This window comes from Coptis chinensis, chromosome 4 (genome assembly GCF_015680905.1).
Source record: "Coptis chinensis isolate HL-2020 chromosome 4, ASM1568090v1, whole genome shotgun sequence".
In the NCBI taxonomy this organism is placed as follows: Eukaryota; Viridiplantae; Streptophyta; class Magnoliopsida; order Ranunculales; family Ranunculaceae; genus Coptis; species Coptis chinensis.
Window position 1 is genome coordinate 44,667,503 of NC_141459.1, and position 72,089 is coordinate 44,739,591.

General features: G+C 36.1%; 1 protein-coding gene across 1 annotated transcript; it reads right to left on the bottom strand.

Moving 5' to 3' along the window:
• Positions 1-15,002: 15,002 nt before the first annotated feature.
• LOC147503650 (mitochondrial fission 1 protein A-like) lies at positions 15,003-16,541 on the bottom strand. Its single transcript, XM_086556906.1, has 5 exons — positions 16,319-16,541; positions 15,788-15,926; positions 15,548-15,669; positions 15,334-15,397; positions 15,003-15,267 (listed from the first exon to the last, which is right to left on the bottom strand). The coding sequence occupies exons 1-4, from the start codon at positions 16,427-16,429 to the stop codon at positions 15,335-15,337; spliced, it is 435 nt and encodes a 144-aa protein (XP_086413032.1). The 5' UTR covers positions 16,430-16,541; the 3' UTR covers positions 15,003-15,267; position 15,334.
• Positions 16,542-72,089: the final 55,548 nt, after the last annotated feature.

Sequence of the window (72,089 nt, forward strand, 5' to 3'; positions counted from 1 at the left end):
GTTTCCTAGTCAACCAGTAGCTAATCCGAGGAGTCAGTTGGAAATAAGTTCTAACTTAAACCGGGCTCACTGTGAGCAAGCCAAGGCTATCACCGTTCTTAGGAGGGAAAACGTGTTGATAATAGGGTTGAGATGTCTAAGGATCGCCGAGGTCGATCTGATCCTATAGAGTGTGAGAAGGAGGAAGGTGAGGTGAGTGAATCTAATAGTCATAATACTTCTAGGAAAGGTGTAAAACCTCCTATCTTTGTGGAGACTAACCCCGCCCATCTTATATACCTAAAGCTCCTTTTCCCCAACGTTTAATTCCGGCTAAGAAAGGTTCTAATCTTAATGAAATAATGGAAATGTTTAAACAGGTTCAAATAAATATTCCGTTACTTGATGCTATAAAACAAGTTCCTTCCTATGCCAAGTTTCTTAAAGATTTGTGTACACAAAAACGTAAGTTGAATGTGCACAAGAAAGCTTTCCTAACTGAGCAAGTGAGTTCTATTATCCAAAACCAAACTCCACCTAAGTTTAGAGATCCAGGATGCCCTACTATTTCTTGTGTTATTGGTGATCATATGATTGAGAAAGCATTACTTGATTTAGGAGCTAAGCGTTAATTTGTTGCCTTATTCAGTTTATTTACAGGCTGGGTCTTGGTAAGTTGAAACCTACATCAATTACTCTTCAATTGGCGATAGGTCTATTAGGATTCCACGTGGTGTTGTTGAGGATGTTTTGATTCAGGTTGATAAATTTTATTTCCCTGTTGACTTTGTTGTTGGGATACACAACCTGCTCAAGATCCTTAAACACCATATTCGGTCATTTTAGGTCGTCCCTTTTAGCCACTTCTAATGCTATCATTAACCGTCATAATGGAGTGTTAAAACTTTCTTTTGGTAATATGACTACAGAACTTAATGTATTTAATGTGGGTCAAGAACCTCCGAACCCGATGATTTTGGGATGTTAATCTTATTAATAGTATAGTTCACGAGACTTTCTTGGAGAGTTATTCGATGACCCTCTTGAGTCTTGTTTAACTAATTCGGTAGTGGTTGTGATGTAGATGATGTAATTTGTGAAGTTAATCGTTCTTTGGATGCAACCCCAATTTTAGAAACCGATAAGTGGAGAGCCACAATAGAGCATCCGACTCCATCCGAAGTCTACCCCAGTCTCTTCTATAGAGAGTCCTCCTAAGCTAGAGTTGAAACCATTACCTGATACTCTTAAGTATGTTTTTCTGGGACCTGATGATTCTTTGCCGGTTATTATTGCTTCTAATCTAGATAATGAACAAGAAGGTAAATTGATTAGGCTTCTTAAAGAGCATAGAGCAGCTTTAGGGTGGAATATTGCTGATATTAATGGTATAAGCCCAACTGATTGTATGCATCATATTCATCTTGAGAAGGATGCTAACCCAACCTGTGAGTTTCAGAGACGGCTTAATCCTAACATGAAAGAGGTAGTGAGAGCCGAGGTTCTCAAGTTGTTAGATGCGGGTATCATTTATCCCATTTCCGATAGTAAATGGGTGAGTCCTGTTCAAGTTGTCCCTAAAAAGTCTGGGCTTACAGTTGTTGAGAATTCAAAGGGCGAGTTAGTGCCCACCTGTATGACTACCGGATGGTGTTTTTGCATTGACTATCGTAAGTTGAATTTGGCCACTAGGAAAGATCACTTTCCTCTTCCGTTTATTGACCAGATGCTCGAGAGGTTAGCCGGTCATAAATACTATTGTTTTCTTGATGGTTATTCCGAGTATTACCAAATATGTATTATCCCTGAGGATCAAGAAAAGACTACTTTTACTTGTCCTTTTGGAACTTTTGCCTATCGTCGTATGCTTTTTGGATTATGTAATGCACCTGGTACCTTCCAGCGATGCATGCTTAGTATTTTTTCTGATATGGTAGAAAGGTTTCTTGAGGTGTTTATGGATGACTTCTCAGTGTTTGGGGATTCTTTTGATGAAGGTTTGCACCGTTTAGAATTAGTGTTAATTAGGTGCAAGGAGAAGAATCTTATGTTGAATTGGGAGAAGTGTCATTTTATGGTTCAACAGGGTATTGTTCTTGGTCATATTGTTTCTAGTAAAGGAATTGAGGTCGATAAGGCCAAGGTTGATGTCATTTCTGGCCTTCCACCACCTAAGACTGTGAAAGATATTAGGTCATACTGGATTTTATAGGCGTTTCATTAAAGACTTTAGCAAGATTTCTCGTCCCTTATGCAATTTACTTGGTAAGGACGTCGCTTTTGTCTTTGATAATGATTGTTTGAAAGCTTTTGAGAAGCTTAAGCATTTATTGACTACCGCTCCTATCATATAACCTCCTGATTAGAGTGAGCCTTTTGAGTTAATGTGTGATGCGTCTGACTATGCAGTTGGGGCTGTTTTAGGTCAATGGTTTGACAAGTTGCCCCATGTTATTTATTATGCTAGTCAAACCCTTAATGATGCACAGATGAACTACACTACAACTGAGAAAGAGTTGTTAGCTGTTGTGTTTGCTTTAGACAAATTTAGGTCTTACCTCATAGGGTCTAAGGTTGTCGTGTTTACTGATCATTCGGCTTTGAAATATCTCCTTACTAAGAAGGATGCTAAAGCGCGTTTGATTCGCTGGGTACTCTTGTTGCAAGAGTTTGATATAGAGATTAGGGATAAGAAGTGGTACGAGAACGTGGTGGTCACGACCACTTGTCTAGACTTATAGTAGAATCTTCTACCGATATTTTGCCTTTTAAATGAATCTTTTCCCCGATGAGCAACTTTTTTTTATATCACAATCGCCTTGGTATCGCGGATATTGTTAATTATCTTGTAACGTAAAACAGTTTCCCTCTCATTGGAGACAACAGGGATAAATCTAAGTTTCTTCTTGAGGTTAGGAATTTTTTCTGGATGATCCATACTTGTTTAAGTCATGCCCCACCAGATTGTTAGGAGATGTGTCTCTGAGAGTGAGTCTCATAGTATTCTCTCTTTTTGCCATGACCATGCATGTGGTGGTCACTTTGGTCCTAAAAAGACGGCTGCGAAGGTTTTGCAGTGTGGTTTTTATTGGCCTACTCTATTTAGGGATGCACATGAGTTTTGTTTGAATTGTGATAGATGCCAGCGTACAGGTAATATTTCCCATAGGAACATGATGCCTCTTTCCCCTATTTTAGTTGTGGAGCTTTTTGATGTATGGGGTATAGACTTCATGGGTCCTTTCCCTTCTTCCTTTGGTTATCTTTATATCCTTGTTGCCGTAGACTATGTTTCTAGGTGGGTTGAGGCGGTGCCATGTAAAATGAATGATCATAAAGTCGTAGTTAACTTTTTAAAATATAATATATTTTCTCGTTTTGGTACGCCTCATGCAATTATAAGTGATAATGGTACTCATTTTACACACCGAGCATTTGAATCTTTAATGAAAAAGTACTCTATTACTCATAAGCTTGCTACCCCATATCATCCTCAAACTAGTGGCCAAGTAGAAGTATCTAATAGGGAGATTAAAGCGGATTTTAGAAAAGATCGATGCGAATTCACCGTAAGGATTGGTCTCAACGTCTTAATGATTCTCTTTGGGCTTATAGAACTGCTTATAAGACTCCTATTGGTATGTCCCCTTATAGGCTTGTGTTTGGAAAGGCATGTCATTTGCCTGTAGAATTGGAACATCGTGCTTTTTGGGCCATTAAAACGTTTAACTTCGATATGTGTAAGGCTAGTTCACAACGTAAACTTCAGTTGAATGAGTTAGCTGAGTTAAGGAATGAGGCATATGAGAATGCCAAGATTTACAAAGAGCGGACTAAGATTTTTCATGATAAATCTATTCTTTGAAAGTTTTTTGAACCTAATAAAAAAGTCTTGCTATATAATTCTCGTTTGCGTCTTTTTCCTGGTAAGTTACGTTCTAGGTGGACTGGTCATTTCATTGTTAAAACTGTTTTTCCTCATGGTGCTGTTGAGATAGAAGATCCTACGGATGGTCGTGTGTTTAAGGTAAATGGTCAACGTTTGAAACCATACCTTGACGGTTTGGCTGGGCAGGATGTGGAAGAGGTAAGTCTGCTTGATCCTATTTATCATGACTGATTGCGTATCCGGCTTGTTGATAAGCCCACATAGCACTGATCAGTTGTGTGAAGCATTCGTCTGCTAGAGACGTTAACTGTAGTGCTTGTGGGAGGCAACCCATGTTTTTAGTATTTCCGGAAATTGCCGTAAAAACATTTTGGCAACTTCCCGATTCGTTTTAGCAACTTAAAACCTCTAAAAACTTCATTCATTCTACACTCACAACCCACACTACACCTAACTTCCATCTCTCACCTTTCACTCCCACGTTTCCCGTTGTTCTTCACCATTTTAGCACATTTAAAAAAAATTAAAAAAACTCTGAGCGCACCCGCCCCCAAGTGGAGTGCACCTGCGCCCTAAACGATGTCAGAAAATTCAACTCGAAGCGCCCCAGCTTCAAAACACTTCAGCGCCCAAAACATTGTAAATCCAAAAACTCGGAAGGCGCATTCGCCCCTGTGTGGAGCGCACCCGGCGCATCCGACCTCCGTGGACCGCGAAATTTTCCAGTTTTAGGGATCGGGTCAAGTCGAACCCCACTGAACTAAGCGAAGACAACCAAAAAGAGTTCGGTGAATAGGATGGAGCAATGAATATGGCCATAATAGTTGGGAATTTATTTTCCATTTTATTGTTCGCATTTGCTTATATGCATGTTTTTATTTTTGAGTCATGTGTACCTTTCGCATATCTCATACATTCCACTTTAGCACCTTTTCTCCGTGTTTTTGGAGACGTGTAACTCTATGGAATGAGATATGTGCCACAGGTTAGTCGTCATAGTAAATTGGTTCCTTTTCTATTTTATCGATATTATATCTTTAGTGAGGTACTAATTTCTACAGGTGACTCGAGTTTTATTTTTCTTTCATGGAGCTATTGGTAACTTCTTTCCTTATTCTTTTACTTGTCCATGTTATTACTTTTTGGAATTAAGCATATCTCACAACATTGAGGACAATGTCCTGAACTAAGTGTGGGGGTGGGAACAAAATGTTTTGTTTAGCGAAAAATAAAACTTATGTATACTATGCACTTAGGGGTAGTGGTATTGTTTCCTTTTCTATGATGATTATAGTCTAGAAATCTCAGTTAGCATTAGAATTAAGAGTAGTTATTAAGAAACTTAGGTTAAGATATAGGTAATAGTCTCTCGCATCTTTTCATAAATATCTTGCATGAACGTTATATTTGTACTTGGCGCATTACTTTTCTCGAGACCTAGGTTAGAGTGCTTAATTTTACATATCCGTGAGAATCTAGCCTAAAAGCCTCATATGAGTTGATATCCGAAAGTGATGATGACACAAGGGAGAAGTTAATTCGAGTAGAGAAAACACATGTCCACTTGCTTGATCACCATACCATATCCTAAAAGAGAATTTAGGCAATCTTTGGATCGATATAGCCGTAAATTCAAACCTAAAGAATATTTTTTCCGCTAGTCATTAATCGAGCCTTTTATTAGCCTTTTCATAAACCGCAAATTCCTTACCCTATAAATAATAATAATAATAATAATAATAATAATAATAATAATAATAATAATAAATAAATAAATAAATAAAATAGCCTACCCATTTGATAAGTTTGAGAAATAGGATGAAATGAAGAAAAGAAATGAGAAAGACACATGAAAAATCAAGAATTTGTTAGTTGCTTCAAAAGAAAAATAAAGAAAAGAAAGTTTCCATCCAAAGAAAAAAAAATGAATAGAAATAAAATAAAAAAGTTAGAACTCCAAAAATAGAATCAAAGGAGTCAAAAAGCCAAAACAAAGGGCTAAGGATGGAAACAAAATCTGCGAGGAAACAAAGTAAGAACGGGGACTTTCTCTAGTTACGAATTTGAAGACCTTATTTTCTCAGACTTGTCTATTTTGTTTATCCATTCCATTTATTCTTAAACTATCACCTAAGCTATACATAACACCTAATAAAGACCTTTAGCTCAATTAGGAATAGGTTGGTGTGATAGTAAGTGGCAGATGTGTTTGATCGACCTCGGCTCCTTTGGATGTCATTGAGATTGAGAGGAAAAATGTGCTCACCGCACACTGGAGTGAGTGAAACTTGAGCGGAAAAATCGAGAATTTTTTGTCTTGACATATTTGTGAGGACCTACTTAGGGACGCTATTCAAGTTTTTTAACCGGACACCCAATTGCATTTCATAGTTTTGTTCATTGCATGTATGTTTATTTGTAGATGATTTGATTATTATGTATGTATTAACTTAGGTTTTAAAATGAGTATTCTTTATTCCTTACTAGTGAGAAGTATGAATATCTGAGATAAATTAAGGAAACATTACCTTGTTATTTCTTAGTCATTATATAGTTTAGATGAAGTTTGTGAGTAACTTCTCTGAAAAACTCTCACGAGACTAAACTCGTCCACTAGCATAAACCTAGGGGGTTTAAAAGGCTTGTTGCACATGCTAAGTGTAATCGTGATTCCTACTTAAAATGAGTTAGGATTTTTAATTTTTTGTTATTAGTTTAGTTTTAGTTTTGCTTTCGAGGACTAGCAAAATATAAGTTTGGGGGTATATATGATAAATGCACGAATGTTACATATTTACTTCAATTTTATATTAGTTAGTCCGTCTATTTTATTTGTTTGATTAAATTAGTGCATTTTCGGTGATTTTGCAGGGAATCGAAATAATATATGAAGGTGTGGTAAAAGCGTAAATTGTTCACTGAATACATGTGTTGAAGCAGTAGAAGGTTGGACCACCCTTAGTTGGGCCTTAGTAATAGTGAAGTGAAGTAGAGCCGTGACCAGCAAAGGGTGGATGTTTTAAATTTAAGCCTAAACTTTAGTTTTGATCCATGAACCTTTATGAGCCCATTTCCTTAGAGCAGTCCATATACACACACGAAAAAGCCTGTACCCACTAATTACTGGTCACACCATTTCTTGTCTAGCCGAGAAGCACCGTAGGAACCCATCTTACCTTCTCCAAATTCATTCCATACGAACAGCAAACAATCCCTCAAATCCCGCCTTTACAAATTCGAACCAAGAGATTAAAAGCCCACATCGCTACCACCGAAGGAGGAAATCTTTAGTTTCCTTCTCCATTCATTCCGGCGAAGAGGAAAGAAAAAACCCAAAAATAGAAACTTTCCAAAGAGAACCAAAACTGCCGATTCCGGACCAACCAAAGGAGTTTCTTTTTCAGGAGGGATTCTCGCAGATAAAGGGAGGGGCGACAACGATGAAGCGCTCTTGCCGGAGAAAAAACAAAACAAACCAGAGAAGGAAGTCAGGGGGTCGGAAAAACGCAACGCAGAACACAGCCAGTGAAGGAGGTTCTTGGCTGGTTCGAACGCATAAGGGAAGCAGAGAATAGAGGGCTGCTCTTGGCTGAAAAGGGGGAGAGGAAACCGTGAGCAAAAAGGGGGAGAAGAGAAAACTAGACAATTGAGGCCGGTGCTCGAATCCGAATCCGTAAACGCATTAAAGAAAGAGAGAGAACGAACACCAAACCCCACTCGCGACGGCGATGTCGGTTTTGTTAATGGCTTTATTTTCTTTTGATATCGCTGTTTCTGTTGCTTTATTTCCCATGTGTAACTAAACTATTTCTAGGGCATAGATGAAACCTTAGATTGATGTGGATGTTAGCGATTTGATTTTTGGTATTCCTGAATTGTGATTAATGATTAAATTCTTCTTTGAACTCGTGATTAATTTATCTAGTATTTCTTTCACCGATTCTATGATGCATTTTCGGTAGTTCGAATAGGTGATTGTTAATCGAGCTTGGAATAATTGTTAGTATTAAATCGTTTGATTGTTTGTGCTGTAAGAAGACAAATAATGCTTTGGGTTTGATCTTTAGGCTGAGAAAGAAAGAAGATAATTTTGCTAAGAAAGTACAACAAGAATTATAACGATAATATCATCGAGAAAAGCAATTGATTATCATCGATTGCTACTTTCGAAATATATAACCGAATACCAAAGGTTAAGTCGATAGTGTCTATAGAAATTTAAGGTGGATTCGATAGTCCTAGAATTCTCTCCACTTAGCAGACTCCTATTATTTAGTTTATTCATTTCTTAGATCGTAGTTAAATAAAATAGATTTAGTAGTAATTAATTCCAAATTTCTATAAAACAACATTATCAAATTAGGATAAGTAATATTTTAGTATTCAATTGTCCCTAAACAGCAATCCCTGTGGGATCGACCTCGTTCTTGCGCACCTATTACGATAGACCTCGTGCGCTTGCGAGTATTAGTATAAGTAAAATAAGATTTAATTAGCCTGTTTATTTAGGCCGGTTAATTTCCTATCAGACAGCAGAGATGGATGGAGTTCATAAGTAGTTATGACTTCGAGATTCAGTATCACCCAGGCAAGGGCAATGTAGTTGCGGATGCACTTAGTCGATTGCCTGGTGTTTTGACCACTCTTATGGTGCAAGAGTGGAAGAGTTTAGAGACTATAGCAGCTTATGACGTCCGGACTACACCAAATACAGATGAGGGGTATATATGCAGTTTGGAGGTTAGGCCGGTGATATTCAGTAGAGTGATTGCCATGCAGCACAGAGACCGATTTCTTTTGAGTCGGTTAGATGATCTGGTCATTGATATTTTAGATGATTGTCCGTCTGAGTGGGCAGTTGATTCTGAGGTCGAGGATTAAGATTTCATGAGATCAGTGTGTACCCGATGATGCAGAGTTAAAGAAGGAGATATTATATGAAGCTCATCGTTCTCGGTTTATAATTCATCTTGGAGGAACGAAGATGTACCAAGACTTGAAGAGGACCTTTTGGTGGGAAGGAATGAAAAGAGATGTCGGAGAATATATTTCTCGTTTTAACTTGTCGGCCGAGTTAAAGCAGAGCATCGAGGCCTTCGATTATTGCAGCCATTAGAGATACCGATGTGGAAATGGGAGCACATTTCTATGGATTTCATTGATGGCTTACTTAAGTCTCGGAGAGGTAATGAATCTATTTGGGTTATTGTTGATCGTCTAATGAAATCTGCTCATTTCATTCCTATTGACGTACGTAGAAATACAGATAAGTTGGTTTCCTTGTACATTCGGGAAGTGGTCAGGTTACATGGGATTCCAGTGAGTATTGTTTTAGATCGAGATCCTTTGTTCACTTCCGAGTTTTGGAAGAGTTTTCAGCGTGCTATGGGCACTAGTTTGGCGATGAGTACTGCTTATCATCCCTCGACGGATGGACGCATCGGAGAGGGTGAATCGATATTAGAAGATATGTTACGGTCTTGTGTAATGGATTTTGGTGGAGGATGGGAGGAGCATTTACCTTTGGTGGAGTTTGCATATAATAACAGGTTTCGAAAGCATCGGTATGGCACCCTTTGAGGCTTTGTATGGGCGTCCATGTCGATCACCGCTTGTTGGGCGGATGTGGGAGACCGAAAGTATTGCTTGGGCCCGAGATATAGTGAGAGAGACATCCGAACAGATTAAAGTCATTAGAGAAAGGATTAAGACAAAGACATAGTAGGAAGAAAAAGTTATGCAGATTTGAAGAGGAAACGGGTAGAGTTTTCTCAGAGGCTTATTTTTGTGTTTTGAAGGTTTCCCCTATGAGAGGAGTTATGAGGTTTGGCATGAAAGGAAAGTTGAGTCCATGATATATTGGTCCATACGAGATAGTAGCCTCCGTTGGTAGTTTTGGCGATCGTCTTGCTTTGCCGCTAACTTAGCGATGATTCATGATGTCTTCCACGTGTCTATGCTACGGAAATGTGTGAAAGATCCTACTGAGGTTGTTTAGCCAGCAGAGCTAGAGTTGAACGATGATGTAACTTTTACAGTGAGGCCTATCACGATAGTAGATAGGGATGTGAAACACCTTAGGAGGAAGATTGTAAACTTGGTAAAAGTGCAGTGGAGTAAAAGGGAAAATGACGTGACCTGGGAACTTGAAGATAAGATAAGACAGATGCATCCTGAGCTCTTCTCTGACACTCTACCTTGAATCTCGGGACGAGATCCTTTTAAGGTGTGTATATTATAACACCCCGTCTTTTATTTTATTTTTTTTCCTAATAATAATAAAGATAATAATAATAATAATAATAATAATGTAATAGATAAAATAGAGATAGGATATCCAGTAGTTTCGGAGAAAAGCCCGTAAGTAAGTAGATAAGTTTAAAACCCTTGTTTTCAGGGAGGTTTTAAAAACTAGAAAAAATAGAGTTTTCTCACGAGAGTTTCTGGGGGAAAAACACAGCGAGGGGTTATAAAAAAAAATGAGAGTTTTACTGGAAAGGTTTTGAACGAGGAAGATTATCTTTTCGCGCGACAATGTGAGACGTTGGGCTTTTCGGGGTTTTCGCTTTCGGGAAAGGTTTTTTAAAACGGTGAGTAGTCGGACGATCTTTTAAATATTTGTTTTCTCGCTACCGTATCTTTGGTTTCTTTTTGGATTATCCGGTATACTCGTTAAAGGGTGCCGACTCTGTTAATGGTGCCGACTCTGTTAGATACCATTTTGAAACACTGCAGTAAATAAAACTAGGACGTATTTTAGCATTGAGCTGTTGAAGTCTGGACACCAGTGGTCAATGGCGTCGCCATCAGCACCAAACCGTTCTTTTTTTTTTTTGTGTTTGAAGTATGTTTTTATTTGATTTGTGGTGATGTTGAACTGTTAAATTTGAATGTTTATTGATGATGTTTGGTTGTGGTAGTGAAGAGTTGGGTATTGAATTGGTGTTTGGGTGAGGGGAAGCTTCGAAACAGCCATTAATGGCGTGCAACCAAGACCCCAAACCGTCCAGATTTTTGGTGTTGTTTGAATGTTAGTTGTGAATGATTTCTGTTGAGAAATTGTTGTTGGGTTGAGGTGGATGTGTTGGTGGTGGATTGGGTGCTGGAGAGGGGACAATTGGAGCTTTACCGAGTGTCTTAATGGCGTAGGTCGCGTTTTTTTTGTATAATAGAATCATGATTTGATGGTATAGGTAGGTGGGGGTTTTTGTGGGGATGAAAACCGCTGGGTTTGTTTTAGTCATCGATGGCCGGTGGTGGCTGCATCGGTGGTGGAGGCGTTGGTGGAAATTTGGTGAGGAAGGAGATGAACAGTGCATTTCGATTTAGGCTTGGGCCAAATCGTGGTGGGCTCATATGTTTTAACCTTTGGATTTTATTTTTGGGCTTAAGTTTAGACTTTGGCCTTAAACTTTGGGCCTTTGGGTTAGAAGAGTTTGGGGATGGTTGACTTTGACTGTTGACCTTGACTGTTAACCAGAGTTGACTTTGACTTTGACCAGGGTTGACTTTGACCAGTTGACCCGAAAATTTGACTTTTTCCTAAAATTATGATTAGGTCTATTAGGATAAATCTAGGACTATTAGCATGTTTGACTTAGGCTAAGACCTTCCTAAATATACTTGTGTACGTGTATTTACTGCTTTGTGATTTTTTTCAGTCTTTTACGATACACAACGTTACGACACTTATACATTCATGAAATTAATAACGCGTAAACCAAAATTAATTGAATCAAGATATTCCTTCGTTCTCTGAAATAATATATGCAATAAAGTTCAATAATGCGTAAACAAAACTTACCGCACCCTTTTAGAACTCTCCACGCCTCAAGTTTTGGTATTTAGTTTTATGACTGATGATGTCATATGTTAGGTGGGCATTTATTGAATGTGCCATAAATGGCCCGTTAGCGTTATATAAGGGTATTCATTGAATGTGCCATGAATGACCCGGTCATTCGATAGTATGCCATGAATGACCGGATTGGTTGGATCGCCTAAAAGAGGAACTAACGTATTCGCCTTGCGGGTTAGTTGTATTCCTTGAGTGTACGGGAATGTAGGATTGGGTATTCCTTGAATGTGGCAGGAATGACCCAGGGCATTCATTGAATGTGCCATGAATGGCCCGTTAGTGATATGATAGGTATTCCTTGAATGTGGCAGGAATGACCTAAGGTATTCATTGAATGTGTCATGAATGACTGAGTTTTGTGCCCAAAGAGGTCGTGAAATATGTGTATGAAAGCCCGTGAGATGGCTATGATATTGTGGTATTCGGTGGGAGAGAGGCACACAGGAATGTGTGATTTGGCAAATGTGTGGAGTGCAAATCGTGGAGTAGGTACTAAAAGGTGGGTGTATAAGAAAAGTAATTGATTAATTGATAAGAGAAATTGATTTGATTATGCGAGCGTGCTTGGGTTTACTTTTGAATACATATAGGATATCTACATATGTTATATACAAGTTCTAACTTTCTTTTTTTAGGAGGGTAGGACTTAATAATATTTTGTGTCTTGAGGACGCCGGTCCCACGCTTATACAGCAATGGATATTGGTAAGTCTTAATTCAAGTATTTATATATTAAAACGAGTTATTAAAATGAGTTAATATAATGGAAGTTTTGCTTGGGAAGAAACTATGCCGGTTGAGATGACGGAACTATCTTTCTTCCCAGCTGAAAATGATTAGGTTATGATAGAGTTAAAGTGTTAGTTGGATAAGAAAAGATTTTGAATGTTTATATGTGGTTAGTCTACTCATACCAGCAAATTCCATTTTGCTGACCCATGTTTGCTTTGTTTTGGCAACGTGGGTGTGTTCTTGGGAACATAGGTGGAAGGCAGTGGAACCGCGGCGTGTGATTGGGATTTGTGCCTGGAACAGTCCGTTAGTTTTCTTTTAGGTCTGATTCTTTATTAGAAGAATGTAATAACGTAGTTTACCTTTTTCATGGCATGAGAACATGGTAGTGAGGAATTTTATATTGAGAGTTTGTTTGATGTTTTATTTGGACAGATGATATCTTAATAAAGCAATGGCGGATAATTATTGGGATTATTTTAATTTAAGTTGTTTCTTTTATGACATGGCTGTTAGGGTTTTGTATGTGTAGTATCCTCCATCATAGTCTGGGTTTTTAAACAAGTGAACCTAGTGATATTTGAGATATTTATATTTCAAATATTCACTTTATTATTGTTTAGAAATTTGGGCTGTGACATATATCGTCAGAAAGAATGCTATCCGAGATGGTATCCTCAGAAGGGAGATTAACATCAAAGATGATATCTTCACTGGCCATTGAAATGACTATACACAAAGAACGAAAGACAAAGGTATTTTTAATATCGGCACTTCAATATTTATAATGTTATTAGCTGCATGATATTGTAGTATCGGCAAGGTCGATATAAGTCATTAGAGATACAGATGAATAGAGTTATATCAGAATAAAGTAATATGGAAAATATTGTGATACATGCCGATAGTAAAGCCAGAACAAACAAAAAGATAAACACTAAGGTAGGAATAAAAAGATTTAAACTTTTATATATTTAGGAGTTCAAGGTAGTAATATATGTCATTACATAAGCATTAGTACATGCAGACATGCAAAATTAAGTGATTCAGATGTAAACAGATAAAGCTAAAATAAAATATCGTATTTATTATTACTAAAACAAGTATATCAATGCATGTGTTAGAAAGATTAATAAAGTACAGGATGAAAGAGCATACCTTATGGATTGCAAGAGAGATGAGTTCTGGAAAGTTGAAGAAGAAGAAAACCAGAGTTTTTTTTAGGTGTTTGGAGGTGTACTGAAGAAGCTAAAGATATTATGTGTTTGGGAAGTGTACTGAAGAAGCTAAAGATGTTTAAATTTATTTTTTTTGAAATATTGGATCGAGTATTTGTTTGGGCCCGATAGTTTTCATATCCGTTATTTGGTATAATTGCTTCTCGAAAAGTTAAAATTTCAAAAGAAATTTTAAAATTTCGAGAGGGGGCGATGTAGTAGGCAAATATCGTACCTATAAACATGTTCGTTTTGATATTTTAAAACTCAAGATATTGGCATAAAGGCCAATATCTCGGTAAATCTCGTGGGTGTTCAAATTATGTTGCAGGTAGAAAACGGGAAACAAGAAAGAAAGGCAAGGGATACGTGTCAAAGATTGACTGGATCCAGGCCAAATGAGGACACTATATAAAGACTAGAAGATGAGGACACTATATAAAGACTAGAAGAGCATCAGAAAGGGATTCATGTTTTCATTCAATCCAGATTCTAAAAAACTGTAAAAACAGGAGAGAGAAACAGAGAGAAAGAGAGATTGTAAACATTTATTGCCAATCAATAATACTTTGATTCAATTCATCTTCTTCATTCACTCTTCTCATTCATTCTGATTTATTAGTAAGATTGTGTGATCTTAGAATACTTAAGAAAAGTGTTCTTAGACATCACAGTAATCACTATTGTATCCTATATTCATATTCAAGACCGACTTGAACAAAATGAAAGTTTCTTGTTAGGCTCCGTTATGAAGGCATTTTTGGTCCTCGTCTGGAATATATTGATGTCTAATTTCAGTTGTTACTAGTCTTCCAAACTTCTAATCTGTGTTGTAACAGTTAGTTTTAGATTAAGTTGAAAATTAACGAAGATACTCAAATATCAGCAATATTTTTATGATCTTGAAAGGGCCAAAAAAGCATTTTCAAGTAACGGATGGTAAATAGTATTTGCATTGAGTTTTGAAACTCTTGCAAAACATAATGCCCTGCTGCCTTGAACTAAGTAGCTCAAGTGAAAAGGGAAGATGTCAAACCATGCATGTGGCTAGTGCAGCAGTATTCTATATATTTCGACCCTCTCTTCCAAGTCCTACTTTGAAATAGCAGCACAATCCGTGGGATCATGCACCATCACAGATGTTGCGAGTAAAAAAACATGAACTTTTCCCCGCATACTCTTTGCAAATTGGACATTTTCACAGCAGAATGAACTGATGTGCCTCTAACTGGGAACTCATACCCCAAAGTTCCATTTATCATTTAAATTCAAACACATTACAGAGAATTGAGAGATAGAGGAAAAGGAACAAGAAGAGCCTAATAAATGAGCTGAAAATGTTATATGTTCTATTCCCCAAATCTATATAATCTTTTCTGTTACAAACCTAATGCAAACTAGATTCGAGTGCTTACGATAACAAGTCACTGAAAACATATCCAAAAGATAACCACACGGGTTTTGCTAATCATGTTAATATGCACAGTGAATGCGGAGGGGGACAAATCATTTTTTGCGAGCCAGTGTTGCAGCAATTACACCAACCACAAGCCCTACAGCAGTTGCAACAATGCCTATGCCGATCACACCATCTGTAACAAAAAGATTGCTCTCAGAACCGTGTCCATTATAGAGCAAATTATTAATTATAAGTTTACCTTAAGCTATTTTGTCTTCAACTGTCTTCTTCAGGGTTAGGGCCTGCCTCCAATCAGGTGCGATCTGGAAAGTTGAGTCGATGAAAAGTTATTACAGCCGAAAGAATATAGCAAAGAGGTAAAGCTTAAAGTTTCTCATCCTAAACCTACAACAGGAGTATTCTAGCTGCATCATTTTGTGCATCACCTAAAGTGAATAAATTAAAAAGAGCACCTCCAAGCTTTGTTCCAACAGCTGCCTACTCCTCGAATAGTCACCACTCCTGAAATTCCCAACTGCCAGAAGATAAAGCTTCTCCCTCTTTTGTAGCGGACTACCTGGATTGACCAAAGAATCTGGAAAAACCAAGTTGGTTAGTCATATAACATGATCCAAAGGAAGATTAGATCAGCAAAAACATTCCAACATTATGAATGTCAATAAATGAGATGGAGTAGTGCTTATATGATAAACCTTCAAGCATGGCGAGCCCACGTTGCACATCTTCTAGTTGTTTAGAGTGAACAAGCGCCCACGATAACCTCATGATGCTCTCTTTCTTAATTTCATCTGAGGTACCATTTGCAGCCTTTGCAACTTCTCTCTCGCAACCCTGTTAACCACTACAAAGGTAAACACAGCCAAAAGGAAATTAGAAAAAGGTACTCCTATAACATAAACAAGAATCGACATGGATTAAAAATAACTAAGTCTGTTCATTGCGTTAGACAGAAATAATTAACCTAACAACCTCTAGCAAAAAAATAAATAAACTAATAAAGTATACGATGATATAAAAGTAGAAATTGTATGTTAGAATACTTTAGGTGTACTTCTTAAAAAATTAACCTTTTGTTCTTCTTCCTTTTTTCCTTCTTTTTTAAATCGACTAGATTCAATCCATAGATTAATTTTGTTGCTAATAAAACTAATGACTTAAGCATTAATATACTAAACAAATGTTCACAAAAAAAAAAACCAAGATAATAAACAAATTAAACACACCTGCAAGGTCATATGGATTATGCTTATAAACATTGATCTGTTTGATATTGTTGACGGGTAATGGTCGATTTTGAATTCTCCTAATGAGATACTCTTCAATGAGTTGGTCATCGCGTGGAGTGGAGAAGCTTGGTTTCTGGAGTGGAGAAGAAGACCGAGATGAGTTTTCCAAACCAATTTTGTGTTTTTTTATTTTTTCCTTTTTTAGTTTTTGAAATAGTGCGAAATTTTAAAATTTCACGATTTTTGAGTGAATTAGTTCTTATGATCTTGAGAAGAGATCTGAGGAGGGACCCGGAGGGGAGTGAGATAAGGGTAGCACTATAACTGTGTCACTATAGCCTAACCGATATATATTTTTAATCTGAAATGTTTTTAGCCATATTTTAGCCCCGGCCGTAGCTATAGTACTAAAGTGTGCGTAGCAAAGCCACTTTTGCTACGACATTTATCCCTCGTAAAATCTGAATGCTACAGCTTCTTCCACAGCCCTCATCAGTGGAACCTGCTACGGCTTATGCCAGGGTTACCCGTTGTGGACATTTGCTACGGCTATTCCCACGGCCATTATCACTGGCAACTGCTACGGCTATTCCCACGAACTTTATCAGTGGGAAGTTGCAATGGCTTTGGCTGTCGGGTGGACTGTCGCATTTACCCACGGTCTTATGCTGTAGCTAAAGCTTTAGTGGTAGGTCGAAACCCACAGTCTTGCGACATTCGATATCCGTGGCTAAAGATCTTTGCCCACGAACGGACCTTGCCAAAAAGATCTTTGATATACAATTTCTCTTGCTTGGTATTTATTCTTTTTCTTGTAATTGATAACAATTTTAGCGACTTGACTATTTATTTCTTTTCCAAGGTCCGTTCTCTATCCCCCTTCTCATCATTCGTCGAATTTGTTACCTTTTCTTGAAGAGAAATTAAATTGGTGGTGGTTTTATTTTGCTAATTTAATAGATGTTTATATGTAATTTAACAAAGTTGAAATTTTTACATGATTTCAACTTTTGGATGTCTGAAAAAAAAAAGATTTTCATTCATTAAAGTAAAAGGTTAGAAGAGTATTGGGGTTATTTTTTTTCTTCATTAATCACTGAAAATTAGTGTAGGGTTTTTCTTTTGTTAATATCTACGAAATGCCCAATTTAGAGGACTTAGTAGGAAGGCTTGTAGTAGTGAACTAGTGGTACGTGTTGTATCACCTTAAAGTTTTTGAGATTCTAGGCGTCCCAGCATACCAGTAAGTCTGAATGAACTTGGGTTTCTAGAAATTTTACTAAAGATTTTAGTTGTCTTGGCAAAATTAGTTCTGAATATATTGGTGAATATGGATGCTTTTTATGTGGGTGGAACTCTTATTGTTTGATGGATCAAGTTGTGACAAGTACAATATACCTAATTGCATTATACCAAACAAGTCTGATTTTGGTACACACGGAGGTATGGAATTTTGCTTTGCTTAATTTATCTTTTCTTCCGTTGGGTGTAAATCTTTCTTCTGTTGCTTGAGTGGGCCATTTCTTTTTGTTTTAGAAATGAACCATGCTAAAAAAATGCTTATATAGATATTGTATTATTTGGTATTGTTATCGGGAAAAAAAAAAAAAAAAAAAAAAAAATGTATTATTTGGCATTGTAAATGATTGTGGTTTCGTTGGCACTTTGGTGGCTGCTTGCGAGAATCTTTGGTCGTATGTGGAATTGGTAGAATTTTTTTTTACCACTGTCTTGTTTCTTCTGTTAGTGATTGCAAGTGGTAAAAGGATTGAATGGCTAAGGACATACAAAACTAGAAGTAGATAAGGTTGTTGAATCTTTTCAGTCTACCATTGTACACTTCTATTAGTTTTAGTTACTAGATATGTGAATGAACATGTATATTGGTTATTCCAGCTACTCATAAGTAAGCCTACGTACTCGAGTGAAAGAAAAATTTGAACTTGGTATCATAATACATAAGTTGCACTACGGTAATTGGATGTCATTCTAGTGGTCTAACTTTTAAACCTTAGTTTTCACTTAAAAACTTAAAACTCAATCAAACCTTATCCTTCTGGTATACATGTAAGTCAAAATCTTATGTTGTTTTTCTCCTGTGTCATACTGTTTAGAACTTCATATACAATGTTTTTCACTTTGTCAAAGAAACTATGAATTAAGAAGCAACGGTTTGATCGGGCATGTTCAGGCACAAGGAAATGAACTTTAGTAACTAACTTGGCAATGTAGTTGTAAACGTGAGGCTAGTTGTCCTTCTACATCTTGTAAGCTACACCATGTGTGGTACCCACCATGAGCACTCTAGGTGCTTAACAATTTAACTTTTCCCCATTCTGGGGTCATTTTCAGGTTCTTGATATACCAAGTTTGACATGGTCCAAGAGGTTGAGGTTAAGGTGGGGATTGTCTTCGAAATTGTCATCTCCAGTATTTGTTCCCTGTGCTGAGCATCTCTTGCTTCGTATTCTTTAGGACAGTGGTGCATCCTTTTCATTGTATTTTGATATGCTTTAATTTCTTCTTATCCTATTACTAGTTGTTGAATACTATTTTTATGTAGATTCTATGGGAAAATAAGTTTCTTTCTATTGTTGAACATACGAAAGATCCTACCGAGGTCGTATTATGTCAGATTTGCAACCTTTTTGTTTTTGTTTTCCAAGTTTGGTATAGCTTTCTTCACTAACTTTTTTTTTTCTTAATGTTCTTTCTCATGCCAGTGAAGGAATTTGATATCCAAATTTGCACTTGGTGTTCGTGCCTTGAAGAATCATAGAAAAGTACCGCTATTTGATGTGCATCCTTCTTCACGGAACAATCAATATGATGCATCTTTGTCTTCTTAAACTACAACGAGAAAAGAGAAAAGAAGTGATTTTTTTTAGTACCAGTGATCAACACCTTCCCCACTTCTTCTTGACTAGGGAATATGTTTAATTGTTTCACTTGGAATTGGAACAATTTGTTCATCTTCCGTCGTTTTCAACCCCCGTCAAATCTAAGAGTAAATGATTGATTGTGCAGGAGTAAATGATTGATGTACCAGAGTCTTTAGAATGATTTGTACCAGATAATTGTATATATGCATATATTAATTATGACAATTTTTGTTTCTTTTTTTGACATCAATGATATGTGACATATTTACTGTCATATTGTTAAGTATGATAAAAATAATAACATATTAGGTAGTTATTATAAAGGTTGTAAATACATCTTTACTATGACAATTGGAATGACTTAGTACGACTCGTTTCAATGCCACATTAAGTTTGGTCTCATATGAATCTAAATTGTTTGTAATGAAAATATCCATAATGTCATATTGGCACTTTACTTCTTAAAGTAACATACGTAGGCTTTTCTCCAGCACCAAGTCTAATTTATATATCATTTGAAATGATATATACATATATTACACCATTTGTAATGGCATTAGTACTAATATATCATTTAGAATATATATATATATATATTACTCCATTTGTAATGACATAAGAACCCATATGTTATTTGGAATGATATGGACCTATACTACGCAGTTGTAATGACATAAGTACCCATATATCATTTGGAATGATATAGACTTATATTACGTCATTTGTAATGACATAAGAGTATCTTTAGGTGGTGAGGCAAATCCCCACAGTTTGCCTCCACCAATGTAAATAGTCACTCACAAACCGTCTCCAACTCTAGGACCAAATTAAGTAAATAGTGGGACCCAATTTTATTTTAAAATTATTTTTTGTTAAAAGTGGGCCCCAAGTTAGTTTTTTAATTATTTAAAAATTAATTTGGCCAAAAAAGTGGCGATGGTTTGTATGTCATTCTTAATGTCATATTGGCGCTTTACTTCTTAAAGTAACATACGTAGGCTTTTCTCCAGCACCAAGTCTAATTTCTATATTATTTGGAATGACATATACATATATTACGCCATTTGTAATGACATTAGTACTAATATATCATTTGGAATGACATATATATATTACTCCATTTGTAATGACATAAGAACTCATATGTAATTTAGAATGATATGGACTTACACTACGCAGTTGTAGTGATATAAGTACCCATATATCATTTGGAATGACATAAACCTATATTACGTCATTTGTAATGACATAAGAGCATCTTTAGGTGGTGAGGCAAATCCCCACAATTTGCCTCCACCAATGTGAATAGTCACCGACAAACTGTCCCCAACTCTAGGTGGTAGCAACCAAATCAAGTAAATAGTGGGACCCAATTTTATTTTAATTTTTTTTTAAAAGTGGGCCCCAAGTTAGTTTTTTTTATTTAAAATTAATTTGGCCAAAAAAGTGGCGATGGTTTGTTGAAAGAAAACCCTCACGACACTCCCAAAGTCGCCTCTATAAGTTGAAAAGTCAAAAGAATACCCACACGACTATTGTCAAAGTCGCGCGACACTCCCAATGTCGCACCGTATCCGCAAACAAAATGCCAAATTTGTGAATACAGATGTGAGTAGAGGGGTTTGATGCTAGATTTGCCTCTATCTAGATATGGAATTTTGGTAAATTCTGAATTGGTGGAGACAATCCCATGTATTTACCTCCAGCTAGAGATGCTAAGTACCTATATATCATTTGGAATGACATATACATATATTACACCATTTGTAATCACATTAGTACCAATATATCATTTGGAATGATATATATATATTACTCCATTTATAATGACATAAGAACTCACATGTTATTTGGAATGATATGGACCTATACTACGCAGTTGTAATGACATAAGTACCCATATATAATTGGTTATGACATAGACCTATATTACATCATTTGTAATGAGATAAGAGCATCTCTAGGTAGTGGAGGCAAATCCCCACAGTTTGCCTCCACCAATATAAATAGTCACTCACAAGCCATCCCCAACTCTAGGTGGTAGCAACCAAATCAAATAAATAGTGGGATCCAATTTTATTTAAAAATTATTTTTTTTATTAAAAGTGGCCCTAAGTTAGTTTTTTAATTATTTAAAAAAAAATTTGGCCAAAAAAGTGGCAATGGTTTGTTGAAAGAAAACCCTTGCGGCAGTCCCAAAGTCGCCCCTATAATTTGAAAAGTCAAAAAAAATACCCACAAGACATTGCCAAAGTCAATGCTAACACTCCCAATATGTCGCTACCAGTATCCACAAAACGAAATGTCAAATTTGAATCTGAGGCGAATAATAGAGTGGTTTGAGGCTAGATTTGCCTCCACCTAGATATGGAATTTTTGTAGATTCCGAATTGGTGGAGGCAAACCCATGTATTTGCCTCCACCTAGAGACGCTAAAGACCTATATATAATTTGGAATGACACATACTTATATTACACCATTTGTAATCACATAAGTACAACCTTTGTTAATGCCATACCAAGTTTGGTCTCATGACACTAAATTGCCAAAAACCAAGGCACTAACATAATTTTGGTGTTACTTTTTCGAATGTTGATCCTCAACACCCTAGCTTTTCCTTCCTATTTTAATGCCACATCAAGTTTCCTTTAGCAAAGAAAAAAAATGTATAATGCAACCAAAACGAGTATATTCTGATGTCAACTGCCCTTATTGAGCGCTATATGACGCATAATAATAAATAAATTGTTTTACCATGAAAAAATCAATCGAAGTACAATTGATAATACTGGGATTATAAATATCACCTTACACATCTACATCGGTTTTAGCTGGATGTAATGTTGCTCATGTAGCAATAGCAAAACTTATGACAATATATTCATCATACTTTAAGTTACGCTAATTATTTTCTCGTAAACTTTAAGTATGTCATATGAAATGACATTAGAATTTGGGCATGTATGATTAAAAACTACACCGATATATGCTACATATTCTGTCATAACCACCATATAACACATTTAATAACATATTAAGAGGAATCGTCTTCACTCCAAACGTGAGCTTAAAGGGCATTAGCTTCCTGATTCTTGCCCCATCTAGGCTTAATTACACATTGAAAGATGTAATTGTAGCATGTTGAGTCTACTTCTATCATCAATTTGGTGCAACTCTTCTTTGCAACTTTCTCCGCAGTAAGTCAGCCTCAAAATACACCACTTGTCCTCGCCCAGTTGCTGAAACACTCACAACAGTTAAATCTTTATATTTGCAAATAAAGCCAAATCCACCTTTACCATATGGAGATACACAATTAAACCAAATAAGTTACTCAGTCTATAGTAAACATCGAAACTCTATATAACCAATCCACATTCTTTTAAAATGATATAACATAGTAATATGCAGTACCAATCATAAGCCTAGCATGCATAATTATTAAGGTATGCAGTTTCAATCCATAACAGACTTATAAATAAAATCCTTAGAATATAATTATACAAGTATTTGAACTAACATAATCAAGAGTATATGAGTAATTACGTTCAATAAAAGGTAGTTGAATAGAAACATAAAGATCTAAAATAACCAAATTAATCACCACAACAAAACAGTAATTAGAGATACTACACAAAATGTGCTATTGATAAAAAGGTGTTCATAACATGTACTAACATTAGATGCCTCAAACTGCTATAAGAAAAAACATACCAAATTAAACTGTAAAAGGATGAAAAAGAACAACACGTCTCTAATTTTTAAAATCGTCAACTAAAAATCAATGGCACAATCTATAAGGTGTTATATTTACAAGGAAGAAGAACGCAAAAGAACCATCAGATCTTGAGCTTCTAGTGATGAAGATGTAGGCTAGGAAATTTAACCTTACCAACAACTCAACTAGCCCCGAGAGTTAACATACGTTCATCAACAAAAGCATGACATCTTGATATCTGCAACCAATAAATAATCCCCATGCCATATCAATATATAACAATTTAACAAGTATTATGTCGTAAACATAAATATGTCTTATCTAATGACATAAGAAGTTTCTTGTATGATTCAAGATTATCAAAAACTATGAATAGTCAATAGTCACATACATACCATTGTTGTATGACACATTTAATAATATAATAAACTGCTTCCACTACAATTATAATTGGAATAAGCAGCCCGAGAAAGTACTACCACAATGTCATAGGAAGCTTCAACTCAATATTTTTTTTTGGTTAATTTCAGACACCCTCCCCCCTTTTGATAAGTTTTCTTTGATATATCTCTCCTATTTTGAAAATTGAAAAAAATAACACCCCCACCCCACCCATATATATCAACTAAAATTGTTAATCATATACCGTAATGACTTTTTATTTATCTGCCTATCACACAATATATATTTTTTCTTTTTCACCTTTGTCACATTTTCTGCATACGAAGTAGAGTTCCAATAAAGGTGGTGTTCATCCCAACTTATTAAAGAACCAACCAAGTTTTAGAATGTCATAACTACATAAGTAACATACTTGAATATGAGACACTATGGCACCCACTCTTCGAAAAGACCTAACAATTAAGTTAAGTAATCCTCAGTGCTCAAATTTTCATTTATCTTTTTGCATTTCAATCATTGTGATTAGCAATGCCTCATGTAGTCTTCCAAAAACATAGGTTGAAAAAAAGAGTGAAGTTAGTTGCAGAAAAACAAAAAACTAGAGGGAAAGAAAATCACAATGAATTATAAGCCATCTTAGACAGGACTCTTGTCATGCCCCAAATTTTGTAATGCCTGAATACCAAAGACACATGGCATCTACAATCATTACGAAACCCAGAACACGATACGGGCCAACCAAGCAAAACCCAAACTATACAAAGACAGCAAAATCCTACAAAAATTTCGACAGAATCTCCTCTATATTTTCGACATTTCATAAATTTAAATCTTGTCATAACCTGGAAATCATAACAATATATATCTCATTGCTAAACTTAGCTACTTAACCATCTCAACGAATGCCAGAACAGTTAAGTAACTCTTACACCTCAAGATAATTTAGTTCCTTCCCTCGGAAGGCATTAGTTTTTCTAGCGCGTCTAAAATCTACTAAAAACATTATATAACTTACATTAGGACAGTTAGTTCCTCTATATAGTGTGAGGCGTCCTCTTTTTTTTTTCAAAATTAATCAGCAAATAAAATAGATTTACCTTGTTCAAAAATCTTTATATGGTAATCCACCCCTACAAGAAGGTTAGTATATTTACCATTCTACAAAACATATTTTAAACGAGTGAAGCTAGTTAACATTTATAATAATTCACACTTAACTACATATCTGAAATCATTATAATATTAGACACAAATATCCCTAGTCACGACCACGATAGTTACCTCTAGACACTATTATGACTGACACATATATCCATTTGTGCCTTCTCGCATAACCATCACCCACTCTTAGTAACATGCAACCATCTCAGCTGCGATATCGACTCAAGCTCACAGAACGCTAAGAAAGCTGGATCTATGCATTCGCGCACAAAATCATATCATAAATATCACAACAGCCACACTTGGGCTAATATATATAATCACACCTAGGGGAATACAACCAAGGAATTTCCTAATCCCTGCACACCTTGGTGATCAAGCAAGCTAGGAATTTTACTACTAACTACACCCCAGAAGATTCACTCGAGGAATTTTCATACAATAAAATCAATCATTACATGACTTTCATATCAAACGAGTTGTGGCGGACTAGGGATTTACACACAAGCATACAATTATTCTCAAGGAACCAATGAATCATATCAAAATAAAACTAAAATGAAACCAATATCACTACAAGCTCCAACAGGGTATACCGTTTAATACCCAATAATCAATATCAAATAATACAAGCTTCATCATGGTATACCATTCAATACCCATTGTTCAATATCCATATAAGCTTTATCTATTTCAACTTTCGTATCTTGGAACCCCTAAGTTCCCATGGTAACACCACCACTAATAAATATTAAATTTCCACAAAATCCAAGCGTTATCGCCATCACATATAAATATAATGCCACATGACCACCGTTTAGTTTAAACAGTTCAAAAGCATACAACAATACTATTTAACCCCTACGTACATTAAGACGAGTAATTCCTCTTACTTTTTGAGACTCATATGATAGTTTCTCGTTTAAGTAGAAGCATATAGTTTCTTGACTCGTACATAAAACACAAATTCATTTATGGATACTACATCCATCGCACACATATATCGGTCACAAAAAACTAAATATATAATATGTACTATAGTGGCTACACCTTTACATAAGGTTGCCTACGTATCCAATCTTTCAAGATTATGATCAAGCCTTACGTAGCTCTTAACCAAAAGCATAATTGTCATACATAACCGTGCTCAAAATAATCATTATTCTCACTTTAGATAATGTTCATATTCAAAAAATCATATATAATCCCAAGGCATATCCAACACTAGCACAATGAAAACATTTCCAACAAGTTCAAATAACATTCGTTATGATATAATTGTTCAATTTCAGCAAGAGAACTTATCTAGAACTCACCTCGGAACTCTAGAGCACAAAACAGTCTCCAGACATCCAAGCATAAAATTCCTCCAGCAATAAAGCGAATCCGAAAGCAATAATATATAAATCTCATTATGTTTACAAATAAGGAAACCAAATTCTTAAATCATTGTAGGGGACTAATATCCTGACCTAACAGATATTAGACACGTGTCCAGCACGAACAGAACTACCAGCCAACCTCCAATAATCACCTCACTAGATCGCTACAAAACAACTTAACTCGGTAAGGCGACCTATGCCAGAAGATCGCCTATATTAGACTTGCATCCAACACAATGTCACCACCAACTGACCTCAGGTGCCCATCTTACAAGCTCGCTTCAAAGTGACTCGAGTAAGTAGAACGACCTTCTCCATAAGCGACCTCTACCACACTCAGTCCCCTCAGGCGCGTTTCATAACGGCTTGTAACGTATGTCTGAGCTGTTACATTCAAGACTGAAACTTCATTGGCGCATCTCATTAAATCTCCATTACTCACCATCATGGTGCACGAGATGACCTGAAGACCTGAACCCGACCTGACGCGGGAGAGGAGGAAGCGTGGGCAACTTGCCTATATAAAGAGAAGAGGAACTACATCTGACTTGATTCAAGTTGCACCCCAGAACTTGATACGTAGGCAGTTCGCATCTATCGTGAACTCAGTCAAATTCACATCCAATCCACATTCTCCTCCCTTCTAAAGACCCGTAAAAGCCTACACCAAATCGAGCCTTTACCATCATATAAAAATAGGTACAAGTTCCAAATATCCCCATAAATATTTGCTCAAAAATATATATAGTTTCAGCCCTAGTGATGCACAATAAACCTACAAGTCATAATTGCTCAAAAACTGATTTTACTATACTTTCGGGCCTCCGAAAGCTATCTAAAGATTTATGTCAGTTCCAAACAAAACCACCATCTAAAAGTATGCTACAAACGCTATATAAAACACCCAAAAAAAGTTTAAGAAACTCTTTCTTCATTACTAGACATATTTCCCAAAACAGGTTTATGCACATAAAAGGATAACACGGTAGGTTTTCTAGCCAACTTGTCAATGCTATAGTTTTTCCTATATTTATCTAAATGGGAGATGACTTGATTATTTAGAAACTAGGATATTTAAACTTACGTTTTCATGTAGAACTCGAAGTCCCAACCTCAGCCCATCTAGAAGAAAACTTAGGTTGAAAATGGTAAAAATCTTGATTTTGATCAAACTAGATTTCTGACGGGCTATATTTGGGATAGCACAACTCTTTCCACAAATATCCAAAAGCAACGAGGCTTTTTGCGTTGTAAATATAACACACAGACCTTACTTCTTTATGTTTTACAAAAATTCTCAATCTCGTTCTAAATATGCTAAAACTAGGCTCGAACACAGTACGCAAAAACTGATTTCTGACGCACTATTTTCTGCCAACCAAACTTTTAGAGACTGTATCTATCTCCACAGGACTCTGAATATGTCGAGGTCAAAAGGGTTGGAAAGCAGACACACAGGTCTTACTTTTTCATGTTTAGCATGGGTTTGAATCTTAGCCAAACTATGCAAAAACGTGGTTCCAAAACTGATGCAGATCCTGATTTTCAGACAACAGATTTCTGACGGTGTATCTTATCAACTACCTAATCTTTCACATACACTTTCAAATAGCGTATGACTTGCTGCATTGGATGGAAGTCTCATTGAAGCTATCTATTTATGTTTAGGCATAGGCCATATCAAATAGGAGGTAGTAGCTATCTTACCTCTAAATCAGAACAAATGTATTTGAAATATCCATAAACTTCAATTCCTCAAGACATGAACAAATCAGTATTAGGCATTTACCAAGATGAAACCTCTTATATTAAAATCCGTACATGAGACCCCAGACAAGGAAATCCAAATTTATAATACGAAACTGTTTTGAAATCTTCTCACCTTAATCCACTATATATTTACAACAAGAAAAAGACAAGAAATGACAATGCCCAATTCAATCAAAAACTCCAATTAAATGGCCCACATGAAATTGATAGGCTTTTACATTTATAAACCATCTCCCAATATAAACTATTGAACTTCCAACTTAATCACCAATTTCAATAAGAGATTGCATACAAATCGATTAGGATTTTCTAAAAGAAGTCTATTTAACTACAATTTTAACAACTCCATATTATATGATTCAACAAACATTTACCATACACCAAGATTTAATAAGGAAAGTAAACGTTTATGCACCTTGAATCGAAAAGCAAACCAATTCCTACAAGCGAATTCAAATCCCGCGTTCCTAAGCTTCCAACTTTCGAAGTCAAAAATAGTTTGGTGGCCTTCCATCCTTTCTCTTTTCCTTCCTTCTAATCTCTAATCTCTAATCCCTCACTCTCTTACTCTTTTTCTCTCTGGTTAGTTTGGTCTCTCTCTCTTTTCCCTCTCTGGTTCTCTCTCTCCAAAAAAGATAAGCAAGGGCCAACACCCCTTACCTAAATTCTAGACCAAAATAGTCTACATCCTTAAAGAAAATTTTGTACTCGAAATTAAATTCTTACCTGTACATCCATAACTTTGCCAAGATGCCATGAAAGAGTATAAGGACACATGCAACAAATAAATTTACAGAGTTACTAAAAAAAATGGGGTGTTACAGATGCCAAGTTTCAACAGGCTCATAAACACACCTATTGCATCCCAATAAAATAGCAGAGTCAAGAAAATTACATGTGAAGGCTAAGCAATAGTAGCATCTTGTTTAGCCTTTAACACCATCTCCTTGGTGGTTGTGCCTATGATTTCAATGGCACACTTCAAACTTACATAGTAATATCTTCCAATAGTATACTATCATATATTAAAACATGAGAACCCAAAGACAGAGACCAAGCAAGAGATGATTAACTAACAGTACAATCACGATCAAGAGGAAAATTATATTTTTTTTCCTCCTCTCACCTTAAAAGCCCAACAAGAATCCTTGCCAACCATCGTTGCTTGCCAATTGTAATGATACTATTTTTCCTAAACTAACATCAATTATTTCAAATTATCATGTACATTTATGTAAATCGAAAAATCTCCCAGGAATAATACAATTTATACTTCCTCACCCCCTAATGGAAAATATGTAGTAAAGGTTGACTATTAGCATTGTCAATGAAAAAACTTCTTACCAGTTTGTTAATATATTCTTTTATGTCTTTTTTAACTTTTAAATCTAGTAAAATCAGATTGCAGGTTATCTAGTTGGTTACAATTTGTTATCTGTGAATATATTTGAAAACATAAAATGGTGGTTATAAACAAAGTTCCCTTTTCTACTATGGCACCCATAAACCCAGTAACTTAATCAAAATGAGATGTCAAAGTAGCACGCACCCGAGCAACAACGCCTAGTTTCTCCAATGTTTGTACTGCATCATCAATATCAAAGTCACATTTCTCACTAAACTCACCCATTTTTAAGTCTTCACAATGTTGATCAAGATCATATGCATCACATTAACATAACTCACAAGTTAGCATACTTCCAAACAAATCATAATCATATATTCTAAATTGAAAATGGAAGCAAGGAGGGTGAACAAATGTTTCATACTTCTCTTGTAGCTTTACCCTGTTCCATCAAAATATAGAATGAAAGAATCACCTTTTTCACCTGCAAGTTCAAGTTATTTTGAACGTTCAAAAAAATATATTGCCAGAGATTTAAAAGTCATGTTCACGACTACCTATCCTCCTCAAAAATTCAATCATTAGTTACCAAATCATGAGGGAAGAATTTAACCTTAAGGGGTAGCACAATTGGTCCGGCCTTGGGTTTGCTCTCTAATGGTCACCAGTTCGATTTCCCTCAAGGCCACTGGCGAGGTAGTACCTGGTTGAATTTCCAACCAGGGCCCCGAGATTAGTCGAGGTGTGCTTAAACTAGCTTGGACACCCGATTTGGAAAAAAAAATGAGGGAAGAATTTCCTTCACTTCGAAAAGTTGAATTGATCCATATTTAAGGATGTGCACTCACTTCTTTTATTTATATAATAAATGAGTATGTACTTAAGTACTTCTACAAATGAATTATCAATTAAGATTTGTTAAAAAACTAATTGGACTTCAAGTTGGAAAAAATATGAAAGACTAAACAAAAAGGGGGGAAGATACCAAAGCTTATGTGCTATAGCACTTTTAGATGATAAGCATCTTCCCTCTTGAATCGAAGTATCATTCAGTAGATTGTGTGAAGCCTAATTCCCTTTAGAATAGTAATGGATATCTAAGAATGAAGAAATTGTGTCTCGGTGAAACCAAAGATAGTGTTTCCAATTATCTAATTCTAAATAAAAAATATCATATAAAATGGTCTCAACAAACCAAAAAGCATGGGACGATGGGAGCAATGGCTTGGGGGTTACTAGTAAGTTTCAAGCTATGGTCGTGGCTATACTTGAAAATATTAAACTTGCTATAGAGAAAGGGCGAGTATCAGTGTGGGTAGAGTCTGACTCTTTGTCTCTTTGTCTATGCATTCGGTTCAATTATGATCCCTTAGGAACTAGAGAATGATACAAAGTGAAAGTTATGTCAGATGAAACTCAAGTTTTGTATGATATACATACATGGAGAAGCCAACTTTGTTGCAAAGCAGGTAGCAAAATTGCAAAAAGATGTGTTCGTTTTGTATGAAGAGAAACCCCTACAAATTTATGTGGGAGGACCCTAATGTTGTTTACTTAAGATTTTCCTAAATGCCTAAGAAATTAAATGTCTTGTAGTCTACTTATTGTTACACTGAACTTGGGAATCATTCTAGGAACCTTGTAATCTTCTCTTATCTTAATTGATTCTATAATATACAAAGCAACTTAACTAGCAAAAATAATACACAAGGAAGACAAGAAATAAAACATGTAGTCCCACTAAAGCACGTATCATATAATTTATGGAAAAGAACATAGCGACATGGAATAATATATATTCAAAAAGTACTTTCGCATTGTTCTTAACATGAAAATGGACAATAAACCAGAAGAATTAAGAAGACAGCATGTAATTTTATGTTTACACAGAAGACCCATAACTATAACATAATAGATGCTAATATAATATCGAATATAGATGCTTCACAACCACCAAAGAGGGTGTATGTGTTATTCAACTCTTCAATCATTTGAAGGACCCTTATGGAGCAAAGTGAAAACGTCATAAATGGAGTTTTGATACACATGCAATAACCTTTTTCTTTCAGAAGTTGAAAGGAACAAAAACAATCAATCCCCACCATGTGATTTTTGAAAATCTGAATTTCAATCTCTGAACCACCCACCTTGAATTTTAAGCCCTTGGGAGGCCTCAACCAAGCTTCTTGTCTCCTATAACACTCATTTGACTCCTTCGATTCTAATCATGAGTACTATCTATCACATTTCTAAAGTTTGTTGTATACCAAAAGAAATATGTTTTCCTTTTACCAAATATCCAACCCAATTCAAAAACAAATTTTAAAAACTTCATTAAAAGAAATAAACAAAATTTATTAAAAGGTGTGGAAGAATAACTTACCTTCTTTAAAGGGCAAAAACCATACAGTCTCTGTCGTATGATGGGTAAGTCTATGCAACACATCGTCCAAAAGAATTTGTTTCCACAATCTATGGCTTCCAGCTATCTTAAAAAAACCATCTCCATCACTATGATGAAAGCATGCATAAACATATTTTATTCTTGAACATCTGCATATATCATCTATAATTCTATATAAATGATAGCCTATACATCATGGACTCATGGTGCATGTTCTGAACAAAATATCAATCGTGCCATTACTTTATATAGCTAGAGAGCGAAAAATATCCATTCAACAAGATATGATGTTGCATTTCAATTCTCATTGCTATGAGAGTAAGACTTGAACTTTGAAACTTAAAACCACTGCTAACGCCCTCGTATGGCCATATCAATTACCACTCCAACTATTTATAAACTCAGTATAGATTGACATTCTTGAGACCACAAAATTACCTCCAAACATTAGTAAAGTATGTCTTAGATGCCTGATATTAAAATTTTCATATCACCTTTTTTCTAGGAACAACTTCTATAATCAGATCGTACAAGACATATACATAGACACGGCAGTAATCATTCTTAAAAAATAAGATAAATATCATTAGTCAAGGTTGAAAGTTGAAACAAAGTCCTACTTCAAGTGCATTTAATTCAACAACTCTTTGTCTTTGCTTGACTTGTTGTTTTTGTCAGACCGAGCACAAGCATCAAGTTCTCTCATTCTAAACTTTCCACCCACCCTTTGTTCAAGTACCTACAATATTTTTATTAATTAATAAAATCAACTAATTACACAAAAATTAATCAATTAATACCTTGATAGTTCGAGCTTGTTGAGAGTTGAATGATGCTTTAGAAGAAGTCTTGTCGTCAACGAACACAACATTTTTCATGAGTACCTTTTGTACTAGTGTGTCAAGATTAGATCCCATTTCTCTTAAATTCACTATTGCCATTCAAGGAGTTGAGGTGAAGAGAGAGAGAGAGAGTAAAGTTAACAGTACCCTATGCCCTGAAACATAATGACCTGGTCTCTAAATTTTGAGTGGGAAACTGGAATTTGGGCGGCATTCTTAAATTTTTCACTGAGATACTAGTGGGAAAAAATTAGTTGGCAACAATGACCTTGGAAACTAGGGGGCGTCACAAAACCATTTACACGGACTGAACCAAACCGCATGAGTTGGGTCGGTTCGGTCAATGGTTTTTAGAATTATAAATCGAAAATAACCGAATTGAACCATATTACTACCAAAATTACTAAAAGTTGATATATGTCTACTAGAAAGGGACTAAAAAATGGGGCACAAAACAAAGTTTAATCCTTCTTTATTTGTGTGTGTTATTTGTGAGATGGGGATTATTATTTTCCCCATCGATTCGCTTTTCATAATAAGTTTTTTTTTTTCAATTTCGAATTCATAAAATAAGATAAATGATAAAATGAATAAATAATAAAAAAAATTAGAATGGGGTATAAAAAAAATTTAAGTTCTAGGCATGTGTTTAGAACGGAATTGTCTAGTTACAACTCGTCAATTCAATTCTAGAAGATATATATATATATATATCAACTTACAAGCTATTTGATTATTCTTCCATAATGTTGGTTTGGTTACGGTTAAAGACAGTTAACCAAAAAATTATTAGTTCGGGTCAATTTTTGGTTTTGTAAAATACATTGGTTTAGTTGCAGATCGGTTAACGATAAGGTGTTGGTTTGGTTGCAGGTCGGTTAACCATTGCCATAAGGTGTATCTTGTAATACCTAAACTGATTAGGGCGGTTCAGATAACGGTTTCAACCCAAAACCAAACCGAACCTACCCATGCCACACCACTCTTGGAAACAGTGTATGAGGCGGTAGGGCAAGTCATTGAGTCGAGTCGTTCGTGAGTAACTTGAGCTTGCCTTGCCAAAGGCTCGACTCAAAGTTGCTCATTCAATAATATGAGTCGAGTTTGAGCACATTTTAAAACTCGAACTCGATCGAGGCGCTCGCGAGGTAGTCGTAGTTCGCACTTTACTTAGTTATTATGTTAACACTTATTTGTGATAGTTATTTATGTTAGTGTGTTGGATTATAATTACTCAACACATATTGATTGTATTTATAATGTGCACACCTTGAAATAGTTGTTTGATAATGGTTATTATGGTATTAGTGAATTGTAGTTGCATTTTAGTATTTTATTTAGATTAGTTTAGCAAGTTATTTTGGTATTGAGGTAAAATTTAGAGTCTATTTGTACTCAATTATCTCTAGTTTGTGGTTGAAGTCTAGCCTATATATAATACAAGTCAAATCAAACTCTAGATCGAGCTTATGATCGAATTCAAATTTGTAGTCTAGAAGAATAGGAATCTAGACTCATTGAGCTACTCGAATACTCGATAAGTTGAGCTTGAGCACGAAATAAAGCTCGAACAAATTTGAGCTCGACTCGAGAGATACATGAGCCAAGCTTGAGCACCCTAGTACTTGACACGAGTAGCTTAATGACCAACCCTATATGAGGGGCACAACACTCAACACTCCTACTAGATCGAATAAAGGCTACTATTCCTACACACTCACACTTTGTTCGAAGTTTTGAGTTTTACGTAATGGTTTGGAAAAAGATAGCTTTAAGATTGCCAAATGGTCTGCTAAGTTGAGAGACTTGATGGGCATATTATAATCGATGTGGATCTCAACATTTTTGCCAACTTGGTCTATATGAAAATGATATTATGTGGCTTTTAGATGATTAAACATGACAAAAACATTAGGTTTGCATTGAAATACATGACGCTATCTCAAAGTGTAATAAGTATAACCTCACATTGACTTTTGCGTGAAAGCTTTCTTTTCTTTGAATTTTGATTCCCGGTTATAAAGTATGTAAAACGTGAGGGTTAGATAAGCAATATTTATCTGGAGATGGCCACAAACGTTAATTAAGTCAAATGCAATAAACCACATTACATACACCGAACTAGTGTTGCTATCTTCACCATTACCATATTGAGATTATTAATCTCTTTTCAAACTATATAAGTATCAACAAAACCTTGATTGCATAAACAACCCATCAATTTTATTCTCCCTCTATATACACATGCATAACAACACACAGACAATCCATTATTCTATTTCTTTAGATCATATGACAATTTCCAATGTGCTTAAATTTGATCAAATTGTATTGCTAATATGATTCAATTGATAGGTTAAGATATGGGCAATAATAAAATCAATAAATGTATAAATCCTAATATAATCATATATTTGAACGAAAAACCACTAGTTGTAATCATAAACTTATATATTCCGCATAACCACATAATAATAATTATTAGGCTAAGGAGATTCTCAATCCCCCTTGGTTGGGGATGATTATGAATATTGAAGTTGCATGCAATGAGAAGCCAAGATCCGCCTTTATAAGCCTCCAAACTTTTATTGCTTAAGGGATTAGTAGGTGAATCTTTCTAACACCTTATATAATAACAAATGATAATGCCAATTCATTGATGACTCAGCCTATTCCCTCGTTAACTCAGTTTTAGATTTTTACAAGGAGAGGATAATCAGTGGAAAGTAAAGAGTTCGTTAAATGAGATAAACTCTAAATGAAAAGTATCTCAAAACAAATCATATTAAACGAATACTACATCTCAAAACAAATCATTCCTTTCAAAATTTCAACATAACCTCCTTTGTACTTCTAGCATTTTCAAGAACGAGAAACCTGTCATAATGCACTTTCATCCAAATCCAACCATTTTCCAATCAATCCAACAAAGAAACAATAATAGTTTACAAAGAAGATAACAATGTTCACCAAGAAGACGTTATTACATATAGAAACTACACGAAAGGTTATACATAAGTTGCAAATATGTTCCAATCTTAATATACATAATGCGAAGAACATAGTATATGGCGAATCAGATACCAAAATCCATTTGTAAAACACGATCCAAATAGATACATTTTATTTCTTCTCCATTTAAATTATATACAAACGCATTCCCCACGCCTTAAACTAATTAACATTAACATGTGAGGTAAAAGTTATGTATTAAGTGACTTCAGCATTTTCTGTATCATCTCACTAAAGGTAGTACCCCTGAAATTCACAATTTAATAAAGAGAGATTAGTACGTTAAAGATGTAGAAAAGGTCCATGCTCCAGAAAATCCAAGTCATTAAAAGAATTTTAAATACATTCATACTAATATTATACGAATATATGCAAATACTAATTTAAATGTAAAAGTGTTGTGTAGCAAATATATGGAAGCACATTCTTAAAACTAACACTAATAAAATTCAAGTTCATGCAAACACTAGAAGAGAAATAAAAGATCAAACTAGTTATTTCACTAGCAACAAACTAAACCATACCAAGTACTAACATGTAATTCTGATATATCTCAGCAGGCAATGTAATCTTGCCAAGGCTTAAACAGTGAAACACCACAAATGGTCGGGGATGGTAACAAAGAAAATCTTAAGAACTAAAATTCGAAACCCACGGCCAAGTATATAAGATGTGTCGTTGCTTTAATGCTCAACATTGTCCATGTTTATACACCCCAAACTTCACCACAAATAGTTTCAAACCTCCCATCATATCAAATTCTCAACCAACACAAATAACACAACAACATCATAACAAGTTTAATCTCAAGATACCTATAAGGGCATACCTTAATTGGTTCAGATTTGTAAATAAGGCTTAATATCAGATTTTGGAAAACTTCCTAGAATAGGATAGGTTGTCTTTTTTCCCCAACAAAAACTTGCCTAACTTTTCAACAAAGAAGGTGAACTAAAACCATTTAAGGAATAGACAGAGTATTTTATCATTGAGCCGAGATCTATTTAAGGCATAAAACAAATGACACTATAATGAGTAAATGATATAGCTAACGAAAAAGAGTAAACACACTTTCTACTGTCCAATACTAGCATGATTGCCAACTGCCACAATCTTTCATCCCCTCAAGTTTAGCATCCCGAACACTTAACTTGAATCCAAATACAATCCATCAAGACTTCTTTCTCCACCTAACTACAATCCATCAATACTAAACAAACAAACAAGGCAAGGAAATGTAAACAATCAAACACCAAACAAGATTATATAAATAAAATCCTAAAGAGAACTTCAATCCTTAAATGCATTCGAAAATAAGTTGGAAACAATCATAATGTTCCCCAAGTAACTAGTTAACTGGTACAAGTTCAATTATCTCATTACTGATACTAACATTAAAATTGACAACCAAAGAGCAATAGAAATAATTAACAACATAAGCATAAAAATCCGAAAGCAAATACCTTAATACTAATCACAACTCCTTTTTGGCTAAACTTCACTCCTCGATCTTGATTAAATTCCTAAAGAACATCGTTGCATTCTCTAACCCACAACCAAAACCAAAATTTATGACTATAAAGTATTTTAGATTTTACTTCACCGGATTCAATGAAGCAAGTTTGTCAAATAAAAGGAAGATCCAAGCTTACTTCACCCGTATATTTTAGATTATTATATTGATGGCAAAATATCCAAGCTTACGATATTCGTCAGGTATGGAAATGACTTGATTTGGTCACTATCAGTTTTGTTGCCAAAATCATAGAGGAGACCGTGGAAGGTGGTGGTAGTAGCTGTGAAAGGAGAAGATAATCGGGTGGTGGCGGCATAGATATGGTTGGGTTTGTGAGGATTGTCGCAAGAATGGGTTGATGGCAAACTACAACGCTTTCTTCTCCTTCAGTGCCATCTGGTTGTTGTGTACCACTGGCATCACAAAAAATACCATGAGACTAATGTAAGAGTGATTCTGAAGGGCCAATCAACCATGTGAAAGGTTGACAAAGGAAGTAGTCAACAATCCATTCTTTAGAGCATTCCCAATGCAAGTCACTATGAGGGGAAATTGAGAATTTTCACCTTTGAATACCAAAAAACCTTTGCCCAATGCAAAGGTGACAAATTCGGTGACTTCTAACTAAGTCACAACGAGGGTAGCACTTGCTACCGAGATTTTCACTAAGTTGTGAGCTTCGGACGGAATGTTTTATTCCGTCTCGTGTGTTTTTATTTAAATTTTTTCGGTTTTTTTTTCGGATGGAACCCGCGTGTTTTTTCTACTTTTTTTGGTTTTTTTTTTTAACTTCGGACGAGATGTTTCATTCCGTCTAGCGCATTTTTTCAATTTTTACATTCAGACGGAATCAAACATTCCGTCCAAGGTTTAAAGTCACCTCTGCATTGGGCAATATTTTCTTGTTTTTCATCACCACAAAGGTAGCAAAGAGGGGAAATAGTCCTACATGGAGGTGAAAAAAAGTTGCTTGCATTAGGAATGCTCTTAATGGTTTCTGATAATATTCATGTCAAAATGAATTGATTTTGTGTACGTTAAATTCCCAAATGCCATAAGAGAAAGTGCCTATAAGAGTTGATGCGAACTAACTTCAATAATAATATAGGTGATGTCCTCACATAGCTTTCTTATATACTAGTACTGGTTAGTTTCTCTGGGACAATGAAAAATTCAAATATTCTGAAGAACCATGTTAAAACTTTAATGTGCTAGTAGGTGTTTAGGAGTAAAATGTTCAAAGCTTAGGAGCCAACTTTTACTTCATTGATGTAGGCACTCAATCAAAAAACATATTCTCTATTGTGCAATCTTTTCAACATTCATTATAGTTTTGATGGTTTGAGTTTGTAAAGTTACTACACGAAGGGATGTGCTGCAATCTCTCATTCATCAGCACCCATCAACAGGACACCATGCCTCCTACTAATAATTTGAACGAACTAAGGTCAATTATTGGTGGTAAGGCAAAGTTGTTGCACATGGGAAAATTAGTTATACTAATTTGTAAAGAGGAACTTAAGACAAACCACACTATTATATATAGGCAAAAAAAATATTATCAAACTCAAGAACACATTATTCTTCAACTAAAGTTTCAATAAGGTGTGCATATCACTTTGAAGAATTCATAAGGACCGCTCCAGTGGAAGACAACTCTGTATTCGAATACCGAGAACTAAATTGTAATGATAGGCAAAGATCTTTATTTTCAGTAAGGTGGTCTCTATGCAACTCTATAGACAGTTACTTCTTAAAGTTCATCAGAATGAATTACCTTATGTTTGGAATAGGCAAAAAAATGTGATTTTCAGTGAGTTTCTCAGAGACTGACATAATTCTACTATTGTTGTGTTATTCAAAGAGTGATCGATTCTTCTTCTTCTTGTTTTACATTATTGTGGAGTTGGAGTAGTTTCTTTGATTCGTTCAGGTTCAGTTTTAGAGGAGGTGGAAACCCATTTTTCGTTTACATTGTCAACAAAATTATGATGTTATCTTTTAAAATCTTTTTCTTCCGGTTCTACCCTCCTGTTCTTCCGGTTCTACCCCTCCCATTGTGTGGTTAGAAATCGTGCACACCAAAACTTTCGGTACATCTCGCGCACCATAGATATAGCATTATATATGGGCAAAAAAATATTGTCTGACTTAAGAACACATTATTCTTTAACTAAAGTTTCAATAAGGTGTGCATATCAATGAAGTAGCAAAAAAAAAAAAATGATGATTGAGAAATGCTACGAAACATCACTTTGAAGAATTCATAAAGACCGCTCTAGTGTCCTAATTTCTTTTATAGGAGAGCAAGTCAACTTGGCAAATTCTTAGTGATATCTTGTCAAGCAAAATAGTCCAATCCAAGTTATTGAATTCCTTCCCTCCACACATTCTCATTGCCTTACCTTTCCTCTGTTTTTGTCTCTCACTCTTCTCTCACTTCTATAATGTTTGCACCAATTAATTCTCCTTCAACCCCTTGTCTAATTACTTCACTCAAACATGGTGACCCAGTTAGGGGTTGCACTCACTTCTCCTCGTTTACTCTTTTTTCCTCTCTCCAAACCCTTCTTCTCCCTTTCATCATCATCTTATTCTTCACCAACTTGTTCAAAATTTCACTTCAATCCATCTGTCCAACTTATTAATCACAAACTATCACCTCAGCATCAGGTTTTCATTATTTCCCCTAAAGCCACTGAGCAACGTACAACAAGGTTAGTTTCTTATGTTGTCTAGTATATATAATATATCATCTCGGTAATTCGATATATTTACTTAGACTGTGGATATTATTTTCAGGTCAGGTAAAAGAAGATGAGGGTTTTGACAATAACATCATGTCATATTGTAGCATTGAGAAACAGAAGAAATCATTGGGGGAGCTCGAGCAAGAGTTTCTTCTAGCACTACAAGTACTCACTCTAATAGTTCTTTTAATTCCTCTTACGATTATTATTGTTTGTACTTGGCTTCAGTTTTCATAGATTCTAGACATAGAAATTTGAAGAACGAGATTCCAACAAACATAAATACAATCTCATGCTACATTAACATCAATTAAAATCAAAACACATGATCTTCTATTTAAATCTTGTCAAAGAATCATATTTCATAAATATGAATGTATATAATTAAGTACCAATTTTAACCACTAGCCATTACTAGGCCAAGTAACTGCCTAAGATTCACAAACCTGTAGAATCTTGTTTGTTCCACCCCTGATTCCCTGAATCCTGCTTTCTCCATGACCCAATCACATTAGAGCATGAATACTGAAACCCAAAGACACATACAAAAAAAAAATGGATTCAACTCTAGTTCTTTTTAGTTTCCATGGTGTAAAGTTCAACTCAAATAATAACAGAACTAACCAAAAAAGTAAAATACAGTCCAAGTTACCATTTTCTCATCAAAACAACCAATCAAATAACATAATCAATCAACAACCCAGTAACAGAATGTATGATCAAAGACAAAAACTAGCAAAAACTCCCTAGAAAAAAGAATCATTTGTTCAAGAGTACCGTTGATGGGTGTGCGAAAACAGAGTCGAAAATCCCAGTTAAAGAGTTATTCTTTGAAGAAGAAGAAGAACCACCCTTTGGTCCAAAAAGATCATTAGATATTGAAGAACCAGTTGAAGGTGAAGAACAAGAAGAAGAAGCAGTTGGTTTTAAAATATTGTGGAGTTGGAGTAGTTTCTTTGATTCATTCAGGTTCAATTTTAAAGGAGGTGAAACCCATTTTTTGTTTACATTGTCGACAAAATTATGATGCTATCTTTAAAATCTTTTTCTTCCGGTTCTACCCTCCTGTTCTTCTGGTTCTACCCCTCCCATTGTGTGGCTAGAAATTGTGCACACCAAAACTTTTGGTACATCTCGTGCACCATAGATTTAGTTGTTTGGTTATCTTTCTACCATGACTATTTCAACAATACTTTTTCTTTAATGCACAGAAGTGTAAATGCACTCAATGTGCAGTGTTCTCTATCGTTGATTTCAAATCTCTTATCAAAATTGAAGGTCCTGTTATTGACAGACCCCATTTTGTGTTGGGCAGACCCCCGGCCCAATTTGGGGTCTGTAATTGTGCTGGTTGCAACACAGAGTGTTATGCAGACCCCGTCACCAAATCCGAACAAAAACAAACCCGAAATAACCAGTTACCACCCTTCATCTCCGCAAATTCACCAAAAACCTACCAAAACCAAAAACCAAAAATTGATTCGGTCTCCCGCCAAATTAAAGATTCATCTCCTACTCTCCTACCTCTGCTGGAAATGATTCTTCATCACAGGGGAATTCTATTGGAATTGGTTCGTCGTCAATGCCTTGGATGTATCAGTCTAACAAATCATTTGGTTTGGCTAGTTCTGGCTAAGATGGTTCCAGGATCCTTCAACATCAGTAGCAGCTCCAAATAGTTGTACAAAGTCATACAAGATGTAGAGGGTAGAGAAATCAGCCAAAGTGCTAGTATTGGAAGCAAGTTCCAGGACATGACTATATCTGGTGCTCGAAAAGGGACTCCAACCATATCTATAGATGTACCCTTAGCAAGTGATGTGCCTGGCATGCCATTATTTGTCCGACCATCATCAGTACCAGATACATCAGGGTGGAGACCTCGTGGGGTGCTTGTGGCACATCTCCAGGAGCATCAGTATGCGGTCAATGATATTTCCATCTCAAACGACCATTCCTTTTTTGTCAGTGCTTCTAATGATTCCACAGTTGCTGGAAACAAACATATCTTGAGAAGAAAAGAAGTTTGTAGAAATAAATTATTGTTGGGAAGTTGGTGGGAATTGCTTCTAGCAATGTGGTGAAGTCGGTGGTAAGTGATTCCTGCGATGTGGCTGGCCCAGCCAAAACTCTCAAGTGATTTCCCTTTGTGGCGAACCGTCATATCATGACAATTTTGTGGAGGTCGTTCCAATTTAGTTATCACTTCATATGACACCACGAGGTTGTTCCAATGTGGAAGGTTTCAAACGACCTTTGCATACCGTGAGAATTCACTTCATACAACACCACGAGGTCGTTCCAATGTGGAAGGTTTCAAACTACCTTTGCATATCAAGAGAATTCACTTCATACGACAGCACGAGGTCATTCCAATGTGGAAGGTTTCAAACGACCTTTGCATACCGTGAGAATTCACTTCATACAAAACCCCGAGGCCGTTCCAATGTGCAAGGTTTCAAATGGCCCAACCATGTCATGTATATTGGTCTCAAACAATACTAAGAGGTCGTTTGGTTTATCCAATGAAGGAAACATTCAGAAGGCCAAACTTGTTTTTTGTACTCTACTTAGGCCCGAGTATAATTATGATGGAGTAGCTTGGAAAGTTCTTATTGAAGGTTTACTTAAGAAGGGTCTTGTATAGGAATGCTCCAAACTAGTTAGCATCATGGAGGAAAATGGTTGCAAACCTAATTCTCATACATATACATTGTTGATTGAAGGACTTTCTGATGGACACAATGGTGGAAGAAACAAGGAATAATGGTGGTCTTTGGATTGCTTTTGGCATGTATTTATTGTGCGGTCAGTTTGGTTATCTTCATCACTGGATTGGGTGGAGAGGCATCATCTCCTCAATTATTTACCTGTTGATGGTAATGGATATGGAGCAAAGATCCTTCTAGTTCAAGCTACAACAAGGATTACCTTCTCAATCTTGTGAAGGAATTGTAATAATTAATGAAGTGGAACTGGGAAAGTTGCTTCAAGATAGTGGAGAGGCACCCGTCCAACCTTCAGAGACTCCTGGGCTTTGAAAAGCTTTTCAAGTAGCAATTTAATGAGCATCACGTTCTGAAGAGATATCTTCAGTTCTGTCTAGTGGAATTAATGGATCGTTCTCTGTTCGGAATTATCTATGGTGTCGTGGAGATTGCAACCCGTGTTAGTGTTTTTTTTTTTTTTTTGGAAGTGGGGTCTTTTAGTGTAAGGGCAATAGGAGGTTGCAACAAGTTACCTTTGATGTAGGTGCGGGGTGCCCAACACAAAACATGTTTTTTAACTTAATAGCAAATTTGTAATAAAATTTTATTTTTTGGAGTCTACCCAACACAAAATGGAAGGTGCCCATAGCGACTACCAAATTGAATAAAGGTAAAACCGGTGGATAAGTTATTTAACTTGCTACACCAAGTCATAAATCTCTATGTGTTTCCTAATTTCTTTCCCTCCTCCTTCACCCAAAAAAAAACACTCTCCACCCTTAAATAAGAGACAGGAGTCATGCCATTTTAAATTGATTCGGCAGGCACAAGTTTTTCAATCAGGTACTCTTTCTCTCTGAGCCTTCACTTCGATTTCTTCTTAATTTTTGTTTCATCTCTTCTTGATTTGTTCATGTCTCTCCCTCCCGCTCAATCATCCAATTGCATGTACTCAAATATGTTTGATTAATTGCATCTTTTCAATTAATGTGTTTATTTGTGATAAAATCGTGGGGGTTTAATGCAAAATTGAAAGTAAATCGAGGCTGATTTGACAGAGGTAGGGTTTTACACTTGGAGGTAAAACAGTAGTGGACGATTGTTTTGTTTGTTGTTGATCGAATAAAAGAACTAATCAAATATAAAGGATTCCAGGTGTTCCAGTAATCAGTAATTGTTACTTCCTTCTGCGCCTATTTTGTTGCCGAAGATATACTTTTTTTGGCTTGTTAAGAAAGTTGCATAGAGAATAGACCAATGTATACTGATGACACTCTAAACGGCTGGCCTCCCAACTATGTTGGCCCTCTATTAGAACACTAGTGTAACAACCTAATTAGTCATCTTTTAAATCGGAAACATCTCAAGCTTGGTCATATATATGGCATTGAGTTTGAGATAACGGTGACACTGTCATAGGGGCACAGCAGCTGTAGTCATATCAGTAGCCTAACTTCATAATATGTACACTATTATCTCACTAATGTGGAATTTGCAGTGTTATCATTTTCCCTATTAAACATGTCAAAATTCGAATTTAGAAGTTGTGTCAAATTTATCTCTTGGATTCCTGCAAATGATTTATATAAGTATGTTGGACATATGAGTAAGGGTACTTATCAATCTTGTAAAAGGCTAAGCGTCAAAGTATTTGTCATAGTACTTTTGAAGCTGTCCGCTGACAAATGAAATGTTCATTAAAACCGAAACCTGAATATATAGAGGACGTTTAGACATGCTTGTGACATACCTTGGGAAACTATAATTTACCAGATAAAAGTTGGCAGGTAGACTGCTTATGACTTCTTACTATATGCATGGTGTGCTCTTTTGATCAGCTGATCCGAAAAGTTATTTATTTAAATCTAGATTAAGCATGCAATTAAGTGTCGAGCTCTACGCCATCTTCACATCAGTTTTGGAACCGGACAATCATCAGCAAGTTCAACATGGACAAAATGACATCCTTGTATATAAGCGGTACCCAACACTTTTTTTACTCTCTCAAGATTTGCTTGGGTTCTCAGTGGCAAGATAAGATAGTAGTACGTACTTCCTAAATATACGTGGACGACATTAAATCTCGAAGCAACTAGAAATCCAACAAAGGGCATGCTCATTCACTTATCAAGGGGTGCCCCATTTTTTTCATGTGGAATTGTAGGTTTCACAAAACTAACCTCACTGTGAATGTACAATGTACAGTATAGGGGAGGTTGTCATTAAGTTCTTGTAACAACTCATTTCTCATCTACGACCACTCTTCCTGACTTTTTCCCATTGCAATGCACATTTCTCTATACCTATAATTGCCATCACCATCAGGGTCATCCACTCTAACAATACATTGTGCAGTTCTTCTGGAATATCCTCACCGTAATGTTTCGTCCCTCAGGATGCCAATGTCTAACTTTTGAGGTGATTTTTGAGAAGAGGTATTTCGTTGTGTGGTTGTTTTAGGTGGTAAGGTGATTTTTAAGAAGAGTTATTCCGTGGTGTGGTTGTTTTTAATTTGGTGGCAAAGGTGATTTTTTAGAAGAGTTATTCCATGGTGTGGTTGTTTTTTGTGGCAAAGGTGATTTTTTAGAAGAGTTATTCCATGGTGTGATTGTTTTTGGTGGCAAAGGTGATTTTTGAGAAGAGTTATTTCGTGGTGTGGTTGCTTTTGGTGGCAAAGGTGATTTTTTAGAAGAGTTATTCCATGGTGTGGTTGTTTTTTGTGGCAAAGGTGATTTTTGAGAAGAGTTATTTCGTGGTGTGGTTGTTTTTTGTGGCAAAGGTGGTTTCAGAGAAGACTTCTCTGCAGCTAGGTTTGGAGTAGTATATTTCGATAGTGTGGGTGTTTTATAAGAATGCTTGGAATTTAACATACATTCCGATTGTTGCAATGAGACCCACTCTTCATGCTCACGTTGGGAATATTCAAAACCAGATAGATCTCACTTTGAAGAGTTCTCATCCTCAGTTTGAAGCTTTCTCTTACACCCTTGGGTCGACCTTTGGTTTTTGCCTCCTCCTGAGGCGGTTCTAGCCATGTACTTTATGGCACGACAATCTCCATAAGTTTCCTAACCATAACCCTCTGCTCTTCTTCAGGAACCATTTCATACCTTTTATGGAACATATCCACCGAAGGTCTACAATCGGAACTAACACCCACAGACACATTTAAAGAAGCAGACAAAGTTTTCCAAAAGGGATCGATAGCACTCAAAGATATGAACCGCTCTTGCTTTTGAAGTTCTATAATTTCGTGAGCACATGGTAATCCATGGTTGGTGTGCAAATAACACCCACAAATGAACTTAGAGTCTTTAGTAGCATGCATTATGCGGGTATTCAGTTCTTCCAAGGCCAAATATTTTATAGAGACCAGGTTTCTGAGTTCACAAAATAACAGAATTTTGTGGCGGTGCTGAGTTAGAATCAGACTCCTCTCAAAAGTACATCTAATCTCGAACATTTGAATCTCTAAAATTAGGTTAATCAAGTAAAACATACCTAGAAAATCATATATGTTTGTGTTTCCTAGAACACGTTTCACCTGAGCATGAGACCCTTCGACTATATTGGTCATTGTACTCCCAAAGTGAATGTGTTAGTCTGTCCAACAATATACAAATCGATCCTTGTAAGGCCACCAAGTCTCTCGCAGATAACTGACAAAATTGGAGTACTCAACCCTATAGTATTTTTCCAAAGTAGCAAATCTATGGTTGAAGATATCCTCAGTCTTCGATTTCACTACAGTGTTCCATGAGAACTTGCATTTCTCTACAAGTTCTATGGTTGGGAAAAAATCATGGCATTTCTGAAGGACACACATAGCGATATGCCATCTATAGAGATGCTTGTTTGTGTCAGGGAACACAATATCAACGTCACACATCAAGGCCAACTCCCTATCAGACACCATCACGGATGGTCTTTCGTCACCCAGCAAGCCATTAAACTGACGCAAAGTCCACTCATAGTCTATCGCTGTTTCAGACCGAAGCAACACTTGGCAGACCGTGAAATGTTAAATGTTAGAGCCCAGACGAACTTAACAACAGTAACTGCTTATATGAGGGATTAGGCCCATTATCCATGGCGAGCCCATTACTTTATGGGTGAAATCCACCGTTTGAAAGCCCAACTTGAGAGTTTCACACTCAAACATGTATTTCGTGAAACCAACAAATTAGTCAATATATTGCCTAGTAATATCTCGACAGCAAGTTATGTAGTAATTGATAAGCACACAAAACTGTATTAAAATACCACATAGAGACGTAACATTTCGGTTAATTTTGTGCTTAATAATCATGAAATAATCGCATTTTTGTGCTTTTGCAGGTTGGAGCAACTAACGTAAAAATAATGATAAAGCCATCATTTAAGCACGAAATATGGAGTATACATAAGTTTTCCGATTAAGCCCATGTGAAGCCCAACAAATCCGGACTAAAAGCCAAAGACTCAAACAGTACAGAATCCAGTAAGAAACGGGATTACGTGCACAGAAGCATCAAACTGCCGAAGCTCATATCTCTTGAACCAGGACTCCGAATACGATAAGTGAGCTGCTCAGACAATCAGTGCGACGAACTCTACGCATAGGTGGGAAGTTGCAAAAATGCCAAAAGACCGGACCGCCACTGGACACTGCACATGGACCCACTATGCAGGCCCATAAGAGTTGATGAGTCATTATGCAAGTCAAGACAAAGGTGCAAATAATTGGTGCAAAAGTGACACCTTGCATGTAATTAATGAGGTTAGATAAGATTAGGTGCTAATAGTGAAAACAAAGCAAGGTGTCACTTTGTTTTGATTTTGTGGATAAGATGAAAATAAATGTGTGTGTGTGTGTGTTTCACGTGGGATGGAAGGAGAATGCTCTAATATGAGAGGAAGAAAACAAAACAAAGGAGGCACTCTATTTACTCCCTTGACTTTTCTTTTGCTTTTTCTATTCCTTGTTTAGTAGTTAGTTTTTAGTTTTTAGTAAAAAAACTTGTAACATTTTAATGGTGGAAACCAACTTCTAGTTCTTGAAAAAACTTCTTTCTTCCTTAGGTAAAACAGGTTGTTACATCTTGTTTTCTTTTTTCTCTTTCTCATTTATATTTCTTTGTTGTAGCTTTAAAACAATCCTAGGATCATGAGCTAAAACCCTCTAAGGTGGAGGGTTAATGATGCTCATGTGAGAATTCATATAAATTTCTTAGAAGTAGGATTCACTGCCTAGACTTAAGGACACATGTAACAAACTACCCCAAAATGGTAGTGTACGGCCAAACTTTAGGCCTGGAAGTGAAGAAGGACTCGCGTGCACCTCCCTTTATATGCTTGGGATAGCTGCGCACGCGGGTCTTATTTAACTTATTGTTTCCATATTTGACAGGAATATGTTGTATGAGTCTAGGAGTTGAGATGGAGAGATGAAATCCCAGTTCAACTCCTTATGTTAGGGAAATGGACTTAGAGATGAGTTCATCTCGTTAGGGATTGACGCTCAAGCCGGTTCGAGTTTAATAATGAACCCAAAACAGCTTAGAGATGGTAGTAATCCAATTTTAAGAGAAGTTAATAAGACCTTGCATGAGTAGAATGATCCTCCACCCCTTCTTTCTCTTTGAATATCTTACGAAAATCTTAGTCTTTTTTTGTTTTTTTTGTGTTTCGCATTTTTAAGCGTCCGTTAGGATTTAAACAACAAAACTAAACTTAGCTAGTAATCCAATATGAAACTTACTCACTAGTTCCCCTACTTAGAGCATAAGGTAGTTGTATGATGTCCTAAAATTTAGGTTGGTTCGAATCCCTACTCGAGCTAAATGCACGAAGACGTGAGTAAGGACTTGAGTCTACACCGAACGGAGTAGAGAAACCAAATCTTTATACCGCAAAGTGTGGATATCAAATGGCGCCGCTGCCATTCTAAAGACCCAAGGACCTGTGCTTGCAAACTGGAATTGCTCCAAGGGGAAACCCCTCACTCTCATTAGTTTCTTCATTTCATTTTATTTCGTTGTTCTTCGTTTTTTTTTTTAGTTTGAACTTTTCCCGCATTTTGGTACTGATCCCAACTCGGATTTTTGGTGGCACTTGCAGGAACCAAAACTTAGGACCTGGAGCCTAATCTACACACTGACCTAAGACTCCTAGAAAAATTTGATCCTACTGCGGCCAATACCTGCGCGTGCGCGATACTGAACTCGCGTCCTCTAGCATACCCTCACACACGCGAGTGGTTGTAATCTTAACCTGCTCGATTTTCATCAGTAACACCTACTGGTCTATTTCATTCCAGTAAAGGGCCTAAGTTTCTGATCTTGAAACAGCTACTTCAAATTTCCTTTTGGTGTTAGGGATGTCCACGGGTTGAAACAACTATTTCATTTCTTAGACGGACTTGCGGGATGCTAACAGGTTCTACGTTTTAATATTATTATTGTATGCTTCACATGTGTTCTTTATGATGTCGTAGGTAATGGACTATTATATACGTATTAGGTTAGAAATTTGTATGAATCATGTGAATACGCCGGTTAATATATATATACGGTTAAGTGATTATGAATTCCATATTAATGTATATATACATGCCCGTGGTACTATTTTGCATGGTTATATCTATCTATACGTATAAGTGACTGTTATTGCATGTTTAGTATTTATCTACGTATAAGTAAACTGTCTTGTTTAATAAGTCGATTTTGTCATGAAAAAGGAGAACATTCCAACGAGGGTTAAAATCTGAGTTGGGTAAGTTGTTTCTAAACACTGAGGGGTAAAACTGCTCTCTATATGACATTCGCAATCTCAATGAGTATTGACGAAATTGAATTATTTTGCAATACAATAGTCGTATTTTAGTTTATGTATAATACGTTGCATGTTTAGTTTACGTCTTTGCCTAGTCGTATATACCCACGTACGTATAGTATCTTCGTATGTTACTGTATCTAGATACGTATGAGTGATTACAATTTGCTTGTTAGTATAGATATACGTATATGTAATATATATCTACCTATTTGCCTACATATATGTATTACTGATGTGTATTTGCTTGTACGTATCGAAGTATTTATTGATGATACAACCTTGCCTATTCGTATTGTTATACGCATGAGTAGAGTATCTTCACATATTACACTATCTAGTAATATATGAGTAAGTTATATTTGCATGATTAGACTTCAATTCTATATGTATATATGAGCCATATTTCCATGATTACATGATTTTACTTTCTCCCTTGCATAATTTTTTTTTAAAAATAATAATAATAATAATAAATAAATCTTAAACATATTCCAACGGTGTCTAGAAAACTTGAAATATTAAGGTTACTTAATTAGAACCGTGCTTGCACGGAAATCCTCCCTCATCTTTCTTGTGACCTGGCTGTTGGTTTGCACACGTATTCCTAGTTTTTCTGCTACGTTAGCAGCAGCTTAGGCCTACGTTGTTCACTTTGAATGCTTCAGAAAATAAAATAATTCAAGTAATAATAAGTTCCTTGTGTGCATAAGATCTAATTTTATGCTTGCATGAGATTAAGGTATGGTAATAATAAAGAATTTGAACATACTTATCGTAGGAGAAAATACGATAAGAAATTGCGTAAGTTCTCACCGCAGCTTAGTTCTTCTTCTATTAATAATAATCATCAAGATCCCTTGACACCATTGCATTCATTCGTTATGGCTGACGAAAATCCACCAACTGAGAAGCCTCTTTCAAACTTCTATACTGCATTAAAAGAAGGACCTTCTTCCTGCATCAAACTCGAGGATATTGTCGGTGATTTTTGAATTCCGCCCAATGTTTTTAGTTTCTTACCTGTTAATCATGGTTTGGATCATGAAAAACCGTACAATCACCTCTATAGGCTTTAGCAAGTGGCCATACCATTTCACCATCCAGTCGTCTCTAAGGAACAACTCTTGCTCCGGTTGTTTCCTTTCACTTTAACGGATAAAGCGTCAATTTGGCTAGCAGTACAACAACCACAATCCATAGAAACATGGAATAAACTTGTCCAAGCTTTCATGCTACAATTTTACACTCAGAATAAAACTACTGAAATGGTTCAGAAAATCCAATTCTTTCACCAAAATCCTCATGAATTCTTTATAGAAGCATGGAGTCGATTTACGGATCTTCTTTTAGAATGTCCTCATCATCAGCTCGACACCGCTGTCCTTGTCTATTCATTCTTTAATGGACTTTTTGATCATTAAAAAGAAACTCTTGATATAATGAATGGCGGTTACTTCATGGATAAAGGAGCTACTAAAGCATATACTTTTCTTGAAAAACAAGCGAGAAGAGGTACACATTGGGGTAACACTGATTCTTCTAGGTCCTCTAAGGATACTATTACAAAAGCTACATCTATTTTTGAGGTAAAAACCGATCCCGAATTAAAAAATCTAATAGAATCCCTCACTAAAAAAGTAGATTCTCTTGCAGTTCAAGTAAACGATCAACTTCCACAACAGGTCATGAATGTTAACATTTCCCCATGTATCCTTTGTCTTAGTCCTAACCATCCTGATGCGTATTGTCCCTTGTTATATGCCCCCCCCCTACTCAACCATCGGAGGAGGCATGTGCATTCAACATTCCTAATGCACCTTGGAGACAACATCCAAGTTTCACTTGGCCCCCGAATAACCAACAGATGGCTCCTCTAGGTTTCGCCAATCCACCTGTTTGACCACCCAACAACTTTATTCCATACCGCCAAGGAAATAATCAGCAATACCAACAAAGTCAAAATCCGTTTCAAAGTAATTCCAATGCTAACTATCAAAATAACCGCAGCCTTGTTCCAGCCAATCCAAATTCTGGCTATAATTACCAACTTCTCAACAACAATCATGAACTAGTCCCTATTGCACAACCTATGCCTCTCGCTACTGATAGGACAAGTGAGACTTTCTTCGCTTACATGAACCAACAATCCCAAATCCTAACGTCTATCCAACAATCACTTCAACAATTAGCGCAAGGAAAGAGTCAAAAAGTCGTGTTTTCCGACCAAGCAGTTCAAAACCCTAAGCCAGCGAACACTGCCTATGAAGTCACCAATGCACCTAGTACAAATGCTCCAAACCAAGGTGAGGTGAATGCAATAACTACTCTTCGTTCTAGCAAAACCGTTGACAATCAAATCCATATGCCAGATGATCAAACAAAAGTAACCGGAGGTTCCTTTGAATATGCTCCCGATAATGAACCTATAGTGGAAACACCGAGTTCATCAAAGTCACCAACTCAAAAATTGGGAAATGAGCGAGCGGATCCTTATGCCAAATTCCGCCCTAAGGCACCATTTCCTGCCTGTTTGGCAAAGAATAAACCTGATAAAAATTTTGATGAAATTCGAGAAACTTTTAAGAATTTGACAATCAACTTACCCTTTCTCGATGCCCTAAAACAATTGCCAAAATATGCAAAATTTCTGAAAGATATGTACACCACAAAAAGGAGAACAAATGTTCCTCAACAAGCATTCCTTACCGAACAGTTTCCATCAATCACCAAATACAATGGTATAGTCAAATACAAGGACCCTGGTAGACCAACAGTTCCATGCACATTAGGTGACAAATATACGACCAGTGCACTACTAGACCTAGGAGCGAGTGTGAACTTACTTCCTTATTACTTATTCAAACAACTATGTCTTCATGAGCTTAAACCTACCATGATGACTCTACAATTAGTTGATCATTCCATTAAGTATCCAAAAGGCATTGTGGAAAACGTCATTGTAAAAGTCCAAGACTTTTTCTTTCCCGCCGATTTTGACATTTTGGATACAGAAGTTGTCTGTGACTCCATTCCTATCATATTAGGGCGTCCGTTCCTAGCAACTTCTAATGCTCTCATAAACTGTAGGGATGGTTTTATGACCATGTCCTTCGAAAATCTTTCGGTCGAGGTTAATGTGTTCAAATTGATGAAACAAATTCCAGAGAATAAAATTGATGGGGATGTTAACCTGGTTGACACCCTTGTACAAGAATATTTTACACACTCTTTTCCTGACGAGGAAGTATACCAATTTCTTTCCTTCGATGATTCTAAATTTGATGTTGATGATTATTCACAGGATGTAAACGAGTTATTAGAGTCAATACCATTAGTTGACCCTATTACCGTCCTATCAAGCGACTTGGACGAACATCAATCTATTTTCTCTATGGAGGACGACTTTCCTCAAGAATCTTTAATACCCACTCCTCCCACCCCTGATTTAAAGCCTATTCCTTCGGACTTAAAATACGTACATCTTGATCCAGATGGTAGTCACCCAATTATCATATCATCACAATTAACTGCCGATCAGGAATCGCATTTAATTAATGTCATTCAAGAACACCGTTCTGCTATTGGATGGTCTCTCGATGACATTAAGGGCATTGACCCTAATGTCTGCACCCATCGTATACATCTTGAAGAAAATGCAAAGATATCACGTGAACCATAACGTCGTCTAAATCTCACGGGAAGAAATTTTAAGGTTACTCGATGCCAATATTATTTACCTTATCTCGGATAGTGCTTGGGTGAGTCCAGTACACGTTGCTCCCAAGAAGTTTGGCATTACAGTTGTGCACAATGATAAATATGAATGCATCTCCGCTCGTATTCCAGTGAAGTGGCGAATATGCATTGACTATTGCAAACTTAATGCGGTCACTCGTAAGGATCATTTCCCACTTCCCTTCATTGACCAGATGCTTGAACGGTTAGCGGGTCATACATATTACTATTTTCTTGATGGTTATTCAGGATATTTTCAAATAGTCATAGATCCTGATGGTCAAGAAAAAACAACGTTCACCTGTCCTTTTGGTACATTTGCATATAAACGAATGCCTTTTGGCCTTTGCAATGCACCTAGTACATTCCAACGCTATATGCTTCACATTTTTAGTGATATGGTTGAATGTTTTATGGAAGTCTTCATGGACGATTTCTCAATATATGGTAATTCTTTTGATAACTGTCTATCAAATTTTGAAAAGGTTTTAGTACGTTGTGAAGAGAAAAATCTCGTTCTTAATTGGGGAAAATATCATTTTATGGTTACAAAAGGAATAGTTCTAGGTCATATTGCTTCAAAGGATGGAATTGAAATCGATAAAGCTAAGATTGAAAAAATTGCTTCCCTTCCTATACCAAAAACAGTTCGCGATATACATGCGTTTTTAGGACACGCAGGGTTCTATAGGAGATTTATTCAAGATTTCTCAAAAGTTGCTTGACCTTTAACAAATCTCCTGCTTAAAGATGATGTATTTGACTTCACTTTCAATTGCAAACAAGCTTTTGAGACTTTAAAATCCACCCTGACTACAGCTCCTATAATTCAACCACCTGATTGGTCTAAACCTTTTGAATTAATGTGTGATGTGAGTGACTATGTTATTGAAGCTGTCCTAGGGCAACGCCGAGAGAACAAGCCAATTATCATTTACTACGCTAGTAAAACTCTTAATGAAGCTTAACGTAACTATACCACCACTGAGAAAGAATTTCTCGCAGTTGTATATGCCCTCGATAAGTTTCGCCCTTACCTAGTTGGTTCTTCCACAATAGTCTACACTGACCATGCGGCGCTTCGTTACCTATTAGCGAAAAAAGATGCAAAATAGAGGTTGATCCGTTGGATCCTCCTCTTACAAGAGTTTACTCTAGAAATTAGAGATAAAAAAGGTTACGAAAATGTGGTTGCAGACCATTTATCATGACTCGTCAATGATGTCGATAATGATGCCGAACCCTTCTGTGATTCATTCCCAGATGAACACTTGTATTCCATTTTTTCATCTCCTTGGTACGCTAATATAATGAACTACCTAGTTACCGAGGAAGTCCCTTCATCTTGGACTCGTACGGACCGGAAAAAGTTCTTATCTATAATGAAATTTTATTTTTGGGATGATCCCTACCTCTTCAAGTATTGTTCCGACCAACTAATACGTCGTTGCATTCCCGACTGGGAACACAATGACGTGTTATCCTTCTGCCATGAACAATCTTGTGGTGGTCATTTCAGTGGTAAGAAAACTGCGGCCAAGGTTCTACAATGTGGATTTTATTGGCCAACGCTGTTTAAAGATGCACATGAGCATTGCAAAGCATGCACCCACTGCCAGCAGCTAGGACACATTACTCAACGCAATATGATGCCCTTAAATCCAATTTTAATTGTCAAAATTTTTGATGTGTGGGGCATCGACTTCATGGGTCCCTTTCCAAATTCTCATGGCTTTCTCTACATACTGGTAGTTGTTGACTACGTGTCAAAATGGATTGAGGCAATGGCATGTCGTGCTAATGATCATAAAACTGTCGTTTTGTTCGTAAAGGAACATATTTTCTCTCGATTTGGTGTTCCCAAAGCTATCATTAGTGATGGGGGAAAATATTTTTGTAATAAATTTTTTGAATTGTTAGTAAAGAAATATGGAGTCATTCACAAGGTGGCGACTCCATATCATCCGTAGACCAGTGGCCAAGTATAAGTCTCAAATAGAGAAATTAAGTCTATTTTAGAGAAAACAGTTAATCCATCTAGGAAAGACTGGTCTTTTCGATTATCTGATGCCTTGTGGGCATATAGAACGGCTTTTAAGACACCTATATGCATGTCCCCTTACTGCCTCGTTTTTGGAAAACCTTGTCATCTGCCGGTTGAACTTAAGCATCGTGCTCTATGGGCCATTAAAAGCCTAAATTATAATACCAATACGGCAGGCGAGAAACGAAAATTGCAGTTAAATGAGCTTGAGGAGATTTGGAGTGATGGCTATGATCTCTCAAAATCCTATAAAGCCAACATGAAAAGAGTGTATGACAAGCACATATTAAGAAAATATTTCAAAATTGGTCAAAAAGTTTTGTTGTACAACTCGAGATTACACATTTTTCTAGGAAAATTAAAAACTTGATGGTCTGGTCCTTTCACTGTCTCTGTTGTCACCCCTTATGGGGCTATCTCTTTGAAAAATTTAAACGATGACAGCGAATTTCAAGTATATGGCCAACGCTTTAAACATTATCATGAGTTGCGCTCTCCAGATGTCAAAAAGACTCTTCTCAAAGATCTAGTCTACAAAGACTAAAAGATTTGCTGGTGTACTTCCTTCCAGGTGTTTAAAACGGGGAAAGTACGCCATTAGGGTAGCCGGGCCCTCTTTATTTTCTTCTCTCAAATCTCCTAGAGTGTGTGGTTGCAAGCGCAGGAACCTGAGTCCACAAAAACTTGATCTATTTCAGAACTGAGTATAAATTTCTTCTGATAATCGAGCAAACGTGCTTTCTGGTAAACAATGGGTATCAAAAATTTTACCTCCTTCCTTCTCTTCCCTTTTCTATTCTCTTCCTTGTGAACTCCAACTCATCATTTGGTGTAAATCTCACCCATCTCGAATAGATAATGGTCGTAGTACTTTTACTCGAAAGCTACGTGCGCAAAGGATGGGGTGGTGTATGAATTGTCAAACACATTTCTGTCCAGGTCTTGAATTACTATCCGATATGAGCCGGTATAAGGTATATTTTTGTCTGACACCAGCTCAGCAGGATAAACTTGACGGCCCGTTGCTCCCACAGGTTGGGATTCGTCTTGAGGATCTTACGTTAAAAGACTCACCTTCGTCTTGTGGATCTGACATTAAAAGACTCACATTCGTCTTGAGGATCTGACGTTAAAAGACTCACCTTTGTCTTGAGGATCTGACGTTAAAAGACTCACATTCGTCTTGAGGATATGACGTTAAAAGACTCAATATGTATATACTCATGCCTTTTATTTTCACCTTTGCACTAAGCATTGTGCACAAAGAGAGTCGTGTTGTGCAACATCAGATGTTCCCTAGTTCGCACGGGCAATGAATTTCACCAGGCCAACCCCTAACAGTTTTCTATTCGATTGTAGTTCGGGGCAGTTTGAGGCTATACCATATGTACTAAGGATAATATTATTATTAGACCATTGCACATTGGTCAGGGATGGTACCATCCTGAACCCTAGGCCCCCAAAATATAAAGGTTAAGCCACAGTCTGGCTAGATTGGGTTCGCTCCAGAGCCGACATGACAGTTGCCTAATTTTACTGTAATGGTTTTCTTCTTGAAGTCCGGTGTTGTTGACACGTTCATCTCCCCTTGTAAATTTGTACATAAAAATAAAAAAATAATAATAAAAAAAAATAAAAAATAAAAAAAAGGTTGCGTTCTGTTTTTACACAACTCAAACCCCAAATAAAAATAAAAATACAAAAGGTTGAATGTGCATTTGCCATATTCCATTGGATGGAATTTTTAATACCGATCGTTTTGGCACCTCATTCGTTCAATTTGGAGTTAAAACGAATCGAAATTCCGCGTTTGAAGTTTCGAGACATAATGGGAATTTCCATAATTAATTTGGGCTTGGGCCAAAATTTCAAACCCGACCCAAATCATGAGTCCAGCTAATAAACCTATCACGTGAGACAACCCACGCATCAGCCTCTCCCATTTCGTCCTCCCTAAATTCCGGATCTTATTCCCTAAGCAAAATCTTGCGCACGCGGTACACCTAGCCTAATTTCGACCCACGCATGCAGGCTATTTGCCACCGATTCAAAAAAAATTCACACAACACCATATCCTCACTCCGTTCAACCAATTTACACCCTCAGAAACTCATTTCAATCTCTCTATGGCCGGAAATCGATGAATCACAGTTGAGAGAAACTTTAAAAATCTCTACAATTTCGGCATGTTTCATCCCTTTTTCGATGAGGAAATTGCAAGTAGGGAATGGGAGTATCTTTTGCACCGAGTGCAAGCTCATTACTCCAAAGATTTGGTGTTAAAATTTTACACCAATGGTGGTTTCCGAGGAAATGAGTTTTGGATTACAGCGAATGGGATGAAACGTGAACTTATGTTAGAGTTATTGTCGATTTTAATGGATATTCTGATTAACTCCAATAGTCCGACCCTACTGATATCGGAGTATCCGAATACAATGGAGTTGATGTTTGACACGCTACTTGAGGGAGAATACAACGATGGCTCGAGATGCGTGTACCAACACTCCCTCCGACGGAACTAACTAGCAGTCACGTAATGGCTGACCTACAACGTAATCGGTACATCGAAGATGTCTGACGTCAACAAGACATTCTTGCATCTGCTATGGATCCTTCAGGAAAAGAAGGAAACATTCTGCATGGTCCATTTCCTTGGCCATGTCCTTACGATTGCTTCTGACAGGTCAGCTCCTCTTGCTGTACTTGTTCCATAGATTATGATTAATTTAGGGTTCCAGTCTGCTACTCCATTAATTCAAACAAGGTCCTTCAAAAATTTTGGGATTTTTGAGACTTGTGTCATAGATCACTGGGAACCTATAGTGAAAGATAAAATTGAGCATGATAATGTGCCTCCTCCTCCTCCTTCACCTCCCAATTGTTTTAATAAGGATACCATGCGTCAAATCAGCACTCCCATGGAAGCTTTGAGACAAATGAACACTGGCATGGGCAGCATGTTTATTCGCCAAGAAGAGATGCGTACTTCCATAGGTGAATTTCAGGAAAAAATACGTACTTCCATGGGTGAATTTCAGCAAGCGATGTGTAATCGTCAAGGCCGGTTCCAGCGCATGATGATGGCTAATCAGCAGCAATTTCAGGACCAAATGGTTCAATCCTTAGCCACCATTCAGGACCAGTTATCTCACTCAGGATTTCGCAGCGCCCGTCATCATCGGAACCCTGGTTCATCTTCAGGTAACCCTGAAGATTCACAGTAGTAGTTTCTTTCTTTAAGTTTGAAAATGACTATGTCATTTCTTTCCCTTATGTATTGCATTTTATTTTTCTAGTAATGTAAAACGCTATATCGATTAATTTCTCATAATTTTGTATCTTCAGACGGATTAAATGAGACATTATTTATGTTATTAGATTATTGTCTTCCTAATATAAATAGACTAGTTTGTTCCTTTATGCATTGGGCCTACTCTTAGGGCCAACGGACTGATTCAAATAGTAACTCCATCACCTTGATTTACTAAGCAAAACGGTCAGAAATCACAACGGTCCAATATCCAAACGGTTAGATATCCACAAACGGCCAGATTTTCGCCTATAAAATTCGACACTTCTCATCCAACTTCACTCATTCCATTCTCTTACTCTCCACAACTTAATATTCATATATTATAATTTTCTTCAACGTAATGGATCCAATCGAGAAATTCAACAAGGAGCAACGTGATGAGGCATTCACAATCGCACTGATAGGAGTATTTATCGTTGTGATACTGTTAATCATGCATAACATCCTTCAGAATATCTAGATTTATGTAACCTACATCTCTTTTTCCCTCTGTCGTTTTGTATATTACTATGGTGTGTTAAATAATTCTCAAAACATTTGTATGGGTTACGTATTAAATGGAGAAGTCCCCTATTTAATATTTGTGTGTATTAATCGTATTTTTACTTTAACATAAACATAAAAAAAAAATATCAAATCCATAACAAAGAAGCAGAATTAATAACTCACGAAAATAATTCAATCTCAACTCATTGTGTTCATAAAAGATTGTGCACGCTATACGGTACACCTAAACAATTGTCGCGCACGCAGCTCGATATTCTATCCATCTTCCATTATTGAGGTATGATCATCAATTCTAAAATTTCGTGTAGGTCTAACTGCCTTGTGAAATCTTCCTCCGTATTTTCTATCATTTTAATACCTCATTAATTGTTTTTGGACATCTTACATGAAAAGACATATTATGGATACCCATAGTAGCTGTTACGTAATTATGTGTACCAATACCGCATGGTTCACTTGTGTTTTCACATATTAATTATGGATCTAACTACACTTGGCATCCTGATTCGTACAGACTCATATATTGGCTATAAATCTCTCCTTTTCATCCATTTTCATTTAACGGATTCTTCACTATCCTTCCCTTAATTACACTTTCAAATGGATCAGTCCAGAAGGATAGTGCCTGAGAAAAACTACCTGAAATTTTTTGATGACGGCCGGTTTTCTCCTTATTTTGACACAAAAATTGTACGTCGAGGATGGATACCTCTTCTATATTATTCAGAAGCTGTTTATTCCAGAGAATTGGTTTTGATGTTCTACCAATTTAGCGGACCTGGAAATGGAAAATTCTATTTCCGTGCCTATAGACAAAGATTTGAATTGACTAAGGAAATTATCTCCGACATACTTCAAATTCCAATGCTTAACCCGGAGTTCCATCTTCCTGAGTCAACATTTGATTCCATCAAAAATTTACTACGGGCCACCATATCAAGTGGCGAAGTCGGAAATAGACATCACATTGTTCTTCAACGCTCTTTGAAACAGAATCAACGAGTTGTGCTCCACTGGTTGGGACACAATGTGGTAGGTACATCACAACAGTCTGAAGTGACAAAACCTCAACTCCACCTACTTTGGATTATGCAGAATCAAAGGGATGATTTTTGCATAATCCAACACCTCTGGAACGCGATCACTAGACCTAAAAAAAGGTTAGCACCTCTGCCTGCTTTAGTCACGAAAATTATGATGCGTTGGGGTTATACAGTAATTTCTCCAGAAATAACTCTTCAATGAGCAGCCGTTACTGTACTTCACACAGACTGTGCCCCTGGTTTTTGGACTCGAGATACTCTGACAGATGAACAGGACAGCCAAAGATCAAACTTTTGAACATTTCTTTAATGAAAATGTCATACAGAACATTTTTAATCCCATGGAAGGCATTCAATTTCTTCATCAAGGCATGCGGGAACTACACGGCATCATCAAAGATCTTATGGATTTCCAAGAACGTCAAGCAATGCACGATGTTGAACAGGAGGCAATATTAAAATCTCACTCTCAATCCTTGGAAAATCACACTCTCCTAATAGAGAATCAAACTACGCTCTTTGCCAACCAGGGGGCCATTCAACTTCAGCTCAGCCAACAAATTGATGAACTGAACAGTGTTGTCCATGATCTGCATTCCTATCACCATCCTTATCATCATCGTGATCCATGATTTTCTTCTTAGCTCTAAAAAAAAAAAAAAAATGTGTTCTGTTTTAACAAAACTCAACTTTCCCAAAATGAAATAAGTTAAAATTATTATTATTAATTAAGTTTTTCATCGTGTGCCCCTTTAATTAATATTGTTGTTATCTTTGTGTCTTCTTTTGTAAGCTAGAGCTACTAGGATTGTCATAATTCACGTTGTTATATCCAATAATCAAATTTTTAACATGTTATTTTAAATTTGATTACAGGAGGGGGCTATCTTCTTCCATACTCTGTCATCCATCCAGTCAAACTTTATTAGACATTTTTCTTCATACATATCCATATCCATTAAGCATGGACGACATACTAGATTTCCTTCTGATAGGACTCTCACATTGTTATACGCAACGTGGCTACTTCATTTTGGATGCTTCCTCACGTACACTGATTAATAGTCTGCCAGAATCTTTGCATTACCCATCGCTCTACTCCGTCACACATGGCTTCTTCATCACACGTAGCATCTTCATCAAGCATGGCGTCTCTGAAAATCATTCCTGAGCAATCCTTTCAGGCTATGATGGATTCCAATTCGTATGACCTTTATTTTCATGATTACATCACTAACATCAGGTGGTCTTCCCTTATTCTTCACCTTAACCAAACTTATTCTTCAAGTTTGGCGTCCTACTTTTATGCCAATATGGGAGAAACACCAGCATTCAACGCTGCTCATGGCTTTTTCTTAAACGGATTCACAATCCATGTTGGTGGCACACACCATATCGTTTCTGAGCCAACGTTTGCACTAACTTTGGATCTTCCATATCACGAGCCGGTAGCAACATGGCCATACATTTTTCACAACTCTACTCGTTCCTTTTCGTGGCTTGTTTTTCGTGCAGCATACGGTGATGGTATTGAAATTAAAGAAGAAGGAGCTGAACTTGGCAGATAGCCAAACATCACCATTCATTCCCTTAGCCAGCATGACCATGAACGTGGGGAATGCGATGTTGTTTGTCCTTCTAAACATCATGGGAGATTGGCATTTTTCGATTGCCAATGATGGTGCCTGTGTAGTCTTCAATGTGCTTGCTCAAGGTCATACATTCTTTGATATTTTAAACTACGTTATCTCCAATCTGAAATGAGCTCGCACTGTTCGGGATCAGTATATACTTTTACCTGTAACCTCTTGCCGAATCATGAAGACATATTTCCCACAGTTTTCAGCTACTTTTCATGACTAGGTCAAGGTCAATTCTATGTGCCCAGCAAACAAAATCATTTGTTCATTAAGGTTTAGGTAATGGAGACGTCCTGCACAGTACTTGAGCCATGTTCGTTGTTATATATTCGGACGATAATAAGATGTTGAAACATTTGAATGAATCCGGTGAACAAGAATGGGCCACTATTTGGCAAAACATTATCTTTTGGCGCGATGCTAAGGAAATACATTTCACTCAAGAAGACGCCAGACTACATCACCGCATCCTGGATGGTAAACTTGAGTAGGGAATTGTACATATATCTAACTATATATAGTTGTATATAGTGTGCTATTGTTTTTTTTTTTTTTTTATTTCTGTATAATATATTATGTTACAACAACTTTCTGTTCCAGCAATCCAGCCCTAATTTTTGCTCACGATTCTCAGGTAATTCCTTTCTTTATCTATTTTCTATATATAGTTTCTATTTTCTTGTTAGTAAATGTACTTAGTGACAAAGTCTTGTTTCCTTTTCAATGATGAAAATTGTCTAGAAATCTCACATAACCATTCGAATTAGGAATCGTTTTTAAGAAACTTAAGATAATACGTACGCAATAGTTTTTACATCTTTTCATGACTATTCATACACTGAGTATCATCGATTGTATATAGCACACTATACCAAAACAGGATATTCTTAACTGCGCAAAACCGTTACTAAAATTTTTTGTAACGGTTTATTTCCGTAATTGTTTGGGCGTTATTAATATGTTAAGTTATTTACTTACGGTTTTTAACCGTTACAAATTCTTTTTAGTAACGGTTATTTAACATTACTAAAATTAATTACTAACGGTTTTCTAGACTCAATCACATTAAATATTTTCAACAATAGTAACGGTTTTCTTCAATTTCTAACGGTTTGTACACGTAGCTTAATGAAGACATTAGTAACGGTTATAAGAAATTAGTAACGTTTTTTTGTGTAGTATGTGTTGCTAATTGAATAATTTACTAATGGTTTTTGCACCCATTTCTAACGTTTTTCCTACTTTATAAGTGTTACTTAATTAAGAGCTTAGTAACGCTTTTTTGCCGTTACAAAACAATTTCATATTGAAAAAAAATTAATTTCTCATGCCACACATTTACCACCTTCACCAATCACCTGCGTAAAATACCCCCATTTTTTTTTGAAAATTCCACAAAAGTTACCAATACACAGAAAACCTCACAAATACATCCAATCAAGTACGTACTCCTTTATATTACTACAAATCGCAACCAAAAAGTCATACACATAAAGAACATGCGGAAATTTGATTCACAAGGAAATAAACATTTTAGATTTGTCAGGGAACTCATCATCTTCTTCTTCGACTATCTAGGCCTCGACACTCCATAAATCTTGAGTCCTGATAATAACATAAATTAAAATACGTAAGACAGGCAAAATGAAAGAAACATTCATACCTGAATTTAGTGAATGCTAATTTCAAGTCTAATTCCAAATATTACCCAAGTACCTCAAAAAACTTTCCAGTCAAATGATTTTTTGCAAGACAAAACCTATATGAGTGCATAATGTCATAAACATACTATTTAGTGTTGTAACAGTACCAAATATTCACTAAAGTGAAAAGTCTATTACAACTAAGAACGTAAAAAAGAGCATCCCAGCCAGCAATAAATGATCCTAGGTGTCAACTAATAAAAAGCTCAACTGCTCAAAAACCTACTGTGTAATATTTTAAGTTGTGTAAAAACATATGATGAACATTTGCAACTTTAGGAAGAACATTGACCCTAAGCTCAAGAACCTACTAAAACATATCAAGACGAAAACGGGTATAAAGAAGAAAAAGAGAAAATAGTGAGTGTGCCTGCTAATAGGACACCTTGTACACTACAATCACCAGGTGTGCAAAAAGGTCACCTTCTTCCTGCATTACCTCCGATGATAATAATCGTACATTAGGAAAATCAAAATCAAGACCGTGGGCTAGTAATAATATATAACCAACCAAACAAATATATAATTCAATCGCACCAAACAAGTTAGCATTTGCCAACAAAGCAAGACCCACTAAGTGTTTACAAACCAGCACCAATAAAATTGCTAACGGCCAAGAAAATATTTATCAACAATTCCTTGTCCTATATTGCTTATTCTTCCTTACTTTGACATATATCTAAAGTTCTAACCTTACTTCACTTCATAAACAACAACCAAATGCATTAGTCGCTTCTGCATTTATATAATTGGCTTGACTAGAGGGGATGAGAAATACTAACGTGTACTTATATCTTTAGTAGCATAAAGAAGTAAAAGTGCTCATACAAATGTGCATATATGCCAAGTACCAACCTTAATCAAATTCAAGATGAATATTATGTCTCCCAAACAACATTAATCTAATAAGAACAAGACATTAACATCTGGGCAATATATACATCGCATCCACTGCATTCATATTGAGGAACAAATCTATTGAATTATCAATAACAAACCTAAAGCTCACTTAAACACATAAAGTGATATGTGCTAAAACTTTTCAGTTTCAGAAAAACATACCTCATTATCTTGATATTGAAACCCATCTAATCTTCTCTTATTTACATGAAATTATTTCACAATCAAAGCACAGTAGCACATGAACTGGATGAACATCAATACTTTCTTAACGGAGATGTTCTTACCTCATTTATTTCAGCTTTATTATTTGCCTCCAACATCAATCCAAACTGAATATGGGGAAAGTGTGCCCACTGAAAAATAGGAAAATCAAAAGTCTGCACAATCAGTTCAGTTTGACTTATTAAGCAAAAAAGCATCTTGGTATGTTAGATTTTCCGTCTTACATTTTTGGCAGCTGTACTAAATGCTTGTCTGTGACTTATATCTGGATTATTAGCCTTAATTCTCTGAATTTCCTCTCTACACTCCATATAAATGTGCACAAGTAATAAATTGATTAATTTTAAAGCAACCTCACCATGTTATTAGAAATATTCAAGAAATTTTGTAATGTTTAATTACTTTATAAATTGATTATATCACGAGAAGGCACCCTTGGCCTCTTTCCGGGACATAGAGACATATAATCATAAGTCAATAATACAACAACACCAACAAAAATTTGTCATTACTTATAACGAACAAATCAGTCACTAATTAAAGTTCAATTTACTGCCATAGGGATCACTAGAATTTTTTCTCACACAAGTAAAGATTTATTATTAATGATCAGGTGAAAGAACGTTTCAACAAGGGTAGTGACTGATACAACCAAATAGACCTAAAGCAAATAGATCACTAGAAGTTATTATTGGAATATGTTAAAAGAATTAATGTAAACGAATGTTGATTAAATCCTACAACAAGAGAACTTACGGCGACTTGTGATGCTAGCTTCCTTGGCAATAGAAGATGGTTGATCAATCCTATGATCTAGTACAAGAAAGCTTTGTCTCTAAAAAAACAGAATAACAAACCAAATAAGCTTGAAGTTAAGACTTAAGATATAACATTGGTGTTTGTTGTGTTTTTTTTTCGATAAACGTGTGTGTGACTTGAAATGACTTTTAAAGTTATCTTTTACAAACAAAGTAACCAGATTGACAGTTGTAAAGACAAGATTTGACAAAATGAAAGAGTGATCATGAAAAAGTATGCTGAAACAGAATGACAATGTCTGGAAAAAGCATAGATAGGTTTTGGATTATGACGACTGATACAATGCTGCTTAGAACCCAAAAGTAAATAAGTAATTACAAAGAGTTGACTTTAGTTTAATAAAGAATCTAATCCGTCAATTTGAACTCTATATGTCAAGATAAAGGTTGTGTATACTTGAGATTCTCTTATAAAGTGATAACACGGAGTTCTTGCCGAGAAAACGATTAGAAGACCGGCCGCCATGTTCCACGGACCAAAGGTTAGTGCAATGTCCACAACAGACGGATTCTTGTGTCGTATAAGCTGCTACATGGAACACTCACCGCAAATAACAACAAAAGAACAAGACAAAAAAATGTCGAACAATTGAAATTCAAGAATACTAAGGAAGATGGCATATAGATCAAAATGTCAAGTCAGCATATAGATCAAAATTACAAATGGGAATGATATTCAACTTTGAAATCTCTTCATGAAGTTCTTGCTCTTCCTACTAAGTTCAATACTTCAATAGCATCAAATGCCCCTTTCCGTTCTTAGAAACCTTCTTCTGATATATGGATGCAAGTAAACATACTCGAATGTCTAATATGGAAACTGGGAGAGCTTCTTTGTTTTTATTTTTCTACATAAATAACAACAGCAAACAACAACAAAAAATCCATGTTCTATGATAATTTTTACATAGGGTGGAACCTCAATATACATAGTTAAACACTGATATAGGTGTATATAAAAAGTCTAGTACAAAGCTACAAGAACAGAGCTATGACCTCAATATACATAACATTGAATAACAGCACAACCATGAGGATGATTAAGTTGTGGAAATTCAAAGGTGAGCTGCAAAACAGAGCCCCAAGCTTCAGAATGCCCATTCAACCACACTCACTGTAAAAATAGAGTCTTCCAAGCATCCCACCAATGTTCCATACTTTCGTATGTTAAATTCATGCACCCTTATTCTCTGTTTCTCCCAAGAGATGTCAACTCTTTCTCAAAATCCTTTTTCAAACGTACCCAGTAAAAATCCGCCTCTAAACCATTTTATCTCTAAAATCTAACATATACAAGATCTAGTACAAACAAACACACAAATTGATAAAGTAAAACTAGACGCATATATGCTACTTTAAGAATTGGGGATTTGGACTAGTAAGATAACAATCTGAACAAGTCATTTCTTCTAAGTTATACTTATACAATAACTATATTGATTCCTTTCACGGACGGAAAGCTCTCTCTTCTCTTCAACCAAAACTTAACTCATAATAACCATTGTGTCCACAAGACTTTTTTGAAACCCCTCATATTAAAAACCAGAATCATAACAGTCAAATCGAAGAAATGACTAAAAGTTTCAATATTTAGCATACCCTTTTATAAATTTAGACTCACAACCTTATAAACTAGTCATAACGTATACAATAAGTTCATAGTTCCACTTGAAATTACTAAAACTCCAATATGAGTAAAATTCATGTATACCCTTTTACATAAACAGATTGAAAAGCTTCAAAGAACCAATCTTTAAAGCAGAATTTATTGCAAAACAGAAATGAAAAAGAAAAAGAAAGAAGAGTTATTATTACCCATCTCTTCATGAGTAGAAAAGTTCCTTTTCCCAGTTGGCTTCCCTTTGAACTTCCCCCTTCCCCATTTTTTTTTTTTTTTTTTTTTTTTTTTGCCTTAAATTTAAGCTCTGCAACTTCAAAATAAAAAAGAAGTAGAAGATGAAGAAAGTAGATGAGGGATAAAAGTCATGTTAGTGTTATTCATACCAATGGATTAGCCAGAAAACAATTGGCTCCCTTACCAAAATTAGTTTTCCAAATCATAAAGGTTAAGCACATTGAGAACCTAACTCGTTCTCAACCCGAAATCTGAAATCCAATTAAACCCTTGGTATATAAGCACAAAAAGTAAAGAAGAGAATTAAAGAGGAAGGCACGAAAATAAAAACCCATGTTTTCCAATCCCTACAAAGAGAAGAAGAATTGAAGAAGAAGAAGGAGAGTAAGAACTAACAAAAGAAGAGAAAAAAAAAAACTTACCTTCGTTTTAGATGAGGAAGTCATGGTTTGAGCCAACCACTTCGCCCCTCTGAAAATGAGAGAGAGGAGTGTGGGATTCTAACCTTTTGTTTTAGACTATTTCTTATTATTTTTTTTATTTTTGCCTTTTTTATTTTATTTCTGACAGTATCCATGTGTTAGCCAACCGTGACTAATTAATTTCGATAATTATCGGAATTTGAAGTAACGGATTAAGTGACATACTAACGCTTTATAAACGTTAATAATTGTGTAACGGTTAAAAAACGTTACTAAGTGAAAAATGAGTGCGTTACAAAATCACCCTTTTGGTGTAGTGGCAGTACGTTTCTAGAACCCACGATTAGTCTACTTAAACTATCAATCCTATGAGAATCTAACCAAAAAGCCTCGATATGACTAATTTGTGAGTAATGACACAGAGGAGTAGTTTTCCCAAATAGAGAAAATCACGCGTCGACTTACTTGATCACCATCCGAACCCTAGGCGAGAATTTAGGCCTTCTTTGGATCGACATAGCTAAAAATTCTTACTTGTTACAAATTTTACCGCTAGTCACTCTATTGAACCTTTCATCAAACCTTTCACTTTCACCAAAAATTCCTTACCCATCTATTCACCCCAAATAAAAGAACCTACCTAAATTATGAGTATGAGAAATAGGATGAAATGTAGAAAAATAAAGAGAAACACTTGTCCCAAATAAAAGTTAGTTACCTGCTTCAGGAAAGAAAAAATAGAATCATGTTTCTTAAGCCTTGAAAAAAATATTATTATGAAATAAGACTTAAGAGCACAGTAGGAAAACTCAAGTAGAAGCAGGAAAAGAAAACAATGATTTCTCTAGTGTAAATATCTTGAAGATCTTATTCTCTCATACTTGTCATTTTTGATATTCCACTTCCATTTTCTTCTACACCATCACCTAAGCCCCATAATACCTAATAATGACCGAGTAGGATGGTGTGATATTAAGTAGTCGATGTGATTGATCGACCTCGGCTCCTCTAACTGTCATCGAGTATGTGAGAAAACGTGTGCCCACTGCACACTGGAGTTAGCGAAACTTGAGTAAAAAAAAAATTATGAGCGAATTTGTGCTTCGACACATACCTGTGAGAACCCATTTAGGTACGCTCTCCAAAGGATCCAAAAACGGCCCTGCTTGTGCATTTCAATGTAAAGTTCACTGTATGTATGTTCATATGTAGATGTTTTAATTATTGTATGCATATTAACTTGAGTTTCAAAGGAATTAATCCTCGTTCCCCGCTAAGGAGATGTATAGATATCTGAGATTAATTTAGGAAACAAGCTTTTGTTACTGAGTCGTTGTAGTATAAATAAAATTTGTGAGTCTCTTCTCTAGAAAACTCTCACGAGGCTATAACTCGTCCACTAGGTAATTCCTAGTGGTTTAAGGCCTTGTTGCATACGATCAATGCAACTGCACTCTTCGAAATGAGAATTAGCTTAGACTACATAATTTTGGCCACTTATATGTTTTAATGTCTCTTCTTTGCTTGAGGACAAGCAAAGTGTTGTTTGGGGGTGGTGTGATAAGTACCCAAAACTTTATTATAAAACCCCATAGAGACGTAACATTTCGGTTAATTTTGTGCTTAATAATCATGAAATAATCGCATTTTTGTGCTTTTGCAGGTTTGAGCAACTAACGTAAAAATAATGATAAAGTCAGCATTTAAGCACGGAATAGGGAGTATACATAAGCTTTCCGATTAATTAAGCCCTTGTGAAGCCCAACAAATCCGGACTAAAAGCCAAAGACTCAAACAATACATAATCCAGTCAGAAACGGGATTACATGCACAGAAGTATCAAATTGTCGAAGCTCATATCTCTTGAACCCGGGACTCGAATCACGACAAGTGAGCTGCTTTCGACGATCGATCTAATTAACTCTATGCATAGGTGGGGAAGTTGCAAAAAAGACCGGACCGCCACTAGACACTACACATGGACCCACTATGTGGACCCACAAGAGTTGATGAGTTATCATACAAGTCAAGACAAAGGTGCAAATAATTTGTGCAAAAGTGACATCTTGCATGTAATTAATGAGGTTAGATAAGATTAGGTGCTAATAATGAAAACAAAGTAAGGTGTCACTTTGTTTTGATTTTGTGGATAAGATGGAAATAAATGTGTGTGTGTGTGTTTCACGTGGGATAGAGGGAGAATGCTCTAATATGAGAGGAAGAAAACAAACAAAGGAGGCACTCCATTTACTCCCTTGACTTTTATTTTCCTTTTTCTATTCCTTGTTTAGTAGTTAGTTTTTAGTTTTTAGTAAAAAAAACCTTTAACATTTTAATGGTGGAAACCAACTTCTAGTTCTTGAATAAACTTCTTTCCTCCTTAGGTAAAACAGGTTTTTACATTTTGTTTTCTTCTTTCTCTCTCTCTCATTTTACATATCTTTCTTGTAGCTTTAAAACAATCCTAGGATCATGAGCTAAAACCCTCCAAGATGGAGGGTTAATGATGCTCATGTGAAAATTCGTATAAATTTCTTTTAAGTAGGATTCACTGCCTAGACTTAAGGACACATGTAACACACTACCCCAAAATGGTAGTGTACGGACAAACTTGAGGCCTGGAAGCGAATAAGGACTCCCGTGCGCCTCCTTTTTTATGCCTAGGATAGCCGCGCACGCGGGTCTTATTTAACTTCTTGTTTCCATATTTGACAGGAATATGTTATATGAGTCCAGGAGTTGAGATGGAATTTCAGAGATGAAATCCCAGTTCAACTCCTTATGCTAGGGAAATGGACTTAGAGATGAGTTCATCTCGCTAGGGATCGATGCTCAAGCCGGTTCGGGTTTGATAATGAACCCAAAACAACTTAGAGATGGTAGTAATCCAATTTTAAGAGAAGTTAATAAGACCTTGCATGAGTAGAATAATCATCCACTCCTTCTTTCTCTATGAATATCTTACGAAAATCTTAGTCTTTTTTCGTTTTTGTTGTGTTTCGCATTTTTAAGCGTCCGTTAGGATTTAAACAACAAAACTAAACTTAGCTAGTAATCCAATATGAAACTTACTCGCTAGTTTCCATACTTAGAGCATAAGAAAGTTGTACGCTGTCTTAGAATTTAGGTTGGTTTGAATCCCTACTCGAGCTAAACGCACAAAGACGTGAGTAAGGACTTGAGTCTACACCGAACGGAGTAGAGAAACCAAATCTTTATACCGCAAAGTGTGGATATCATTAATCACCCCTAATTCATTTTTTTGAAAATGTAAGGAAATTTGTATTCGATGATGCCACGGGCAAAAGATATGTAAGAGTATAAGCTATGTAACCAAGCTAGTTTTTTTTTTTAATATTAATAAAACAGGGGTAAGGGACCTCTCAAAAAACCCTGCTTGCCTTTCAAAAAAAAAAACCTTGTGAAAGACTTCCAGGTTGAAGTCAACCCCACAAACTGTCAAAAGGTCATCGATACATATTGGTTTTGTAGGTGGCATCTATGATGATAACTTTTGGAAAATTATGAGCCAACTTAACACTCTCTGGATGGGCCCATAGCAACCCCGTCATCTCATCCATATTCGTATCCTCTCTCACCTCCTCCAAATAATGGTTTTTTGCTAACATCTCACGCAATCTCTGCATTTGCGTACGACCGTTCATATCTGATAACTGTAAAATGAATAGTTTACCTACGAAATGAACGATGAATTCAATCCGTAAGTAAACTAAAACTGGACTTTTGAGCCTTTATTTATCAAAGCTTCTACTCTCGATGCGAATTGCACTAAGTGGAGTAGGAAGTTCGTTTCACTCCTAGTTCCCTAGCATGGATTGCCTTCTAAGTCTAAGAAATCAGTCTTAAGTCTAATGAGAGCTTTACGAAATGTTATGCTAACAAGACGCGTTAATTTAAATAACGAGATATAATAAGTAACAAGATAAAATATAAACTAAAGTTAATATACCTAAAAGCTACGAAATACGATTGTTTGAATCTAGATAAATAAATTAGAGGGGAATTGAATCCACCTCGAATCCAACTTAACGACCTAGCGTAGAATGTTGTATCTCAATTCTCACGTTCTTACGGCGAGAATTTCGAGTTCTAATCCCTAGTGTTCATGGCATTCCTACCGGATACTAACTAGCATGTGAGGTCGTCCACCCATTCTCATGGCGAAACACGACCTTCTAGAATGGAATAGATTCTACAACCAATTCTATACTAACCACTAAGTTTTCATTAAGGCTTCATCAACCCCTCTAATGGAGGTTTTAGCCTTGATTCATCAAACTAACATTTCCCATTGAATTTAAACTAAACATAATGTAAGAAATGGAGATTTACTTAATTAAACAATAATGAATCTAATTTAATGGCTGGAATGAAATAAGAACAAGAATTGAAATTAGATCTAGAATGGAATGACAAAATCGAAATTAACAAACTAACTATTTTATTTATCTAATCAATCAAGAACAATGATTCAAGAATTTAATCTAAAACAGGAATTGAAATGGAACTAACACTTAATTAATTAATAAAACTAGATCTAGAATTCTATATATTAATTTAGGTCTAACTAGCTACCATTAACAAAGAGCTAAGCTTTTGTTTTTTATACATTCAGATCCAAAATCGTGCATGGGCTTGGAGCCATGTTTTGGGCGGAGAATCGCCCAAAACCCAATTCTTTCAGTCCAAAAAGGCCTCCTCAGCTGCAGTTCGCTTCAACGGACTTCTCGTCCACTTCTGCTCCTTTGATTGGGTCAAGGCTTGGACCATTGGAAAGCTCTTTCCGAGCCGGTCGTTTTGACATAAGGTAGGCCCAATTCCGAGGTCTGA

Bases quoted from the DNA above. Each gene is read 5' to 3' on its own strand.
- LOC147503650 (XM_086556906.1), bottom strand. From the start codon at position 16,429: ATGACCAACTCATTGAAGAGTATCTCATTAGGAGAATTCAAAATCGAC. The intron at 15,670-15,787 runs GTTTATCATATA...TGGTTTTTCCAG, and splicing joins TGGGCTCGCCATGCTTGAAG to ATTCTTTGGTCAATCCAGGT. The intron at 15,398-15,547 runs GTGCTCTTTTTA...TCAACTTTCCAG, and splicing joins TGTTGGAACAAAGCTTGGAG to ATCGCACCTGATTGGAGGCA.